This window comes from Ipomoea nil, unplaced genomic scaffold (assembly GCF_001879475.1).
Source record: "Ipomoea nil cultivar Tokyo-kokei standard unplaced genomic scaffold, Asagao_1.1 scaffold0176, whole genome shotgun sequence".
In the NCBI taxonomy this organism is placed as follows: Eukaryota; Viridiplantae; Streptophyta; class Magnoliopsida; order Solanales; family Convolvulaceae; genus Ipomoea; species Ipomoea nil.
Window position 1 is genome coordinate 1,606,593 of NW_017616604.1, and position 72,089 is coordinate 1,678,681.

A 72,089-nucleotide genomic window follows, 5' to 3' on the forward strand; every position below is an offset into this window, starting at 1 on the left:
CTTGCGATGCTTCAACTGCGGAGAGGAAGGACACAAGGCCTTCATTTGCACCCAACCCCAAAGACCACGCACTACCACCATGGGACAACATGGGGGCACCGCTCATCGAGGAAACTACGACGCTCCCGGAAAAATATTCGTCATGAGCCGCACTCAAGCCGACCTCGGGAACGAGAGCAATCTCGAGGAAGGAAACCTAACCCCAGAAGACGAGGACCACGCAAACCCCGTGGGAGAAAACCAAGAAGACGAATTCTGTCTAGGTTAGGTTGGCAATTTCTTGTAAATCACCTTCGTGGTAGAACTACTTATTTAGCTTAATTACTTCGGAGATATTATAAATAAAGGATCGGTTCAAAATTCGGTCCTATTTACGGGGGTAGAACTAGAACTATACAAACTAGCCAAGTATCACCACTAGAAGACAAAAGAAGGAAAAAGACAGGGGCCTCATCATCAAAAGGCCTAATATTACCAATGAGAATTGAACTCTTAACCTTCCACTTAAGTGACCAAGACTCTAACCACTAGCCCATAAGTGTTTCTTGAAACCTCAAGGGAACACTCCTTTGTTAAAGCCCCTACAAATCCCTAAACCCCACAAAATCCCCAAATCAAAAAACCCTTCTTCTTCCTCCCTTTCTCCTTCTTCTTCCCCACTCCCTCCCCTACTCTGTCTCACGCACCGCCCAACCCCACTCAAAACCCATCACCGCCCCTCGCCGAGCCACCACCTCTCCTCGCCAAGCCACCGTCGGAGCGTAGCTCACCGCCGCCCACCTTGCCCGTAAGGAAAGACGCGCCGCCGGAAAATACGCCGGAGCCCCGCCGGAAAAGCCGCCGGAGAAGTCACACCACCGGAGCACTCGCCGGAAATGCCACTTGAAAGAAAAAGAAAATGCCGAAAAAGCCCCTCGGAATCCGCACCCCGGAATGGAGCAACGCCGATTACACCGTAATCGGAGGTAAAGCCCTTGAAACCGACCAATTTTCTCCGGAATTGGTTGATATGCTTAAACACCAAGGTCTCCTGGATACATATCTCACCATCAAGGGGGATACGTACCCCGAATTGGTGAAAGAATTCTATCAACATCTTGTAGCCACCAAATGGGGTGACAAACTAGAAATCACCACCAAGGTCCGCGGCAAGGAAATTGTGCTTTCCGAAGGCCGTTTGGCCAAGCTTTTGAAATTGACCACCACGGGTGTGTCAAGCTATGACCGAAAGGGGTGGATTGATACCCAAAACACGGGGTACAAAGACTACCTCGGGTACCTCCTCGGGAAAGAGGAAGGATTCACCTCGGCCACACGACCGAATAGAAAGTGGCTATCGGCGGAACAAAAGATATTGGTTATGATTGTAACCGATAGCCTCTTGCCCACGAACAATAAAAGCAAGGACGTGGGGAGTTTAGAGTGCACCTTTGCCTACTTCTTGAAACACAAAATCAAGTTCAACCTGCCGGCCGTCATACTAAAACACATGGAGTTTTGCAAATCAAGCAACCGACTTAGCCTACCCTACGGGATGATCCTAAGCTGGATCATGGAGAAAAAGGGGGTGGACCTAAGCCACACCGAGGTCAAGACCGCAAATGGCATGGTCTTTAATGCCCAGAACCTACGCCGCAATGATATCTACTACACCGAGGGAGGACATTACCTCACCCTCGAAGAAATTTGCCAAAAACCCGAGGAGGAACGAAGAGAATTGGTCGACCAATTAGAAATCTCCAACAAGAAGCTCAAACGGGCAATGCAAGATTGCGGAATCCTAGAGGGAAATGAGGACCAGGAGGAAAATGACGAGCCTGACCCATCGTTGCACCCACGATCAAGAGGGAACCCAAGGGAGCAAAACGAGGGCTCGATCAATGAGCGCATACTCGCGCAGCTTAACCGACAAAACCAAATCATGGAGGAAGGGCTCTCGTCCTTGATCCGTACGACGCGCGCACTAGATCAGAGGGTGGCAGCGATCGAGGCCACCTTGGGCACTCGCGGGGCGTCCAGCTCAGGAGCAGGAGACCAAGGTAGACCCAAAACTTTCCTATCACGACACCACCAGAAGCCTAGCCTACCCCAGCTAAGGCAAAACGCGGGGCCACGTTCCTAACCGGGAGGCCAAGATGCAGGATGCCTAGGGGTGAAAGGATGGGTTAACACACCGGGCTTCGGGGACGAAGCCCCTTATAAGGGGGGGAGAGTGTAACACCCCGTGTTACGATCCCTAAAACCAATTAATCACTTAACCAATTACCCAAAAGAAAGAATTAAATCACAATAATTAATTAGGAAAGGCCCACCATAGTCCATGAGCCCTTATCCCTAAACCCAATCCTTAGTCCTAAAAGGAATAGAGTTAGCAAACCTATATAATTAGACCCTAAGTAAGACTCTTAGATATATAAATATGGAACATAAGGAGACACCTAGAACCCCCACCACAATAATTTCTCACCACCCAAAGAGTTCCAAGAATTCCCTTAGAAGAAATCAAGAAAGCAAGAAAGCTTAAAGAAAGACCCTTCATAGCCAAGGAATTAATTAAGGCTAAGAGGTAACCCATGTCTCAACAAAACCTATTTTCATATCTATGATTCCCCTCTTAGGATTTCCCCATATTATTGTGCATTGATGATTTGTGATATTATTATTGGTGGGATGATTCCATGGGTGATCTTGATGATGAGAGGTTCTCAATAATTATGGTGCTCTTGATGATTATATGACGTTCTTGATGATTATGTAGTGTTCTTGATGTTCTTAATGATTACGTGATGTTCTTGATATTATATGATATTCCTACCGAATCTTGATTTTAGAAGATGAATTGTGTTCTTGTTGATTTAAAAATAATTAGAACCCTAGGTTATATCGTGGAATTCGTATGGTATTATTCTTGGTGTATTGGGTGGGAATTCGCATGATCGGGTGTTGATTATATTTAGAAAAGCATGATAGGTTATGTGCCGTACGTTTCTTGATTTTGATCCGTTAATCGTCTACATGTGTTATCAATTGCGTTTGAAAGTGTCTAAGCATGGTTTCGGGTTCCACAAAGGTTCCCGGGGCGTTTTTGGTGAAAAAGAGTCAGTGGGGGGTAGGTGGGGGTAGGGGAACCGCCACCTACCCACGGCCAAAGGAGGCCTCGCCGGCAGCGGGCAGCCGGCGGGCAGGCAGCTGCCCGCCGGGCACCCGCTGGCCGCAACAGTGCCGCCGGCGGGTGACCCCTCACCCACCGGCTACCCGCTGGTTTGTACCCCACCTTGGGATTTTGGCTTCCCCGTTTTATGTCCCCCGACCCCCGTGGTGTCCCAACGGACTCCGTCTTTCATGCCTATGTCTAGTTTGGTATTTCAGGTACCGTTCGTAGGTTGTATGAGTCTTATATATTGCATGTTAGTTGAATTGGTATCCCGTTGACCTAGGTGAAGGAAGTATGAACCCCTTAGGATTATTCTTAGTATGTGAAGGATCACGCATAGGTTTTGATATACGTTTTCTCCCCCTTCCCAATGTGTTAATGTGGGTTGTGTGTGCTTGCTATGTGTTATGTGTGCATGTTACCCCGATGTGGTTGAGATCAATCGGGCTATACGGGCAGTCGGATGGGCTGAGAACCATACCGGCTGTTAACCAGGCCGGTAGAGACCGGTCAGGTATATAAATATTATATAGGACAAAGGTCCACTATACGGGCAGTTGAATGGGTTAAGAACCATCCCAACTGTTAACCAGGCTGGTAGAGACCGGTCAGGTATATAAATATTATATAGGACAAAGGTCCACTATACGGGCAGTTGAATGGGTTGAGAACCATCCCAACTGTTAACCAGGCTGGTAAAGACTGGCCAGGTATATAAATATTATATAGAGCTGCGGTTCATCGGTCGGTTGCGATCGACCCCTCCGTATTGTGAGACGGGGCAGGGTGCTGCGGGACCGTGTCAGAGCTATATGCGCTGACCCTCATGTATGGGCATGCGATTGGTCCTGTGGCGCCAACAAAGTGTGCTATATGATGAGATAAGAAGGTTTGATGTTCTGACTGTTATGAAAACGTGACCATAGGATTCTTGCTAGTAAACTGTACATGTTTAATTGTGATTATTGGTCGTGTTTATCTATAACTGTGCCCTATGTCGAGAATCGTATATACTTGGTTATGACTGTAGATTGTGTGTACCCCTATTTGTCGAGTCGGTTCCCTGATTTGAAAGCTAGAGTCTCTTAGGATATATCTTCATGCTTCGAAATGACTTTTCGTATATATATATATATATATATATATATATATATATATATATATATATATATATATGTATGTATTGTATTTCAACGCGTTGGAGTGGGTTACCAGCATCTCTCGGTGAACAGATATATTTGGCTTTCAGGTACAGAAGGATAAGTCACTGGAGCGCGCTAGATCTTGGAGCGTAGAAGTAGATAGTTTCCCTTTCGGCCTGCGTGCCGTGTTATGCATTTACTTTATTAAGGATATTAGTAGTTAGCCTGTGCACCTGAGTTCTCTAGCTCAGGTGTGGCATAGCACCCCATACTCTTTATGTTACGTTTTTGGGAATTAATGAGATTTCACCTTTATTTTATAAGTTTTAAATGTCCTGAAAATCTGGGGTGTTACAGTTTTAATCCATAGAGAGCCTTTTTGAGATGATAGACCTTCTCATGCTCATTATCAATTGCAAAGCCAGGTGGTTGCTCAACATATACTTCATCTTCTAGAAGTCCATTTAAGAAAGCACTCTTGACATTCATTTGATAAACTCTGAAGTTTTTATGAGCTGCAAAGGCCAGAAATATTCGTATGGCTTCCAGTCTAGCTACGGGGGCGAAGGTTTCATCAAAATCAATTCCTTCTTCTTGACAATACCCCTTAGCAACAAGACGAGCTTTGTTCCTAACAATGAGCCCATCTTCACTCATTTTGTTCCTGAAGACCCATTTTGTTCCTATGACATTCTGATGAGTTGGTCTTGACACAAGTTCCCATACTTCATTACGTTCAAACTGATGAAGCTCTTCTTGCATGGCTATTACCCAGTCAGGATCACTTAGGGCTTCTTCTATGGATTTTGGTTCCATTTGAGATAAGAAGCATGCCATCATGCTTTCGTGTAAGGAGGCTCTTGTTCGTACACCTTCTTGGACATTTCCTATTACTTGATCAGGTGGGTGATCTCTTAACCACCTAAGATCAGGTTCGAGTGTATTCTGTTGATTTTGAACATCCATTTCAGGAATATATGGTAGATCAATATAGATCATTGGTTCAGATGTTGTGGTGCTGACAAGATTGTTTTGTTGAGTTGTGACCTTTTCTTGAGTTGTAGGTTCGGGTTCAGATACTTTTAGCTGATATTTTGTGTAGGACGATAGTATATCTTCTTCGTCTGAAATTTCTTCATCAACATGTTGCCGAGGGTTTTGACCCGAATTACTTGGCGTTTTGATGTCGGATGGGTTTTTCTCGGATTGTTCATCAAATTTAACGTGAATGGATTCCTCAATTACCATTGTTCGTTTATTTAGAACTCTAAATGCTTTGCTTACAGAGGAATATCCCATGAACAGTCTTTCATCAGCTCTTTCGTCAAAGGCCCTCAAATGATTCTTTCCGTTGTTGTGTATGAAACACCTGCATCCAAAGACATGAAAATAACCAATACTAGGTGTTTTACCTTTCCATATCTCATATGGCGTTTTGTTGTAAGATTTGTAGATCAGGGATCTATTCTGTGTGTAGCATGCCGTATTTATAGCTTCGGCCCAAAATCTTTTTGGTAAGCCTGAATATGAAATCATTGTCTGTGCAGCTTCTTTCAAGGTTCTGTTTCTCCTTTCGGCTACCCCGTTTTGCTGAGGAGTTCGTGCTGCCGAAAGTTGATGAAAGATTCCATTTTGCGCACAGAACTCTTTTATGACTTTATTAACAAATTCAGTTCCCTGGTCTGATCTTATCCGAATGATTTTGACCTCCTTTTCTGTTTGGAGTTGTCTTAAGAGATTAGGAAGAATTGTTTCTGTTTCATTCTTCTTTTTCAAGAAAATCACCCAAGTATATCTCGTATAATCATCAACAATAACGAGAGTATACTTTCTTCCACTCAAACTTGCTGGGTCAACTGGTCCAAAGAGATCCATATGTAGAAGACTTAGAGATCGAGAGTTTGCCTCCACATCTTTCGATTTAAAGGATGACTTGAATTGTTTTCCCTTTTGACATGCCTCGCATATTTTATCTTTCGTGTATGATGCTTCGGGCAATCCTCTTACAAGATTTCTTTTGGCGAGTTTGCTGATTGTCTTTAGGTTGAGATGACTGAGTTTATTGTGCCATTCTTGATTAAGATCTGCATTACTTTTGGCCACAAAACAAACGTTAGCGTTAGAAGAAGTCAACGATATTACGTACATATTCTTCTTTCGTTGGCCAGTTAAAGCTGCCTCGCCATCCTTCGTGTTAACGATTTTACACTCATCCTTGGAAAATTCAACTTTATATCCTTTGTCACAAAATTGACTCGTGCTTAGAAGATTGAACTTCAATCCTTCAACATAAGATACATCTTGTATTGTTATTCCCTTTTTGATAATATCCCCTTTTCCACGAGTTCTGCCAGTGTTTTCTCCTCCAAAGATGACTTTAGGTCCATCTACTTCTATGAAGTTGCTCAGCATTGTTTTATCACCAGTCATATGTCTTGAGCACCCACTATCAACATACCATATGACTTGTTTTTCCTGCAACAAAGATTATATATTTTTAGGTACCCCTTGAATTTTGGGTCCTTGAGGGTTAGCTGTCAACTTTGGAACCCACATCAACATAGAGTGTCCACGACTCATCTTTGGTCCTCTATACCCATTAGATGTGCGATAATCATAATGTATGCTGGCAAAGACTTTAGCATTATATCTTTTCCAAAGGTATTCCTGAGGAGGATTTTCATAATACTTGAGATGATCGGTTTGTTTACGCAGATGAATCCTTTGTAATTCTACTTTAGACAGAGGTTCTGGGTAATCATACCAATCTTCTTCTGATGGCCCAGTCCATCCATTGCCATACCCAGATCTTATGAAGGATCTTTCGGGTTGTCTGATTCGTCCAATTTTTGGGTTTCCTTGATCAGGATTCTCTTGTATTGTTTTAGGACGATATTGCCTCTGGTCAACATTCAGCATTTTCCTTGATTGAATATTCTTAGCAGGCTGACCTTTCTTATGGTGTAGATTCTGTCTATTTCCATTTGGTCCATTCCTTTTGACATATCTTTGTCTAGGATTGCCTTTGTAAGAATTTTCATTTCGAGGATCCACAATTCGTTGTACAGCCTTTCCTTTCGGTAAGCTTGTTGATTGTGGTATGGCATCGTTGTTAACTTTCGTCACTGGCTCAGACACCTGGGTTGGTCCTTGAACAAATGCAGCTTGAAAGCCTTCGTGTGAATATGCATTCGTGGATTTGTTCAAGCAGGTTTGTGAGGCGGAGCTGGGGTTAAAACCAATTCCCGTTCTTTCCCCGGGCAGTCTGGAGTCATTTATCATTCGATCCATTAGATTGGATGAATTATTGAATTTGTCCAAGACTTCAAGCAGTTCTTGTTCTCTCCTTTCTCTTACTGTGCACTGCTCCTTCAGAGTGAGAACATTTTTCTCAAGTTGCTCCTTAGCAATGGCTAGCTTAATGTTCTCAATTCGAACTTGCCTTAGCGCATTGTAGCTAATCGTGAGCCGAGAGTTCTCCTCCTTAAGTTTGGAGTAGGTGCTATTTATCACTTTGAACCTCCTCATCATTTCGGTAACTGATTCATTGGAGGTTTGACTCCCTACAGAACTTGACTCAGCTAAATAACAGGAAGATGAATGAGAGTTTACCTCATCTTCGTCAGCCGTAAGGCATAGATCTTCTGATTCCTGACTGAAAAGGCATAGGAGTCCTTTTTCTTCTTCAGAACTTTCATCGTCTGAACTCGAGCTTGAGGAGCTACTTTGCTTCACAACTGTGTCAGAGGTTTCGTTCACCACCATTGCCTTTCTTCTTCTCTCGTTTCTGGAGCCTGAAGATTTTGGCTTGTCATTTCTTTTGTATCTTTCTCTAGTCTCCTTGGATGGGCTTTTGGAAGTGTTGCTATCTTGATGCTTGCTTACTATTGGATGAGGACAATTGGCCTTAAAATGTCCTGGTTTACGACAATTGTAGCACAACAGTTGCGAGTCTGTGGTTTCAGCCTTTGAGGTTTGAGGAGAATTTTCGTGTTGCTTTCGGTGACCCGAACGATGAGAGTCTTGAAAGTTGTTCTTCCTCATGAACCTTTTCATTTTCCCAAAGAGTGCATATTGTTCATCAGATAAAAAATCACAAGAGTTAGATTTCGACCTGTTGGATGTTGATGCTGATTGGTTGGCCATTAGAGCGATATTTCTCGTTTCTGATTCTTCGGCATCTTTCGGTTCATGTTCGAACTCATATGCTTTGAGATCACTAAAGATCTTGGCCGTGCTCGTTGTTTTCATGTCTCGATTGTCCCTCATTGCAATGACCTTCATTTCCCAAGATTTTGGCAGGCCACGAAGAATTTTTAGATTCCTTTCTTTCTCGGTCAATTCCTTCCCGAGATCAGTCAGATCTCCCATGAGTCTGGTGAATCTCAGCTCCATGTCCATGATTGTCTCATTTGGAAGCATCTTGAAATCTTCAAACTTCTTCATGGCTACAGTCAACTTGTTGTCTTTCTCCTGCTCATCCCCTTCTCCTAGTTCCATCAAGACATTCCATATTTCCATGGCATTCTTTCACTTTCGGACTCTTGGGAACAAGGAGTCATCAAGGGAGTTGTAGAGGATATTTCTTGCTACGTTATCTAGGTTTGCTCTTGTCCTTTCTTCCGAGGTATATGAATCTTTTGGCTTCGGTATCATTTGCTCAGCACCAGCTCCTTGAACTGCCGCTTGTGTATTTGCCATCATAACTGTAATTGGTCCAATTGTTATGACGTCCCACATTTCGTCATGTATGGAGCAGAGGAGTGCCTGCATTCTTATCTTCCAGTCATCAAATTTAGCAAGACTAAAAACAAGCTGCTTAGAGCGATTAGTATGATCCTTTTCCATTTTACAAAAATTCGTGCAGAGCTGAAAAATATGCAGTTTTTTAGAATTTTGATAGGGGATCTACCAGGCAGTAAAAGCAAAGCCTTTACCGTTCAAGGTATTTAGCTCTGATACCACTTGTTGGTCCCGATAGAGTGTAGTGAGAGTCTAGATGGGGGGGGGGGGGGGGGGGGGGTGAATAGACTCTTTCGTGTTTTTACCCTAAAAACACCTTTCGGTGTTTTGGCGCAGCGGATATGTCAGATTCGATTATTTGCTTTGCACGAGTTTACGTTTAAAAGAGAACTTTCGGTAATGATGATAAGGATAATATGATGCAGAAATGAAATGCGTAAGTAAAGAGATAACGAGACAAGAGTTTTTATAGTGGTTCGGCTAACGTTGCCTACTCCACTCTTCTTCCACAACTTATGGAAGGATTGCACTATCACTCGTTAGTACAATTACACAAAGACTTCCTTGATCACTAAGTCGGACAGCCTTCGTAGGTTTTTCAACTCGTCGAGTTTACTCTGCCTCTATCAACTTCTTCTTCAGAGTTGAGGTTGGTAGAAAATGATTTCTGATTTCTCCAACTTGATGAAGTCTTGATTGTATGAGATGATTTCTTCGTGCAAATGGCAAGACTTCCTTAAGGTGTTAGAAGATGATCAATGAACTTCTTCAAATATCTTATCACCTTAACACTGGTTCACAAAAGCTTGAGAGAACTGAGAGCGTTTAAGAGCTTTTGCAAGTAAATAGATCGAGTGAAAGTTGAACCAGCACCTTCTTAGTTGATGAAGGTGGGTTTATATAGGTGATGAAAATTCATCCGTTGGAGGGAGATGAAATTTTCGAACCTTTTATCCAGTGGATAAGGACTGGGGAGCTTCATGCATTAAATGCTCCATTAATGAGGTTGTACTATGTAGCCGTTGAAGGTATGGAGAGCATTAGGGTTTTGTCCTTTAGCTCCAGGAGATGGTACATCTTCATTTAATGCTCCTTGGTAATCGTGTCCCCTTAAGTTGAGATCCTTATGTTCCTAGGATGTTGTCAAATCAGACAGACAAAACATTATTCTCGTTGTTGAAGAGAAAGAATGCTTGGAGAAAATCGTCTTTAATAAATCTGTCCTTTCGAGGTAGTTGACAACTCCTGATTAATTCTCGTTGCTGTTTATCATGCCTTGTGTCTTCTTTCGTCTTGGAGACCCTATCATCTAGACATAACTCATTTTTGTGTGTTTGTCTAGCTTAACACGAATTACAAGAGAGTTATGGCAACTCTCGTCTAGGACGAAAGTAGCAATTGAAAAAGTAAATAGTTAGGGGTCTACTTTCTACATTACATTGGTATCATCAAAATCCTAATACAAGGTTCCTAACACCAACTTGAAGAGCTAGAACTTTGTTGGAGACCAAAAAGGGCAATGAAAATGTTTTGGGAGTGAAAAATAACCTAGAAGTTAAACTAGCTGCACAAGAATTCTGCTTGCAGGTAGGCACGACCATGCATATGGTCGTGCTAACCCGAGGCAGTGTGCTACATTTTTGGCACGGCCATGCCCCTGGCCGTGCCACCCATGCTCTGCTCACTATTTAAACGCAATTTTTGTCATTTTTACATGGTTCTAGCCCATGGCTGAGCCCTAACCATTTTCTACTCATTCCTTTCATATTTTAAAGTTAGATTAGGCTTAGATTTAGGTTTTATAACAATGTTGGAAGCTTGTAATCTCATATTTGAAGCTTGGATTTCAATATTTTAAAATTATTCTCCCATCTTTAATACATAAGTTCTCCTATCTTCCTCAAAAAAAAAAAAAAAAAAAAAAAGTTCTACATTTTATCTCTTTCTTTTGCAATATTTATGTTTATTACTTGTGCTTTTGTGTTCTTTATGCTATTTAATCATGAGTAGTTAGTTTTTAAACTTGAGTTAGGGTTGTATTATATATATTGATGCTTAATTTGTGATTATTGCTAAAAGGGGAAGAACTCTAACCTAGAGTTCATGTGTTTGTGAAAGTTTTGTGTTTATATCTTGTTAATGTTTGATATACACATTCATTGGCGTGTTTTTGGAGAATTCTTGGCTACCATGAGAATTGGGTCAAGGATTTGAGTCACTCATTGCATAAACCCGATTTCTTCATATGAAAATAGGGAAAATTGGGGAATTTACATGCTAATTATGTTTGAAGAACTTGGAGTTGATTCACCACAAGAGTGTCGCAACATAATGAAAATACGGAGTAACATTAAATAGGATTCAATAATATTTGGAGCATAGTATGCTATATATCAAAGTATTTTAATATGAAAATATAAAACAACATAATTTATTCAATCGAATATATCATGTAGAAGATTGTCCAAACAACATAATGACTAGAGGATGAATGTTGCTTTGGTGCTTGCTTCTTTCATCTGATACCTATATTAAAAAATTACGGAGTACTACTTAAAGTTCTCCCATAAACAAGGAGTGGATAAAAGATGTCAATGGGTGAAGCTCACAGCGTACCTCACATTTGATCAATCTTGCAATCAATTAAGTTTGTTGTGATTACCTTGACAACCCATGGCTCCACCTTATTGTAATCAATCTGCAGTCATAAATGCACCAACTTGATCAGTACTGAAATTGAATTAATCAAATAACTGTGTCTCTGTTTGCATGTCCCAGAAAAAAGCTAATTGAAACATTACATAAAAGATTTTACCTGCCTATATCTTTGCAATGCAATCTTCATGGACAAGTCCTATATTATAAGAAAATGCAAAGTCAGTAAAAATGAACTATATAGGAATTGATGTATCTAGAAGGCCAAGGCTCAAGTAATGGAACATATAGTTACCATAGCTTTTCAATAGTGGAATTTGCTGCTTGAAAATACAGGTATACATCCAACCTCTGAGTCAAAAAGATCTTAAGTAGTTGATACTTCAGAGCATATTTAGCAGCATTCTCCAATTGTGCAAAAGCAGGTATATCGAGTAAATCACACTGCCATGTAAAACAACTCACAATCATTTAGAATCCATGACAGAATGGAATAAATAATGCTTCTAAACTAAAAACCTAATAGGTTAATACATATGGGAATCTCAAATAGAAAATTACATAACCATATATAAGAGGGAATGTCAACACTTAAGCCAACCTCATCTCAAAAAGAAAATAAAAACTACTCTGTAATTATGAAGACCAAATGAACAGCCAGATTGGTCATGTCCACTGAGTCCAATGTAAAGAAATTTCTAATTTTTTTTAGTACTGTAAGAAACACTAATACTTGATACATGTCAGACATTTTAACGAATTCAATAATAGTATGTGCATCATCACCAGAAAATGTTGCCAGATACCTAAACTAGTAAGAAACTTGAAAGACAGTTTTGTGTTCCTGGAAATTTTAATGGAGTTAAAATAGTAACAATCAATATAATATTGATAATTTGATATAGTAACCATCCAAACAGAATGAAATTACTACTTCACCTTTTCGGCAATCAAGAAAGCAGAATAAAATCCAACACCAAATTCACCAATCACTCAATTATCTGATGCAAGGTCCTTAATTATTTTTCCTGCATATAGGGGGTGTTGTGCTTTAGTAATGCTACAAAAGATATCTTAAAAGATCACCATATATAAAAGTTAGTCTAATATTTCAACAACCATAAACTTATTTGATAAGCAGAACTGTACAAGTACCTTTAGAGCATTCAAAAACTTTTTGGTACCACTCTGTGCAATGGTTCCAAGACAGTCTATGAGATCTTCAATTCTCTTGTTATTCCTATACCAGTATCTCGAGAATGCGATCCTTCTTATTGATAATCCAATGATGCTCTCGATCAACCATCACCTCTCTTTGAGTTATCTACAAATCAAAACCATCAATATTTAGCAAAGTAAAATGAAATTAATTATACTTTGATTAAAATTTTATGCTTTTAAAGAAAAAAAAAAAAATTCATCAGCATGAAGACTAAATATGTTCAAGAAAATATGACCAATTTATGCAATAAGTATTATATTTTGTATTCGGCATTAACCTCTTGATGTTGGATCTCAATCTCTTTAACTATTAGGGTAAGAGGTCATTGGCATGTATAAATAGTTTTAATATAACAATTTATTTATTTCAAATTAGCATTAAATTTTATGCGATAAGTATTATATTTTCTATCATAAGTAACAATCAACTATCATAGAATCGACTCATCTCATGAATTAAGATCTATGAAATGGTCTCACACAAATGTGACTCTATAAATATATATTTTGTATATACAAATGAATTATATGTGTTAATGTAATTAGTATATCAACCAAAAAGGAAAAATAAAAAACATATATAATGTGCAAGTGTAAAATAATCTGATCTTAAGAAAAAGCAAAATTTATAGATCGAACCCAAATTGGAGATTAGATGAGAGCTTTAATTTGATGCAGCAGCAAAAGCCTTTGGCAGTGATGTTGTAGAAGAAGAGCTTATAGAAGTTAATGGATGGAGAGAATCAGAAAAAGAATTATATGAACAAGATGCACCAGTTGAAGGATTTATTGAACATACAAAATGAATGACAATTACGAAGCTTCAACCAGTAAAATAAATAGGACAGAATGTAAGATGTTGATACTAGATTGTACCTACCTCACGGCTGAGTTTGTATTGAAGTCTTCAGATTACAGTGGTGTGTAGATGTGTGGTGTTTTGGTTGCATCTATCTCATATGATCTTCATTGAAAATTACGAAAAAGTTCTCTGATCTCCCCCTCCAAATCTAGATCTGAACAAAATAAAAGACAGCTTAATACGCAAGATTGGGGCCGTTGCACGGGCAAGGACACGAGCATGTGGGCGCCCGTGTACATACGGACTTTCTCGCAACCGTGCGATGTATGTGCCCAAGAACTAATGGAGAGCAACACACCACCTGCTAATCTGGCTGATATCAGAAGCACGCATGGAGCTAACAATAGGAAGAAAGGGCAGCAATGTAATTACGTTTCCTTTGACGGTTATAACCGCTTTTCCCCCATCACCTTGTATATAAACATTAGCTGTCATTCTGTTGGTTATCTTCTTCAATTCTGTTGCTCACCTGATGAGATCAATGAAATACAATTCATCTTCTTCTATCGATTAAGCTCTCTGCTTCCAATTCCAATAAGAACGGCCCCTACACGGGTATGTCGACGCCCATGTGACATCATCAGATAGAGACATCACTTGTCTTGGCTCACTTGAACGCGACCCTTCTGCTCCTTCTTCTTGATTATCCAATGATGCTCTCCATCATCTCAAAAAGGGCTCCTTAATTAGTGCTGCAAATCATCCAAAAATCTCCATTTTCTTCACTTCCCTTGCCATAGAAGATAAAAACACCTGAAAGAAGATAAATAATACTAATAAGCCTTATGCAATGCAATAAATGGTGCAAATTAAGCACAAAAATGTGTACAATTGACACTCATCCAACACCGGAGGAGCCCCACGCGCGACCCTCACCCTATGGATGTGCCCGTCCCTCTTCGCTTCCTTAAACAGAAGTGAAAGACCCTCCACACTTATTATGAAAAAATACAGTGGCAATGGGTCCCCTCGTAGGAGTAACTTGCCCTGTCACAACACCATTTACTAGCATATTATATTTTATCGCTGAGATACATACTGTAATCAACCTCACCCAATCCTCCTCAAACCCTAGCTTTCAAAGCATGCACTCCAAGAAGCCCCACCCGCATGTCCCGTGCACACCCTACTCTCACCTTAAATAACCCGCGGGCCTGAAAAAAAAAAAAAAAAAAAAAAAAAAAAAAAAAAAAAAAAGAGAAAACTTACTCATTATGAAAGTATAAAGGGTATTGTATATCAGTATATGTGTAATGTGTATAGTCTATCTGTACTCTTGTATCATTATATTGTGAATACACTTACAGTTTGATACATTGGTAAAACCTCTGGGCAACATACCATTTGAATATGGTTTAGAAGTTAGTGCCTGCATGGGCAGCTCAATTGGTCATAGAGGTGAAAGTTGAAAAGAATGACAGAGATTGAGTCTCAGCAGCGACAGTGTGAGAGCAACTTCTCAAAGCAAGGGGGCCTCTATGGTACATGTTCAGTTGGGGTTCAACCTTTTGGAAAGAGTAAGCTTTGTCGGGCCGGGGTGTTGGGGGCCCTTAGGGTTGAGATTCAACCTTTTGAAAAGAAAAAATTAATGGTTTAGAAATTAATAGCTGAAATTGATATAAATTTGGATTAAAATGATGAAAATTAAGGAATCAAAAATAGAATCTTAATTTTATTTTTGTTTTTGTTTTCTGAAAAGCAAAGGTAGATATAGAAATCTGACCTTAAAATATCAACAACAAATGTGTCATTTCCATACTCTTGCTGCTCGTTTTGAATACGCTTAGCAGATGATATAAGTGACTCTATACAATAACCCTGTAATTTGATTGATTTGAGAGAAGTTATTTCTGCAAAACCACTAGGAATTTCTTTCAGAGCTATGAAACCAAGGACTAGATTTTCAAGGACTGGAAAATGATTACTAGTGGCTTCCCAATATCGTAGAGAACTCCGATATATCCTCAAGAACTTTAATCGACGAAATCCTCCATCTTTGGGTTTCCATTTTGGATTCTTAACAGCACATCTATCCAATCTGAGGTCCTCAAGCTTAGACAACTTACCAACAACATCCATATCCTTCCATTTAAAATTTGTACGAGAGAATATTAACTCCTTAAGATTTGGCCAAAAATTCTCTAGGCTTAGCATCTCCATAGAATAAATAGTTCTAAACTCAGGAAGTACGACATCATTAATCACTAGTGTTTCCACTTTATATAAATAGACAAGACTTTCAAACCAATTGGGAGCTTTGCATTCAATTTTATGATTAGTAGTAACTCTCAATGTCCTTAGATTTGGGATCCTCAGGAACAACTCCTTTGTACAACTCCTATAATCCAAATTTCTAATGCTCTCCAAATTAGGATGAACCGATCTTGGAGGAACTAATGTAATGATTCCACCAACAAGGAGATTCCTTAATTGAGGTAATCCCCAAATATCAAGGGGTTCACATGGTGAATAATTTAAAACTACTAGGTCCTGTAGATTCCGCAACATGAACAAAGGTAGATACTGAATATTTAATCCACAAATAATATGTAAGCATCTCAAATGCACTAGACCCACAATCTCCAAAAAAATATTATGGACATTTATCTCCACATTGAATACTTCCAATGCCCTTAAAAACTTAAAATGTGCAAATACCCCCACCTGTCTTGAAGTAGTCCTGCCAAAAGAAATTCTATCAATCAGTGAAGAAGTGTTGGTAGTTGATTGGATGCTCCATGGTTGAGATATATGGGAAGAGTTTATTGATTGATTTCTCTTCCACCTCAAACTTCTACCATAACCCCCCTTGAAATATAAAAGATTTTCTTTTTGGGCTTCTCTCAAAGCCAATTCATGCAAGACATCATGCATCTGATACGATCCCTCATTTGTTTCTCCACAAATTAGAACAAGATTTCTATCCACAAGATCTTGAAGGTTCCTCCTTGCCACACCTTCCAAGCTCTCATCGGACTTCAAAACCTTTAGAAATCCCGCCGAAACCCAAAAATCAACCATCTCTTGTTCATCAACCTCATAATCTTCTGGAAAAAACCCAAATGACAAAAAACAAAGTTTAAGGTGGTGAGGCAAGAAGGTGTAACTCAAATCAATGATGTTCTCACCCGGCTGATTAGAATGATCTAAACTCAAAGCAGGGACACATTTTGCAATATGCTCCCATTCATGAATAATTTGGTTGGAGTTTGAGAGGAGTCCAGCAACCACAATAATTGCAAGAGGTAATCCTTTGCACTTGTCTACTATCTCTCTACCAATTTTTTCAAATTCAGGGGACAGTAGAGGTACTGATCTCTGAAAAAGATTCCAACTTTCATTTGAATCCAAAAAACGCAAGGTATGGCAACAATTATTACCTGGATTAGCATACTCAGCCACATTTTTTTGCCGAGTGGTCAACAATATTCGACTTCCAATATTGTCATCCTGAAAACATCTCATTAAATCATCCCAGACATCTGTATTCCAAATATCATCTACTACGATCAAATACCTTCGATGTTTTAGAAGCCTGTATACTTGCTCAGCCAATTCGTAGTTGCTAGCACCATTGTTGTCACTGGCCCCGGGGGCAAGAGAATGAAGCAGGCATTGGAACACTTGTGTTGGATTATAGTCCTGTGAGATGGTAACCCAAGCTCGACAATCAAACCAAGAAATGATTGAGGCATCTTCATAAATCTTTCTAGCTAAGGTGGTTTTACCGATGCCACCCATTCCCACAATTGAGACAATTTCTCGTTTTGAGGATTGCTGGCTCAGGTAGTCCATTATGGTGTTGAACTCATCATCGCAGCCCACCATTTTGATTGCAGACTTTGAATCACCAACCGTAATGTTATCAAGTTCCAGCCCTCTAAGAGAAGCAGGATTGTTGTTTTGTGAGTTGTTGGATTGGTGGTATGCATTATTTTTAACCTTCAATATCTCTTTGTTGATGTAAGATGTGAGGCTAATTCCTTGGATGAAGAGTTGACGAATCCTTTGTGTAGCCTGTATCCGTTGTTTCATGTATTTGGTGAGATAAGAGGCTCTCAGTTCTTGTCTGATTACACTTTCTGCTTCATACAACATATTCCTCCTTCTCTCTGCCTCTTGCTCCTCCTCATCATCATCATCATCATCATCATCATCATCATCCTCAGTCTCTTTTTCATAATGGTAAGATTGTTTTCCATAGAGAAAGAGTTGATGTTGCGTGCAAAAGGATTTGACCCTTTTGTTTATATGAGGCGGCATGCCTGATACGGGCAGCGTGAAGTGCTTCCCTAGGATCTCCATCACAGAATTGAAATCCATAGTTTCTAAGCCGCCTTTAATTGCTCGATTCAATATGGGAAGAAGCTTTTGAGCAGAGTGAAGCCTAAGCTTCATGGATTTCCCCAGGTAAAACAATCTCAATTGGTGTTCTATTTGGAACCTTAGTTCAACCGAGACATCTCTCACTTGTGCTTCCAAAGCTTTGATTGTTTCATCACACTCCCCCACTTTGAAATCTTGTTCAAGAAAAGTTTGCAAAGAAGAAAGATTTTTGTAGAGTAATCTGACCTTTGTTTTGTTGCGAAGAGGGAAAAAGGGTGTGGGTTGGAGGAAGTGTTGATGGAGTGTGTCCATTAAAATGGTTACCGCACCAAAAGCCGCCATAGCTAGTGATGTTGCAGAAGAGGTAATTGAGATGGATTTTGCAGAGAGGGGAGAAAGTTGAAGAAATGAGAGAGGAGTATATGTAAAAATGAAGATGCAATTTTTGCAGAGCAGACAGACTCGTTTAGGATGCAGAGAACACTGTTACTTTTTTTTTTTTTAAATGCAACTTTTCAGAAAATAGGCCAAAAACTCTTGATTAGTGTTTAGTCTTGGTCGTCATTTTTTAATGAACGATGCAGACTTCCTAACAATTATTGATTCTGGCCATCCAAGTACCTTGTATAACTCAATTGCATTTTTGTAAGAGGTTACAGGTTCAAACTTCAGCAGGGTCAGTACATAGCATTTATATTATTTTAATTTAATTTTTATTTTTATATTTCCGGTGATAAGAGAAATTTACAGTCACTATATATCTGAGAGAGTATGATTAGGATAAATCCACTATTGTATAATAATTATGTTACGATCCTAAATAGGATCATGATGAATATAATAAGAAACCTTTCAAGCATACTTTTAGTTTCTAACCATATTCAAGTCGCAACAAATCCTAATTTCACACTTACCCGTCAATCCTCATATGCAATGAACTATTGATAGCCAAATACAGTATGTCTTGTGGGATATCTTGGAGGCATCTTATGCTATAATTGTTGTTCTTTGAGCATATTGTGTGGTTTAGATTGTCTAAAGTACTATAAATTGGGAGGTTGAAGTGCTAATGTTGGGACAATTTTGTTATCATAGAGACTGGAACTGAAGCTTAAAAAAGTTGTTGCTCAATCCGAATTGTGATCTTAAAATTAGTGACTTTAATTTGGTCTTGACAAACTTACATATTGAAGTGGACACAAATTAGGAGATATTTATATACCTTCACTGAATCATGATTTGCATGCCCTCTGCATACATCCTTCCATTTACATTTGATGGATTTAATTAACTCGGGTAGTTCAAATTACTAAACTAGATAAATAAAAGATAACTAATACGGTAATCAAATGAGAAAAGACAAAATATTCGTTGCAGGGACAATTCTTGTATTGATAATAGTTTGTAGGAGAATTACAAAAAAAAATATAATATTTAAATAAGATTTAGGTGTCCTAAACAAGACAATGATGAGTGTTTATATACCAAAGCCTCCGACGACGACCCATGAGAATAGGGTGACCTGGGCGGTTGGATCTCCTTCCATTTACATCCCAGGAAAGTAAAACACCATATAGATAGAAATAATTAATCATAACGATTGAAATAAATTTGGATTAAATTTTTTTAAAAAAAATTATGGATTAAAAGTTACAAGTATAATAATAATATATATATATATTTTTTTGAAAAACAAAAGTAGCTAGATCCCCTAAGCCATGTGACCCTAACACAACACATTCATTTGCATTCTTACCTGTAATCAATTATTAATATTTGAATCGCACTACATCTCCATGTTAGATCCCTTAACCCATGTGACCTTCCACATATTTTCTTTTTTAATTACATATCTCCATGTTAATTAGCTAGATTCCCCATGTGAGCTTCCACGTACTTAATCTCTTAATTACACAACCCTAGGCCTAATGCCCAAATCCCCCCCATATTTTTAATATTTTAATTACATGCCCAAACCGACATCTCCATACACATTCATTTGCATTCTTACCTGTAATCCATTATTTATATATATTACGGAGTATAAGATTTGACCTAAAAATTAACTTGGGTAGTACTATTAACTCTATTACAAGATGGTATTATACTATTGTAATTTGATCTTGTGATCTTTCCTCAATCACATTTCACTTTTTATATTTAGTATTTAGTATTCATTAGTAAAGTCAACTATTCTTTCTTTGTTTATTTTCTTTAATATTTTTTATAATATATATATATATATATATATATATATATATATATATATATATATATATATATTTATTTATTTATGTATTTATTTATTTATTTATATTGTTTAGTTTGATAGTTTTTTTTTTTACATAATAAGTTTTTTAAATTATTAAAATTATATAATAAAAAATAAAATTTATTTTTTCAATAAGAGTACTAAATTGAATAAGTGAATAACAGTGCAAGTGGATGAACAAGAAACATCAATAATTAGGGAAAATCACACTTTTGGTCTCTCAATTAGTAGCCCATTTGTAATGTTCTCCTTGGCTCTGTTTGGCAAACATAGCTGAAAAGCTATAAGCTAGGAGCTGATAGCTGAAAAGGAGCTGAAAGCTGAAAAGCTATAAGCTCGGAGCTGAAAATTGAAGAGCTGTTAAGCTAGCTGTTATGATTGAAAGTGTTTGGTAAAATTAGCTTTTTGATAAGCTGATAAATGTAAAAAGACTAAAAAAGACATCTTCATAAAATTTAAATTAATTTGTTTACATATTAAAATTTAACATTTCGTCTTCCAAAAAAGGTAAACACTTTTTAAAATAAAACTATTAGCATGATCATGATCTAGCATCCCATAATGAAGTAGCAATATTGTTGCGAATCTCCTTCACCTCCATAGAGGTGTGACTTAAATTTTCGTTGATGGAGATATTACTACTTGAATCTTGATGTTCATCGGGCGGTATGTAATCTGGATGCTGCTCAAGCATATTAAACATCATGTCATCTTGTGAATTCTTTCGAATATAATTATGTAGTGCAAATGTGGCCATAATAACATCAATTTGGGTCTCCTCACTAAACTGCGGCATTTTAGCAAGTATTTCCATCTCTTATTCAATACTCCAAACGACCTCTCAATACAATTTCGAAGAGAAGAATATGCACGATTGAATGCTTCTTGAGCATTAGTTGGCGGCTCTTGTTCAATTTGAGATTGAAGCCATATTGCTAATTTTAAAATAACATTAACAATAACAATAACAATAACAATAATAACAATAACAATAATAATAATAATAATAATAATAATAATAATAATAATAATAATAATAATAATAATAATAAGCTAAAGTTTCAACATAATTGTTTAGCAGAAGCTAAAGTTTTAACATAATTGTTTAGCAGGAAACAAGACTAAGGAAGGGATTGACGTGAAAGTTGGAATAGTGAAGGGAAATGGTTTTAATTCATAAGGTTAAAATATGTCATTACTTTAAAATAATAGGGGTAAAGATGGAAAAAAAGTTAGGAAGCTAGTAGCTTATTTTGAAACGCTACCTAAAGTAGCGTTCCAAAATAAGCTCTTATTTTAAGCTAAGAGCTTATTTTGGGAACATTACCAAACAGAGCTTATAACTTATTAGTAGCTTAAAATAAGCTATAAGCTCCTAGCTTAGCGTTGCCAAACAGAGCCCTTTCAATTTGGATAGAATTGGTCCCTCAATTATTGTCACGTTAGTCAATTTAGTCCTTATGTGAGTTAATTACCCTAAACTCTGTTTGACCATGCAGGGGTATAATTAGGATGGAGAATAATGAAATGAAACTCTTATATTTTATTAAGGAATGAATTTTCTAATCGACGGGGTAATTAAATCTCATAGTAATATTCTAGAAATCTGTTAACCAAACAATAACAATCACTTTAATTCTTATTCTTAATAGCTAAACTCATGAACCAAACACATCCTTAATTTGTCTTTTTTGTTTAATGGATGATTGCAATATGCAACTTCCCAACAACTATTCATACACAATTCATTAACATTCTTAGCTGTAAACCACTATATATTACTGGGCTGGAGCCATAAATTAATTCTTGTAGGGCTACATTATTTTTAAATCGAGAATTTGAGGCAGTTGATATCATTAAAGAAAATATTATTTGTACTCTCAAATTTTACTTTTAATTTTTATTTCCTCTTACAAATTTTGAATATAAACAATTTTTTATAGACCTACAAAATAAAAATATTCTATCTATACTTGTCACGTAGGGAGTATAATTGATGAAGTAAAATTTTGAAATCCTCATAGTAAAATTCAATTATTAAATGAAAATGTATAGTTATAACACAACTATTAAGGTAGCTCCAATATACCACACAGAAGTATCCTTTTCCTATGCTCAACTAAATACTTGTTAAGAAGGCACACTGTCATGAATTGGACTTAACCTGTGTTAAGAGTTGATAAAATAAGAGAAAACGTATGGGTTTATAAGGTCATGAAAATGTTGAAAAGAGATGAAGAAATGAAAAAGAAGAAGTTCAATAAAAGTTGGATAGTTTGCTTTGAAAATTGTTCTCAACCTCCACTACTTTAGAGTGTTGCTTTGTGTTTAGTTGTTAGTTGATCCTTAGTTCTTTGATGCTATATCTCTTCCAGTTTCAATTGTGAATAAGTGTGAAGTTCTCTCTTTTGTTTGATTTCCTTACCCCTTCTTTGTCAACCATTCACCCTTAGCCCCATTACAAGCCTAATAAAAGTCCTATTTGATCTTAGCATGCAATCTTAGAGTTGAACTAGTGGGAGTATGAAGGGCAAGCCTATGGAATCTCATTCAAAAAGCCAAGTTTTGCATAATCTCAACTTAGTATTTGTGCACACTTGATCCTCACGCTCTATAATAATTTTGGTGCTTGGTTATTGGCTTGAGAATGGAACTTGTGTGGAATGCTAAGATGATTCTTGAAACAAGTTGTGTTGTGTCGAGTTGGATTGCGGTTTGTTAAGTTGTGCAAAGTGGGAGTATGATCAACTTCGGTGCTATATTGGTGATTTAGTTATTGTTTTTGCTTGAGGACAAGCAAAGGTTTAAGTGTCGGGGAGTTGATAAGAGTCTAAAAGTTTATAATTTCACCTTGCATTTAAGCTCATTTTCCTTGTTATTTGTTATAATTTTGCCCAAAGTATCCTCATTTGAGTCATTTGTGTGCTTATGAGTAATTCTTGATGATTTAGATGAATTGAATGATTTTTGGAGCATTTCGGATGCATGTAGAGTCAATGGGAGTCAATGGGAGTCAATGAGAAGCTATGAAGATGGAGAAACACCTTTTAGAGAGCCAAATTATGGTGTGTTTATTGGTCTTGGTCATTTGGACAAACAAAGGCAAAAGTGGAGCAAAAGAGCAAGAAGTTGAAATTCCCGCACAAATCGTCCACTGCTCGATTTTTTGATCATATCTCTGCATAGGAATGTCCAAACCAAGTGAATTTTATATCATTGAAAAGCTAACTTGAAGGGCTACAACTTTGATTTAAGCACCAAAGGCTTATTCAAACGTTTAGAAGGTCAAAAAGTACCTAGAAGACAGTCGCAGTGCACAGAAAAATCACTGCCTTGTGGCCACGGGTATGGCCACGGCCGTGGCCACACCCGTGGCCACTGGGCAGTACACACGGACTTTCTGGCCACAGGTGTGGCCACACCCGTGGCCAGCCCTCTGCAACTTTTTTGCAGCGCGTTTTGACCCCTTTTAAGAGGATTTTTCCACCCCAAAACATATCTTTCATTACATCTTTCATTTCCCTTTCATTTCTCTAGTTAGGGTTAGTTTAGAATAGCTTAGATTAGTGTAGATTTGTGTTTCCTTTCCATTTCCAAGCTCAAGAACAATGCAATCTTGGATTTCAAAGCTTCAATATAGAAGTTTTCTTATTATCTCTTCTCTTTACTTTTCATCTATGCTTTCAATTACTCTTTCAATATTGTGTATCTATTGTTAGATTATGAGTAGCTAAGTGATTTAGGACTTGGATTTGGTTTTATTTCTTGCTATTGATGCCTATTTGAGTTGTATTGCATAAAGGGGATTATTTGGGTGATCTAGGGTTGTTGTGTGAAATGGGTTTGTTGAGAAATTTGTGTATGATTGTTGGATCCCAATTATATGCTTGATTTGGAGTGTGTTTGTTGCTACGAGAGTAGAGCTTGTACACTAGCCACACATTCACACACTTAATGCCCAATACGAGAGTATTTCGGGTATTAAGGAAAATTTATGCCTTGTGTTCTTGCTTGGGCAACCTTGGGTTGGATTGCCACGAGAGTGGCGTTTAAGGTTAGGTTGCAAGTCCAAATAGCTACGAGAGTGGTATTTGGACACTTTTGTGCATCTCACTTACCTATGCCTTGTTTAATTCCCTAATCTTGAGTACAATATTTGGCATCTTAGCTTGAATCAACCAAGTCCCGGTCCTTTGTTTTACTTGTCTTATTTGTTATTAGCTTAATCATATCAAACCAACTCCCTATCGATAAGTCTAGCTTCTAAAAGGGTAGTTTTAGCTTGTGCTTAACTCCACTTTACATCAATTCCTAACATTACAAGAGCCATCTCCAGTGGAACGATATCTAAACTCTATACTGTAATTTGATACTTGATGGATGCGTGAAAAATGTCCTCATGAAATTTGGCGCCGTTGCCGGGGATGGCTTGGTTTTGATTGTTTTGTGGTAGTTAACATTGGAGAATGACTATTCTAGGAGACTTGACCATTTTTTTTCCTTTGTTTTTATTTGCTTTATGTGCTAAAGTGCTATTTGCTAATCTTGTTTGGGATTTTTTGGATGAAGATACCTTGCTTGGTGCTTTTATTCTAGATCAAGGAGTAGTTTGGTACTCTATCCACCCAAAGAAGAACTTTCAATATGTATGGGTGTGAGTATCAAGGATCCTTACCACCATTCCAAATTCCTCCTTATGGATACGAAATGAATTGGAATATGACCCAAACATATGGAGGAATGGAACAACAAAAACCACATCTCAATCTTGCCTACATGAGTCAAGAAGCTTTTCAAGGAGGCACACCACCATTTACTATGCCACAACCTTTATGGTGCACCATTTGTGGAGGAGAACATGATGTCAAAAATTGTTATACATTGGCTCCTAACTACCAACATTTGTGCCAATTTCAAGAGCCCTCTTACCAAGAGCCTCAACAAGGATTTCAATCCCTTGATCAAGAGCCTGAGATGATGTCCAAGTTGATGAGTTTAATAATGCAAACGTCTTCATGAGTGGATGAGTTACAAACTCAATCGGAAAACATGATGGCTCAAGTACAAAGTTGGACAACTCAAGAGTCGATTCAAGATTCATTGTCCAACGAAGAGGTTCAACAAGAGTTTCCCTTATCTAATGAAGGGGATGAGGTTTATGGAGATGAGAATGTAAGGGAAAATCTTGAAAATGAAGTGCTTGAGGAGTGTCTTGAATCCAACCATTTGAATGAGAAAGAAGACAAGATTGAGACTCAAATTGAGATTCAAGATGATGGTGGCAAGGAATTTTTGCAAAGCACCCCATTTGAAGAAGAAGTTAATGAGAGTGAAGTTGATAACATGCACGGTGAATTTGATGAATGCTCTCCAATGAATGATACTGTCATTAGTGAAGACTTTAGAAGAGTGTGGGAACCGGGAGGAGTTGATGTTCTTGAAAGTGGAGGCCCGCATTGGCCTATATTTGAATCAAAGGATTGCCACTTCTTATTGGTGCATGAGAAAGATCCAAGACTCTCCTTATTTGCAAATGAAAAGGAAAGTCAAGAAGAGAAAAGAAGTGAAGACTAAGAAAATGATCAAGCTCTTGAGTATTATCAAGACTCAATCTTTAGGAAGAAGACCTCATTTGATTTATGGATAAAAAATGGATTTGAGGAAGGGATATTCTTGGAGTTTGATTTGGATGAGCTTAGTGTCTTAAACTTTCAAGTGGTGAAGATGAGCTTAATGGAATTTATTGATGGCCACCACTTGAAGAAATACCTAGAAGAAAAGGTTGATAGAAAGATGAGATTTTTTCTCCTTCAATCCATTGATGGTTGAACACTTGAGAGGTTGAGTCGAGCTAGCGACGTTAAACTTAGCGCTTCATGGGAGGCACCCCATGTTATCTTTCACTTTATTGCATTTTATCTTATTTTTTCTTTATATTTTGAATTTTAATTTATTATGCTTTCACTTGTGCTTTCATGTGTATATTCCCTTGACTCTGGAGTGACACTAAGGAGTATGCTCAATTCCAAGAAGGCTTCATGATGATTCTTTGGCACAAGAAGATTCATTAGGGGAGTCTCATCTACCTTCTCTACGTTCTTTAAATGTGTTTAGTGCTTTACTTAATGTAGATAGTAGAGATTGTGCTCCTTGTGCTTATTGTGCCACCATTTTCTCCCCTCGTGCTTTATTTTCTTTCACATCGAGGACGATGTAACCTTTAAGTGTGGGGGAGGGGATAATTTGGGTGTTTTCTAAAAAAAATTGAACTAAAAAAAAATTGAACTTTTTGAAACCTTGCTTGGATGACTCATTGTGCTTTGCGTTGAATAAATTGCCTTTATATACTTGAATTTGTGATTACTCCCCTTTGTTGGTTTGTGGTTTGCTTGGTGGAACTTGTTACAATGCAACTTGTGATTGATGAGTCAAGGTGTAACACATGATTGATCTATTTCCTTGCCAATGACTTTGTTAGCCACCTAATAATTGAATAAATTCTTGATCTTGTGTGTTGTGCATTGCTAGTGAAGGCTTATGTGAGATTCCGGTAATGGTTGTTTTGCTAAAACTTGCCTCATTACTCTCTAAGTGAAATCTAAGATTTGCATGTTTTGAAATGATTTAGGCCATTTTTGTTTAGCCCAAGCCTTTAAGCCTACCCTTGTACACATATGTTTACCCCTAGTTGTCCCTGTTGAGCCTTTTCTATTTGTTCAATAACTGCTAAGCACCTAATCCCCTTTGTGTTTGTTCTTCTTGTGTTAACCCTTGTCATTTAACCCTTAAACCTTAGCCAAAATATTTCCCTCCACCCTTGAGAGAATAGTGCATTTGTTCTTTTTGTTGGAAGTGATTCTTTTTCTTTTTTGGAGCTTGTTTTGTTAGCAACACTCTCTATAATGTTATCTAAGTGTGGTGGTCTTGATTTATTGATCAAGTTTCTTTGTTGTTTTGAAAAAAAAAAAAGAAAAAAAAAAAGAGAGAAACAAATAATGAGAAAATTGAAAAAAAAAAGTCATGAAAATGTTGAAAAGAGATGAAGAAATGAAAAAGAAGAAGTTCAATAAAAGTTGGATAGTTTGTTTTGAAAATTGTTCTCAACCTCCACTACTTTAGAGTGTTGCTTTGTGTTTAGTTGTTAGTTGCTCCTTAGTTCTTTGATGCCATATCTCTTCCAGTTTCAATTGTGAATAAGTGTGAAGTTCTCTCTTTTGTTTGATTTCCTTACCCCTTCTTTGTCAACCATTCACCCTTAGCCCCATTACAAGCCTAATAAAAGTCCTACTTGATCTTAGCATGCAATCTTAGAGTTGAACTAGTGGGAGTATGAAGGGCAAGCCTATGGAATCTCATTCAAAAAGCCAAGTTTTGCATAATCTCAACTTAGTATTTGTGCACACTTGATCCTCACGCTCTATAATAATTTTGGTGCTTGGTTATTGGCTTGAGAATGGAACTTGTGTGGAATGCTAAGATGATTCTTGAAACAAGTTGTGTTGTGTCGAGTTGGATTGTGGTTTGTTAAGTTGTGCAAAGTGGGAGTATGATCAACTTCGGTGCTATATTGGTGATTTAGTTCTTGTTTTTGCTTGAGGACAAGCAAAGGTTTAAGTGTGGGGGAGTTGATAAGAGTCTAAAAGTTTATAATTTCACCTTGCATTTAAGCTTATTTTCCTTGTTATTTGTTATAATTTTGCCCAAAGTATCCTCATTTGATTCATTTGTGTGCTTATGAGTAATTCTTGATGATTTAGTTGAATTGAATGATTTTTGGAGCATTTCGGATGCATGTAGAGTCAATGGGAGTCAATGAGAAGCTATGAAGATGGAGAAACACCTTTTAGAGAGCCAAATTATGGTGTGTTTATTGGTCTTGGTCATTTGGACAAACAAAGGCAAAATTGGAGCAAAAGAGCAAGAAGTTGAAATTCCCGCACAAATCGTCCACTGCTCGGTTTTTTGATCATATCTCTGCATAGGAATGTCCAAACCAAGTGAATTTTATATCATTAGAAAGATAACTTGAAGGGCTACAACTTTGATTTAAGCACCAAAGGCTAATTCAAACGCTTAGAGGATCAAAAAGTACCTAAAAGACAGTCGCAGTGCACAGAAAAATCACTGCCTGGTGGCCACGGGTATGGCCACACCCGTGGCCACTGGGCAGTACACACGGACTTTCTGGCCACAGGTGTGGCCACACCCGTGGCCAGCCCTCTGCAACTTTTTTGCAGCGCGTTTTGACCCCTTTTAAGAGGATTTTTCCACCCCAAAACATATCTTTCATTACATCTTTCATTTCCCTTTCATTTCTCTAGTTAGGGTTAGTTTAGAATAGCTTAGATTAGTGTAGATTTGTGTTTCCTTTCCATTTCCAAGCTCAAGAACATTGCAATCTTGGATTTCAAAGCTTCAATATAGAAGTTTTCTTATTATCTTTTCTCTTTACTTTTCATCTATGCTTTCAATTACTCTTTCAATATTGTGTATCTATTGTTAGATTATGAGTAGCTAAGTGATTTTGGACTTGGATTTGGTTTTATTTCTTGCTATTGATGCCTATTTGAGTTGTATTGCATAAAGGGGATTATTTGGGTGATCTAGGGTTGTTGTGTGAAATGGGTTTGTTGAGAAATTTGTGTATGATTGTTGGATCCCAATTATATGCTTGATTTGGAGTGTGTTTGTTGCTACGAGAGTATAGCTTGTACACTAGCCACACATTCACACACTTAATGCCCAATACGAGAGTATTTCGGGTATTAAGGAGAATTTATGTCTTGTGTTCTTGCTTGCGCAACCTTGGGTTGGATTGCCACGAGAGTGGCGTTTAAGGTTAGGTTGCAAGTCCAAATAGCTACGAGAGTGGTATTTGGACACTTTTGTGCATCTCACTTACCTATGCCTTGTTTAATTCCCTAATCTTGAGTACAATATTTGGCATCTTAGCTTGAATCAACCAAGTCCCGGTCCTTTGTTTTACTTGTCTTATTTGTTATTAGCTTAATCATATCAAACCAACTCCCTATCGATAAGTCTAGCTTCTAAAAGGGTAGTTTTAGCTTGTGCTTAACTCCACTTTACATCAATTCCTAACATTACAAGAGCCATCTCCAGTGGAACGATATCTAAACTCTATACTGTAATTTGATACTTGATGGATGCGTGAAAAATGTCCTCATCAAAGGTCATGTGTTAGATTAGCTAATTAGTTTGATTCAATCTTTTAGTGTGATTTGACCCATGTGATTCAATCTTTTAGTGTGATTCAAATACTTGTTAAGAAGGCACACTAAATTTGACCCTAACCCAATCTTTGTTTATAAAGACCTCAAACAGTAAAATTTACTTGCCCTCTACAAAGACCACCGAGAAATAGCATTTATCCCTACTGAAACAATAATTTTTTACAATCACTCATACACAAACACTACTACTAATAAGGTAAGCTTGCCTGTAAAAATTATTAGCAACATCAACAACACTACCAACTGTTATCCGACCAATTTAGTAAGCTAATAATACATTTAAAAACAAAGCTTACCTGTTATGAAAGTATGAAGGCACTAAGGCAGCATGACATCCACCACAAAACTCATTTTTATTCGATTCTTCTTAAATACCTCCGGTTGGCCTCCTCCCGGCTGAAAACCAAAACATCATGATCTATGGATTAGAAATAAATTTGGTTTCGATTAGTACAATTTAAAGATTAAAAAGTTTATTAGAATCTTATTTCAACTTTTGTTTTTATAGATAAAGATAGCTAGAAATTAAATCTTACCTTACAATATGCACAACTAATGTGTCATTTCCGTACTCTTGTTGTTCTTCTTGAATACACTTGGCAGATGACATAAACTGATTTGAACATTCAAATAAATTAATTGGCTTGAAAGTAGATATATCTGCAAAATCAGTAGGAATCTCTTTTACGCTGTTGTAACCCATGTACATGAAAGCTAGATACTCGAGAACAAGAACTTTAATCCATGAAACCCTCCGTCTCTAGGTTCCCATTTTCGGCCATGAACAGACCAAGCTCTCAATTTGAGTTCCTCGAGCTTAGATAATGTACCAATAAGATCCACATCCTTCCATCTTAAATTCGTATCGAAGAGTTGCAACTTCTTAAGATTTGGCAAAAAATTATCTAGACTCAGTAACCCCAGAGAATGAAGAGTACAGTTCTAAACTCCGGTTGAAGATCTATGCCACAAAACAACAGTTCTTCCAATTTATATAAATAGGCAAGGCTTTCAAACCAATTGTGAGCTTTATTGCATTCTGAAGGATGAGTGCTAGTAACTCCCAATGTCTTTAGATTGGGGATTCTCACAAACAGTTCCTCAATACAACTCCTATAATACAAAAATCTAAATCCTCTCCAAATTATGATGAACTGATCTTGGAGGAACTAATGCAACGCCTTCCCTGATAGAGAGATTCCTTAGTTGAAGTAATCCACATAGGAATTGATATATCTAAAAGGCCAAGGCCCAAGTAATGGAACATATAGTTACCATAGCTTTTCAATAGTGGAATTTGCTGCTTGGAAATCCAGGTATGCATCCAACCTCTGAGTCAAAAAGATCTTAAGAAGTTGATACACCAGAGCATATTTAGCATCCTTCTGCAATTGTGCAAAAGCAAGAATATCGAGTAAATCACACTGTCATGTAAAACAACCCACACTTAATGAGAGTCCATGACAAAACGGAATAAATAATACTTCTAAACTAAAAACCTAATAGGTTAATACACATGGGAATCTCAAATAGAAAATTACACAACCATATATAAGAGAGGAAATCAACACATAAGCCAACCTCTCATCTCAAAAAGAAAATAAAAACTATTATGTAATTATGAAGACTAAATGAATAGCCAGATTGGTCATGTACTAAATTGTACCTCACGGCCGAGCTTGTGTTGAAGTCTTCAGATTACCGTGCTGCTGTAGATGTGTGGTGTGTTGGTTGCATCTATCTGATCTGATCTTCATGGATTAAGGATAATAACAATCTGAGAAAATTGGGGAGAAACACAATGTACGTTAGAATTCAAAATCTTTAATTTCGATCTAGAATTAGAACAAAGAATTGCCCCACTAGTGTGTGGGCGCCCGAGTACATACGGGCTTTCTCGCACCCGTGTGATGTATGTGCCCAAGAACCGGCCCCTACATAGGCATGTCGACGCCCATTTGGCTCACTTGAACGCGATCCTTCTGATCCTTCTTCTTGATTATCCAATGATGCTCTCGATCATCTCAAAAAGGGCTCCTTAATTAGTGCTGCAAATCCTCCAAAAATCTCCATTTTCTTCACTTCCCTTGCCATTGAAGATATAAAAAAAAAACACCTAAAAGAAGATAAATAATACTAATAAGCCTTATGCAATGCAATAAATGGTGCAAATTAAGCACAAAAATGTGTACAATTGACACTTATCGAACACCGGAGGAGCCCCACGTGCAACCCTCACCCCATGGATGTGTCCGTCCCTCTTCGCTTCCTTAAACAGAAGTGAGAGACCCTCCGGCCTCCACACTTATTATGAACAAATACGGTGACAATGGGTCCTCTCGTAGGAGTAACTTGCCTTGTCACACATTATATTTTATTGTTGAGATACATACCGTAATCAACCTCACCTAATCCTCGATCAAACCCTAGCTTTCAAAGCATGCACTCCAAGAAGCACCCTAGCTTTCAAAGCATGCACTCCAAGAAGCCCCACCCGCATGTCCAGTGCGCACCCTACTCTCACCTTAAATAACCAGTGGGCCAGAAAATAAAATTAAAAACAAAAAAGAAAGAGAAAACTTACTCATTATGAAAGTATAAAGGATATTGTATAGTCTATCTGTACTCTTGTATCGTTCTACTGTGAATACACTTACAGTTTGATGCGTTGGAAAAACCTCTGGGCAACATACCATTTGAATATGGTTTAGAAATTAATCGCTGAAATTGATATAAATTTGGATTACAATGATGAAAAATAAGGATTCAAAAATAAATCTTAATTTAATATTTTATTTTTTTGAAAAGCAAAGGTAGACATAGAAATCTGACCTTAAAATATCAACAACAAATGTGTCATTTCCATACTCTTGCTTCTCTTTTTGAATATGCTTAGCAGATGATATAAGTGACTCTGAACAACCTTTTAATTTGATTAATTTGAGAGTAGTTATTTCTGCAAAATCACTAGGAATTTCTTTCGAGGCTATGTAATAAAGGACTAGATTTTCAAGGACGGGAAAATGATTACTAGTGGCTTCCCAATATTGTAGAGGGTTCTGATATATCTTCAAGAACTTCAATCGAAGAAATCCTCCATCTTTGGGTTTCCATTTTTGATCCTTAACAGCCCATGCATTCAATGTGAGGTCCTCAAGCTTAGACAACTTACAAACAACATCCATATCCTTCCATTTTAAATTTGTAAGAAAGAAAGTTAACTCCTTAAGATTTGGCAAAAAATTCTCTAGGCTTAGCATTCCCATAGAATAAATAGATCGAAACTCCGGAAGTACGACATCGTCAACGAACCACTAGTGTTTCCACTTTATATAAATAGACAAGACTTTCTAACCAATTGGGAGCTTCGCATCTAATTTTATAATTAGTAATAACTTCCAATGTCCTTAGATTTGGGATCCTCAGGACCAACTCCTTTGTACGTACAACTCCTATAATCCAAACTTCTAATGCTCTCCAAATTATGATGAACCGATCTTGGAGGAACTAGTGCAATGCCACTAATATAGAGATTCCTTAATTGAGGTAATCCCCAAATATCAAGGGGTTCACATGGTGAATAATGACGAACTTGTAGTTCTTGTAGATTCCGCAACATGAACAAAGGCAGAGACGGCATATTTAACCCATAAGTAATAGATAACTATCTCAGATGCACTAGACCCACAATCTCCAAAATATTATGGACATTTATCACCCCATTGAATACTTCCAATGCCCTTAAAAACTTAAAATGTGCATACTGTCTTGAAGTCCTGTCAAAATAAATTCTATGAATCAGTGAAGAAGTGTTGGTAGTAGGAGTTATACTCTTGTGACTGCAAATTCTTGATTGGATGCTCCATGGTTGAGATATATGGGAAGAGTTTATTGATTGATTTCTCTTCCACCTCAAACTAATTCTACCATAACCTTTCTTGAAACATAAAAGATTTTCTTTTTGGGCTTCTCTCAAAGCCAATTCACGCAAGACATCATGCATTTGATATAATTCTATATCATTTCTGTCTCGACGAATTAGAACAAGATTTCTATCCACAAGATCTTGAAAGTTCGTCCTTGCCACACCTTCCAAGCTCTCATCAGACCTCAAAACCATTAGAAATCCCTCCGGAACCCAAAAATCCACCATCTCCCATTCAGAAATCTCATAATCTTCTGGAAAACACCCAAATGACAAAAAACAAAGTTTAAGGTGGTGAGGCAAGGTGTAACTCAAATCAATGATGTTCTCACCCTGCTGATTAGAATGATCTAAACTCAAAGCAGGGACACATTTTTCAATATGCTCCCATTTATCAATAGAGGTTTGGTTGGAGTTTGAAAGGAGTCCTGCAACCACAATAATTGCAAGAGGTAATCCTTTGCACTTGTCTACTATCTCTCTACCAATTTTTTCAAATTGAGGGGACAGTAGAGTTATTGATCTCTTACACACCTTGCTCTGAAAAAGATTCCAACTTTCATTTGAATCCAAAAAACGCAAGGTATGGCAAAAATTATTACCTGGAGTCCTGGATCAGCAAACTCAGCCACATTTTTTTGCCGAGTGGTCAACAATATTCGACTTCCAATATTGTCATCCTGAAAACATCTCATTAAATCATCCAAGACATCTGTACTCCAAATATCATCTACTACAATCAAATACCTTTGATGTTTTAGAAGCTTGTATACTTGCTCAGTCAATTCGTAGTTGCTAGCTCCATTGTTGTGACTGGCCCCTAGGGCAAGAGAACGAAGCAGGCATTGGAACACTTGTGTTGGATTATAGTCCTGTGAGATGGTAACCCAAGCTCGACAATCAAACCAAGAAATGATTGAGGCATCTTCATAAATCTTTCTAGCTAAGGTGGTTTTACCGATGCCACCCATTCCCACAATTGAGACAATTTCTCGTTTTGAGGATTGCTGGCTCAGGTAGTCCATTATGGTGTTGAACTCATCATCGCAGCCCACCATTTTGATTGCAGACTTTGAATCACCAACCGTAATGTTACCGCCTTCTGGCCTTGTAGGAGAAACAGGATTATTGTTGTTTTGTGAGTTGTTGGATTGGTGGTATGCATTATTCTTAACCTTCATCAACATCTCTTTCTTGATGTAAGATGTGAGCCTAATTCCTTGGATGAAGAGTTGACGAATCCTTTGTGTAGCCTGTATCCGTTGTTTCATGTATTTGTTGAGATAAGAGGATCTCAGTTCTTGTTTGATTACACTTTCTGCTTCATACAACATATTCCTCCTCTCTGCGTCATCACCATCACCATCACTATCATCACCATCACCACCACTACCATCACCATCACCATCACCATCACCATCACCATTGCTTTTCCTTTCCCGTCTGAAACAAGATTTCACCTTTTTCTTTATTTGAGACGACACGCGCCTTGCGGGCCCTACGAAGTAGCTCAGTACGAGGCATTCCTTGTCATCATCATGTTAGACTAAAATATCACATGCATAATCTTATATGTGATAATAGGATCGTACTAACCTCCAGCCATAGTTCTTCTTACGGTTGAGCGATCCGGGCTGCTGCAGAGATGATAAGTGCTTTGTCTCTCACTTTACTCAGCTCTCTCTAGATGGTGTATGAGGTATGTAATGTGAGCAGTGAGAAGACTAGTGACCTTATATAACCACTGGCCATCATTGTGGTTGATTGTCTTTAGGTCTCCTAAACCCTAACTAGACTCCTAATCATAATGGTAGTCTAGTTGTTAGGTTATTAGTGTTGCACCACATATCAAATACTGAATATTATCATAACTTATCCTAATGTTATAATAATAGTAACGGATAAACGTTACATTCTCCCACTTGGTGCAAGCACTACCACTCAATAACAGAAAAACACCAACCATAGTGATATGTTCTCATTAGCACGAGTAGTATCCATTATGATCAAATGCAAACTGCCAATGAGCACTTAATTAGGAAACAAAACCCAACGAAATAAACCCTATGTTTATTCCAAGTCCCTGAAGTACATTTTCTCATCAATATGAAGCAAATGAATGTGTACACACTTAATTGAGAAAATGTCTGAATGCCAAAGAATTTTATTGAAACTGAATGTATATACAAATCACAAAGTAGATGAAAGTCTCATTTTCTAAACCAGATCCTTGAATTTAACTGAAGGCATGCATTTAGTCAAGGGATCTGCTAACACCAACCCAGTATTAATGTGTTCAAAGAATAGAACTTTATTTTTGACACACTTCCTAATTGCTAAGAACTTGATGTCGATGTACTTAATTCGACTCCCACTTTTGTGGTCTTAGCTAGGAAGACTGCAGCTGAGTTGTCACAGTAGACTTTCAATGGCTTAGATATAGAATCCATAATTCTAAGCCCCTAGTTAAAATTCTTTAGCCAAACACCCTATGAAGTTGCCTCGAAACTGGAAACGAAATCGGCTTCCATGGTAAAAGTAGCTATTAAGGACTGTTTAACACTTCTCCATGAGATAGCCCCACTGGCCACAATAAAGACGCACCCTGATGTTGATTTTTGAGAATCAACACAGCCAGCAAAGTCCGCGTCTGAATAACCGACAAGATCTAAATTGTCCGTCTGCCTAAACCCAAGCTTGTAACCTTTGGTTCATCTTAGATACCTTAGAACCCTCTTTACAGCTCTCCAATAGTCTTACCCCAAATTGTGTTGGTAACACCCAAGCATTCCAACCGCAAAAGCAATGTCCGGCCTTATACAGACTCAAATATATCCAAGACATCCAATAAGGGATGTTCTCCATGGATTCTTTCTCCAAGTCATTTTCCGGACATTGGTCTAAACTGAATTTATCCCCCTTAGTTATGGGAGCAGCGTTCGGTGAACAATTTTGCATATGAAATCTCTCTAAAACTTGTTTATATAGGTTTCTTGAGATAAACCCAGTATACCCCGGGACCTATCTCTACGAATTTTAATGCCGATAACGTAAGAGGCATCACCCATATTCTTCATATCAAAGTTCATAGAAAGAAATTGTTTCACGAAGCATCCCCTTATCATTGGTGGCAAGTAAGATGCCATCCACATATAAAACAAGGAAACGAATTTTACTCCCACTCACCTTCTGGTATATACAGTTATCTGAGGGATTTTCAACAAAACCAAATGAAGAAATTACCCCATTGAACTTGATGTACCATTGACGGGAGGCTTGTTTTAAACCGTATATGGATTTCTTAAGCTTACATACTAAATGCTCACCACCCCTAGAAGAGAAACCTTCAGGTTGTTTCATATAAACCTCCTCTTCTAGATCACCATTTAGGAAAGCGGTTTTCACATCCATTTGTTGCAACTCAAGATTAAAATGTGCAACTAATGCCAGAATGATCCGAAGTGAATCTTTCTTTGATACAGGAGAAAATGTCTCATTGTAATCGATTCCTTCTTTTTTAGTAAATCCCTTGGCAACAAGCCGGGCCTTGTATCTCTTAATGTTACCTAATGAGTTTCTTTTAGCCTTAAAGACCCATTTGCAACAAACGGCCTTGGCCCCATTAGGCAACTCCACAAGATCCCAAACTTCATTGTCCTTCATGGAATTCATTTCATCTTTCATGGCTTCTAACCATAAGTCAGACTGTGCACAATTTGTGGCTCGAGAGAATGTTTCAGAATCATTTTCTGCCCCTATGTCAGATTCTTGTAGATACGAAACATAATAACTAGGACCTGTTGATCGCCTTATCCGAGTAAACCGTCTTAATGTTGGACCTCCACCGCCTTGCACAGGCTGCAGGTCAACTACCTCTTCAGGAACTGGTAGCAATTCTTGAATTGGTTCAGTCTGCATCGGCTCAGAATCTTGCTGTATATCCTGAGTTGGTTCAACCATTGGTTCAAAATCTAGTTCAGGCGGTTGCTGTAAGTCCTGAAATGGTTCTTCCAAAGGTTGATCCTCAACAGTTTGTGGAACCTAAACGGTAGGTGGTATATCTGCAGGCATAACTAAAGGAGCACTGCGGATAAGTACAACCCCACCAGATGACGTAGAAGGTTGAGAGTCAATATGATCGAAGGAAGGAACTAAGTCCTTAAACCGATCACTCCCACTAATCAAGTCATCTTCAAGAAATTTAGCATTCCTTGATTCCACTATCCTAGTAGTATGAGATGGACAATAGAATCTATAACCCTTAGAAGATTGTGCATATCCAATAAAGAAAGCACTAATCGTCCTTGGATCAAGTTTCTTCTCGTGTGGGTTATATATCCTCACCTCAGACGGACATCCCTAAACACGCATATGTTGCAAACTCGATTTCCAACCTTTAAATAACTCAAACGGTGTCTTAGAGACAGCCTTGGTTGGAACACGGTTTAATATATACGTTTCCGTCTTAAGTGCTTCATCCCACAACGGCTTAGGAAGCTTAGAGTTGCTAAGCATACTCCACACCATATCCAGAAAGGTCCAGTTTCTTCTTTCAGCTATACCATTTTGGTCAGGAGAACCAGGCATGGTGTATTGGGCAACAATCCCATGCTCTTGAAGAAACTTAGCAAATGGACCAGGTGCTTGTCCATTCTCAGTATATCTACCATAGTATTCACCACCCGTATCAGACCTAACTATGTGTATTTTCCTGTTACATTGGTTTTCAACTTCAGCTTTAAATGATTTAAAGGCATCCAATGCTTCATGTTTATGATGAAGTAAATACACATAGGAAAAACTTGAGAAGTCATCAATAAAGGTGGTGAAATGTTTCTGACCAGGTATTGTCATATCAGGACAACATATGTCAGTATGAATAATTTCCAACAACGTTGTACTTCTATTGGCACCTTTCTTTGACTTGTTTGTCTGCTTACCCTTATGCAGTCAAGGCAAGTCTCAAAGTCAGTATAGTCTAGAGTAAAATGTACTCCATCCTTTACTAACCTTTTAATACGCTCAAGGGAGATATGACATAATCTCCGATGCCACAACATTGAGGAATTGTCGTTAATACTACACCGTTTGGTGCCGTTTTGAACATGTAAAGAATTGTAAACTGAATAATTCTTTAATTTAAGAAGGAAAAGACCATTAGACAATGTACCAGTACCAACACAAGTAGAATAACGAAATAACTTGATATTATTGGTATTAAATTCAAAAGAATAACTGAAGGGTACAAGTCTAGATACTGAAACTAAGTTCCTAGAAAAACTAGGAACATAAAATGTCTTTTCTAATGTCATTACAAAACCATTGTCCAAAACTAAATTGCAAACTTCAACAGCTTCGACTGGTGATGCAATCTTGTTTCCAGAGAAGACGCTACACTCAGTTCCCGTTAGCTGTCTCAATTTTGTCAAATCCTGCAAAGAGTTTGCAATGTGGATTGTTGAACCAGAGTCAATCCACCAAGAATTAGTATTAACTTTGACATATTAGATTTGAAACAAACAAAAGAAGATGGAACATACCCAAGCTTAGCCACAAGCCTTTGTTCCTCCATTGCACACATGGTTATCAACTCATTGATAGACCAGTCCTCTTTATGTGTGATGTAGGAAATCTTAAAAGGATTGTACTCCTGAGGAAGGGTATCAAGTGCAAAAAGCACCAAATAATCATCTGGTAGAATGATTTCCAACTCCTTTAATTGAGCCGCAATATCCCTGAGTTGCATAATGTGTTCACGCGTTCCCTTGACAGTGGAAAGACGCAAATTTCTCAACTTCATGATTAGAGTCATTGCCAAAACTTTTTTTGATTCAATGAAGTTATCATCGATAGCTTTGAGAAAATGTTTCGCTTTCTTAATGTCCTCAAAGCAAAAACGAATTTTTGTGGAAATTCGTGACATAATGAAGATCACACATAATCGATTGGATTTCTCCCATCGAGCGCGAAGCTGCTTGGCTTCGCCAGTGCTTTCTTCAGTAACCTCAGGGGGTTCCTCATTGAGAACAACGTAATCCAACTCTAATAATCTTAATTGTCTGAGAATTGCATCTTTCCACTCCTTGTGATTATCTTCATTAAGGATTGGAACATTAATTTGTGTTTGGGTGACAGGATGAGTTGCTGTAAAGAATAATAATTAATGCTTGGTTAGAATATTGTCGAGGCACAAAAATTAGAGAGAGATACTGAAGTACATAATATTACCAATGTAAAATTATGCGAAAGATAAATTCGGATGCCATAAAAATTGCCTGTGGGCTAAATTTTTACGCATAATGAATTTACCAAAACTGAATGGTGGAAACGGAATGGGTGCGATTTTAATTTTTTTCCACCCTTAATGACAAAACTACCAAAACTATATGCCGATACATAATCCCTGTGGGCAAATTATGATCATAGTATGGTATTTCATCCTAATTAACCCTACAAATATAACAAAATTGCCTGTGGGCTAAATTTTACCATATAACGCAGAGTGAATTACAATATTCTTGCATTTAACTTTATGTGAGTAAAACTTAATATGTGATTTTGGAAAAATTAAAGATGCTGTGGCTACTCTTTAATTAACCAAAGAACATAATCACATTAGCAAGAAAACCTAACAAACAAACAGATTAAACCAAAATATGATAGACAATCTTTAGGTATACTCCCAGGAAAGTTGGTCGAGACGAAGCTCGGTTAAATACCAACTCCTTAGACAGAGTAGCGTCGCAAGGGGACTAGTAGCAACAAGGCGTTTAAGCCAGGGCCATAGAACTAGTATTCCTCCCCAAGAAACTTCCCTAATTCATGTGTTCTCATTTTTGAAGTAAAATCGTTTGAAAGATCTAAATAGTAGTTTAACCTATGGATAAGGCTTTGAATAGGGTAAACTACGGATATTTATGTACTTTATGTGCTTTAGGTACTTTATAAGAGCACGAGTGGAGTAATAACTGAAGAGTGAGTAATAATATGCATAATCTAACCTGAAAGGCACTAATTCGCCTACAAGGCACTAAATCATGCATAACAAATAATTTAGACCTAAAAGGCTCTAAATTTTTCTTAATGAACATGCTTTTCTACAGGCATAATTATAACAGTCAAATAATTATTGCAATAAAGAGATAAATAGCATGCTCAGATTATGCATATTACTCACAAATACTCCACAATTAAATTGTAACACTTAATACAATTTAAAATGAAAAACATTATTAAATTAAAATTCAACTGAAAAATTAAAACTGAATAATTATTCAAAGTTGAATAATAATTTAATAATAGACTTAATAAAAAAAATTTCAATTGGATAATTTAATTAAAAGAAGTCCAAATATGATGAAGATGTAAATCTGAATGAATTGATGTAATCCAAATATCAATTCAGATTTGGCCCAAAACCATAACAGGCCCAGTAATTTTTTTTTAAATGAGCCCAGGTCTGGCCCAATTGGGCCAGACCTGGTCCATTAACTTAATTACCATCATCCATCATCATCTTCTTCATGCAAAGGCAGTAGCACAGCGACGAAGCAGCCAAGCCAAAATTTAATTATCCAATTTCAATTTTTTTTTTTTTTTTTTTTTTTGCTATTTCTTAATGCGGAAAAAGAAAACACCAAATTTCCAGCAACCCAGATAATTTAATTGCAAACTCAAGAATATTCACATATGTATCTCAATTATACAAAATCGTATACAACATATGTAAATATTTAAGCAATTAAAAAAAAACTAGGCAGAGATTATTTATGGCGACTGATACCAACTGTTAGACTAAAATATCACATGCATAATCTTATATGTGATAATAGGATCGTACTAACCTCCAGCCATAGTTCTTCTTACGGTTGAGCGATCCGGGCTGCTGCAGAGATGATAAGTGCTTTGTCTCTCACTTTACTCAGCTCTCTCTAGATGGTGTATGAGGTATGTAATGTGAGCAGTGAGAGGACTAGTGACCTTATATAACCACTGGCCATCATTGTGGTTGATTGTCTTTAGGTCTCCTAAACCCTAACTAGACTCCTAATCATAATGGTAGTCTAGTTGTTAGGTTATTAGTGTTGCACCACATATCAAATACTGAATATTATCATAACTTATCCTAATGTTATAATAATAGTAACGGATAAACGTTACACATCAATCTTTTATTCATTCTTGCTCTCTTGTTCTTCATCAATCTGTTGTTCATTCTTGCTCTCTTGTTCATCATCAATCTGTTGTTCATTCTTGCTCTCTTGCTCATCATCCTTACTCTCTTTTCCATAGAGAAAGAGTTGATGCTTCGTGCAAAAGGATTTGAGCCTTTTGTTTATATGAGGCGGCATGCCCGATATAGGGAGAAGCTTTTGAGCAGAGTAAAGCCTAAGCTTCATGGATTTCCCCAGGTAAAACAATCTCAATTGGTCTTCTATTTGGAACCTTAGTTCAACCGAGACATCTCTCACTTGTGCTTCCAAAGCTTTGATTGTTTCATCACACTCCCCCACTTTGAAATCTTGTTCAAGAAAAGTTTGCAAAGAAGAAAGATTTTTGTAAAGTAATCTGAGCTTTGTTTTGTTGCGAAGAGGGAAAATGGGTGTGGGTTGGAGGAAGTGTTGATGGAGTACTATGTCCATTAAAATGGTTACAGCACCAAAAGCCGCCATAGCCAGTGATGTTGCAGAAGAGGTAATTAATGAGTTGGAAGCAATTAATCAAACAATTGTTTGGCTGTCCCCCGGAAAGACTTTTTTTGTTTGTTTCCCCTTAAAATTACGCTGGCAATGATGAAACAAGCTTCAGCCTTGCACATTCATTCACATCAACACACAGCAGCTCAACTCACTGGAAAGAAGAATCAGAATCAGCCCTGAGGGCTTTATTGTCTTTTCTCCTTTTTGGCAGTTATAACTGCCATTCCCTCCATCTATCTAGCATATAAGTTTTCTGTTGTTTTGTTGTTAGAACTGATCAGTTCATTCATTCAGTTTCTCAACACACACTTACCTTCTCTCATGTAATCTCCTCAATCAATTCCATCTTCTCTTTTATCATGCACTAAGTTTTCCATCATGGTTTCAGAGCGTCACCGGAGCTACGTTGCGGCAGTCGTGACGGGGAACGGAAACGGAGACGATGATTTTGCCGATCCGGCTACTTCAAGTCAGATTCCGACAAGTCTAAGCAGTAATCAACGAGTGGAAGAGTTTGATGACCCCATGTACCTGCATATAACAGAGAATCCGAACCTTGTTCTTGTTTCTCCACTACTATCGGAGGTCAACTACGCCTCCTGGAGCAGATCCATGAAGATCGCCCTTGAGGTCAAGAATAAGTATGGATTCGTTGATGAAAGCATAGCTAGCCCTGGAGAATAAGATCCTAAGTATGCTATTTGGAAGCGGTGCAACAATATTGTGTGTTCATGGATATTCAAATCCATTAATCCCACAATTGCAGAAGGAGTTCTGTATTTTGAAATTGCAGCTGACATTTGGAGTGTTCTTAAAAAGAGATATTCGCAAGTGGATGCACACAGAATCACAGAGTTACAGAATGAGATTTATAGATGCTCACAAGGTAACCTCTCCATCAATGAATATTTTACCAAAAGCAATGCATTATGGGTTCAGATGAATGCTATGAGGCCTATTCCTAAGTGTGAGTGTTTGCCAAGGTGCTCATGTACCCTCATGAGTAAGATTCAGAAAGAAAAAGAGGAGGACCAAATAATTCGTTTTCTGGAAGGACTCAATGATGAGTATGAGAATGTTAAGTCTAGAATATTGGTTATGGATCCCATTCCCACTATGGAAAAGGTTCTCAATATGTCCTTGAAGATGGAAAGGAAGCTTAAAGGTTCTATGAGTTCCAGGAATCTTGAATTAGTTCAAGCTAATGCAGTTCAGAATGCTCAAGGTGATTTTGCAGAAGAGCAGGCTGTTGTAGCAGCATCAACCTCCTATAACAAGAAGAAATTTAACAATAATTCAGGGAAAAATGTGCCTAAGTGCACTTTCTGTGGGATGCTTGGACATACTGTTGAGAAGTGTTATAAGAAACATGGTTTCCCTCCTGGATGGATCCCAGGCTACAAATCCAAAAGGAAACAGACTCAACAGACTCAGGACTCACAGCAGAATTCAAGTGCATGTGCTAGTCAAATTGCAGATGTTGGCATTTCTGCTAATCAGTTTCAGAAACTTCTAGTCATGTTGCAAGATCAAAATCAAAGGTGCAATTCCCTCAGCAGTGCAGCAGCAGCCATCTCCAATACTGGAAACAAAATGCAGGAGCAAAATGGAGGCAAGTTTGTTTCTAATCTCCATCTTATTAATACCATCAATTCTGTTGATAATTGGATCTTAGACTCGGGGGCAACAGACCATATTACTTGCTCTTTGGATTATTTTGAGTCCTATCATGCAGTCCATGGGATCCTAGTTAAACTTCCTAATGGGGGAACTGTTAGTGTGACACACATAGGGGATGTCAGATTACATATGAATATATTGTTGAGAGATGTTTTATTCATTCCATCCTTCTCTTTTAATATCATCTCTGCTAGCAAGTTAACCAAATATTCAAACTATGAGATCATTATTGGAGCTGACTATTGCAAAATTCAGGACCATCATGGAATGGTGGATGGTTTGGCTAGGCAAAAGGATGGTCTGTACCTGATGATCAATCCCCCCACCAAGAAGAAAAGTCAGTCTGTTGAAAAGAACTCTGAGATTCTGTGTAGTAGTGTGTCCATTGAGACATGGCACAATAGGTTGGGTCATTATCCCATGAATAAAGTGAAAATGTTGAAAGGAATAAAAGTTGTTTCCCCTCATGTTGTTTCTGATTTTGTATGTGACACTTGCTATTTTGCCAAACATAAAAGATCTACATTTCCTGTTAGCATTACCAAATCAGAACAGTGTTTTGATCTTATACATATGGATGTCTGGGGACCTTTTGCTGTGGCATCTCTAAAAGGAGAACATTATTTTCTAACTATTGTGGATGATTGTAGCAGATTCACATGGTTACATCTTATGAGACATAAGTCTGAGGTTAAGTCAATATTTCAAAACTTCTACAACCTTGTTTCTACTCAGTTTAGTGCAAAGATCAAAGTGGTTAGAACAGACAATGGAACTGAGTTCTTCATGAACACCTTTTTCAATGACAAAGGGATTATTCACCAAAGATCTTGCACTTACACACCCCAACAGAATGGGGTAGCAGAAAGGAAGCATCAACACATTTTAAATGTGGCTAGATCTCTGAAATTCCAGTCTGGACTGTCTGATGCTTTCTGGGGCCACTGTGTGTTTTGCATGCCTCATATCTCATCAATAGACTCCCTACTGAGGTCCTTGATGGATAAACCCCCTTTGAAGTCATGTGTGGCAAGTGTGTTGATTACAATCATTTGAAGTCTTTTGGCTGTCTTTGTTTTGCTGCCACCATACCACAGGGAAGGAACAAAATGCAGTCCAGTGCCAAGAAATGCATTTTCTTGGGGTTTCCTGCTGATATAAAAGGATATATAGTATATGATGTGACTGACAAAGTTGTTCTTATTTCCAGGGATGTTGTCTTTCATGAAGAAGCATATCCTTTTAAAAGAAATAGTTCTAATTTGGAGCAAGAGATCTCTATGCCAAGACTGTTTGATCCATCTCTACCCTTGGTGCCAATTTCTGTGGAGGCATATATCCACCCTCTAAAGTCAGTTCAGAGAAATGAAGTTCCTTGTCAGACAAATGATGAGTCGCCCAGATCCACATTCAGAAGTGATCAGCACACAGATGAGCATCTTGATTATCAACAGAATAACCATCTCTCAGATGACCATACTCAACAACCTAACTTAGACAGCCATATAAATGATCATGACAATGTTGATGAGCAACAATATGAGCATGGCCACAGTGATCAGCCACAGTTTGAAATCCTCCTCAATAGCCCTAGTGATCATGATGCACAGCAACAACCAAGGAGGTCCATGAGAATGAGAAACATTCCTCCTAAGTTTCAAGACTACATCTGTCAGTCTGTTGCCTCTGGCCAGACCAGCTCACCTCACCCCATCAGTCAGGTTATCTCTTTCCAAGGATTATCCCCTGCTCACAAATTCTGTGCAGCCTCTATTTCTTCTTCTCATGAGCATCAGTCCTACAAAGAGGCAGTAATGCATGAAGAATGGAGAAAAGCTATGGAAGTGGAAATAGAAGCTCTCATTCAGAACAACACATGGATCCTCACTGAATTACCTAAAGGAAAATCCCCCATTGGCTGCAGATGGGTGTACAAAGTAAAGCATAAAGCAAATGGTTCTATAAAAAGGTACAAAGCTAGACTTGTTGCCAAGGGGTACACTCAGCAGTTAGGTGTGGATTATATTGAGACCTTTTCTCCTGTGGCAAGGATGACCACCATTAAAACCTTTTTGGCTGTGGCTGCTGCCAAAAATTGGGATGTCCAACAACTTGATATCAACAATGCCTTCTTGCATGGAGATTTGGAGGAGGAAGTGTATATGGTTCTACCACCAGGCTTTCCAAATGCCAAGCCTAATCAGGTCTGCAAACTAATGAGATCTTTGTATGGACTCAAGCAAGCAAGTAGACAATGGAATGCAAAACTAACTAAAGCCTTACTGCTTAATGGTTTTCTGCAGTCTCAAGCAGATCCTTCTCTCTACACCAAGCAGTCAGAAGGCTCCTTCTTGGCCTTATTGGTTTATGTTGATGACATCCTAGTGGCAGGGACTAATTCCATCCACATTGATGAATTGAAGCAAATGTTGGATAAAGCCTTTAAGATCAAGGACCTTGGCCATCTCAATTACTTCCTAGGAATTGAAGCCTTCAGAAATCATCTTGGCATCAATATCTGCCAAAGGAAGTATGCCATGGAGATCTTAGCAGAAAATGGTTTCCTTGAAGCCAAACCTGCCAAAACCCCTGCAATCACAGGACAGAAACTCACTTCTCTTGATGGGATATTGCTTGAAGAACCTGAAATCTATAGGAGGTTGATTGGGAAACTTCTCTATCTCACCAACACTAGGCCAGACATATCTTATGCTGTCCAGCAACTTAGTCAATTTGTGGACAAACCTAGGGATACACACCTAACAGCAGCTCATAGGGTGTTAAGATATATCAAAGGAGCACCTGGAAAAGGCCTACTGTACTCTGCAAGTTCAGAGGTTAAGTTGCAAGGCTTCTCAGATTCAGACTGGGGAAATTGTATTGAAAGCAGGAAATCCATTACTGGTTTTTGCATCTATCTTGGAGCCTCCTTAATCTCATGGAAAACCAAAAAGCAGGCCACTGTTTCAAGATCCTCCTCTGAGGCAGAATATAGAGCCTTAGCATCAACAACATGTGAAGTTCAGTGGCTCTTATACCTGCTAGCAGATTTGAGAATAGTCTTTCATACTCCTGTGGCTCTATATTGTGACAACAACTCAGCCATTGCTATTGGAGAGAATTATGTGTTCCATGAACGAACTAAACACATTGAACTTGATTGTCATGTGGTTAGACAAAAAGTGAGTGATGGAATAATCAAGCTCTTGGCAGTCTCTTCTCAAAATCAGACTGCAGATGGCTTTACTAAAGCCCTGGCCAAACCTAGCTTTGATGTTTTTCATGATAAGCTGGGCCTTCAAGATCTTCATGCTCCAGCTTACGGGGGGATGATGAAACAAGCTTCAGCCTTGCACATTCATTCACATCAACACACAGCAGCTCAACTCACTGGAAAGAAGAATCAGAATCAGCCCTGAGGGCTTTATTGTCTTTTCTCCTTTTTGGCAGTTATAACTGCCATTCCCTCCATCTATCTAGCATATAAGTTTTCTGTTGTTTTGTTGTTAGAACTGATCAGTTCATTCATTCAGTTTCTCAACACACACTTACCTTCTCTCATGTAATCTCCTCAATCAATTCCATCTTCTCTTTTATCATGCACTAAGTTTTCCATCAGGCAAAAGTAGCAGATTACAAAGAGTAGGGGATTAAACAATTGTTTGGCTGTCCCTTAATCAGCCAAAACTATGAAAGATATTCTTTGGTTGCCTTATTATTCTGCCGAAATCAAAAGATAACACACCATTTTGCAGTAGCTTTTATGGTTTCATCTCTTTTAATAATGTATGAAAACATACATTATTATATCCATAAGACTAATATACCTAGGTTAAGAAAAATGTTGTTTTCAGGGGAGCAACAAACAATGAATACAAAATGTTATTTAATTAATGTTGTTTTCAGGGGAGCAACAAACAATGTAACATTTTCCTTAACCTACATATATTAGTCTTATGGATATATTTTTTGTAGGTAGAGATTTAGTGAATACAAAATTGTCAATAGAGTAAATCTTCAAAACATATATCACTCTTCTGGAGTAAAGGAATTTTATATAAGGAGAAAAATATATACGTTTTGATTAGTTCCTAATATGATGACTTCATGTCTATTGAATTGATAAAAGAGGCATCAATGACAATATTTACAAATATTTTACCTTGATTTGCTACGTACTGTCCTTTTTTCTCATCTCATTAGAACAGGTATTATCATCAGTCTGAATAAAGCTTAAAGCCTAAATTGGTCCACAATATAAACTAAACATCATTCTAAGGCATGATTTTTTTATTATAAGGAAGGGGGATACCCTACATATTCACACTATTTGCTTCAACTGAGGTTCAAACCTTACACCTCCCACTTAAGGGAGCAACCCGATATCAGTGGATTACAAGCCACTTGGTAAGCATGATTTTATAATAATTCTAAGAGAGTCACCAAAAATATTACAAATGCAATTGGCATGGGGGCGGGATTTTTAGTCCCAATAAGTATTCAAAATGACGTTTCAATACAGTGGACTTCTGGTCCTAAAAATTAATCCTGTTTATGTTTAAATGGGTCATTTATCGTCCTCGATATATTGGACAGCAATTAATATACCAAAAGAACGAAGTATATATATAAGGTATTTAGGACATTTTACATACCATCTCTAGGCATGTACATATTTTGTCATGTTTCATGCATGTGATAATACATCTTTAAATTTTTTAGAAGGAAAATGCTTAAATCAGGGACGGAGCCAAAGGGGGGCCTCACCCCACCCCCACCCCCACCCCATATATAGTCTTTGTATGTATATATGTATATATGTATATTTAGTACAGGTTTTAGTATTAGTATAAAAAAAATATAAAATGTTAATAAGAGTGAGTTAGATCAGGTGGTAATGTACATATTTAGCAATAATAATGAGGTCAAGGGTTCAAATTTTAGCATCAACATAGTTTTACAATTCATTAATTATATTTCATATTTTGTTATGAATATTTTTATAAATTTTCGATGTGTTTTATTTTTCGTCCATATCCAACAATATCTACAACTATATTTCTTAAGTAATTTATTTATTTATTTTTAAATTATCTCTTTTGTTTTAATGTTTCACCTTTACTAAAAAAAATTTCTGAATCCGTCTATACTGTTTCGCCCCCCCCCCCCCCCAACAAAATTTCTGGCTTCGTCCCTGGCTTAAATAATTATTGTTAGGAATAAAGTGTAATGGTTTTGATATGCCAAATATGTATTTGTAGATCCCCTAATTTTATTTCATAGGTTTAGTAGAGTCTAAGACCATGATCGGGAAATTATTTAAGTTGCAAAAGAGAAAAACAGAGGAAGATGCATGAAAATAGAAGAAGAAGATATAAAGCCTAAAATCAAGAATTTGTCTGGAGAAAATGACAAATAGAAGAAGAAGTTGAATGATATGAAAATCACGTCAATGCTACAATAAGATATCCCAGAAGAATTTTCATGAAAGAAAATTAAGATTGGAAGATTGCATGAATTTGACTTGAAGATGAAGCATCTATGGAAAGAAAGGAGTACATCAAAGATGATTGGAGATTTAATCAATAAGCTGTATGGACGAAGTGGAAGATGCTTGATATGTTATGCGAAATGGCTCAAGTTTGAAACTCACCATCAATAATTTTACAAGGTAAAATTTGAGAAGCCAAATCTAATTAAGTCTGATGGAGTTGGGCGCCCAATTACAAGTGGAAATTGGGAAGCACAAGTGGAAATTGGGAAGCAATTGCACTTGGGAGCCAATTCAAAGGAATTGGGCTCCGATTTCGAGATTGAAATTGGGAGCAAGTTTCACATGGAATCAATTCAAGTTGGGAACCAATTGAGATTGTAGTATGGGATGCAATTTCAAAATGGGGACCAATTAAAAGAGCCAATTTCATAGGAGCTAGTTTCAGAGAGATTGAAATTGGGAGCAAGTTTCACATGGAATCAATTCAAGTTGGGAACCAATTGAGATTGTAGTATGGGATGCAATTTCAAAATGGGGAACCAATTGAGATTGTAGTATGGGATGCAATTTCAAAATGGGGAACCAATTGAGATTGTAGTATGGGATGCAATTTCAAAATGGGGAACCAATTGAGATTGTAGTATGGGATGCAATTTCAAAATGGGGACCAATAATTAAAAGAAGACATTGAGGAGCAATTGAATTAAGATGAAATTCAATACTAGGAGAAGTCTGGGAGCCAATTTCGAATTTGAATTGGGAGCCGATTTCATAGGAGCTAGTTTCAGAGAAATTGAAATTGGGAGCAAGTTTCACATGGAATCAATTCAAGTTGGGAACCAATTGAGATTGTAGTATGGGATGCAATTTCAAAATGGGGACCAATTAAAAGAGCCGATTTCATAGGAGCTAGTTTCAGAGAGATTGAAATTGGGAGCAAGTTTCACATGGAATCAATTCAAGTTGGGAACCAATTGAGATTGTAGTATGGGATGCAATTTCAAAATGGGGAACCAATTGAGATTGTTGTATGGGATGCAATTTCAAAATGGGGACCAATTAAAAGAAGACATTGAGGAGCAATTGAATTGAGATGAAATTCAATACCAGGAGAAGTCTGGGAGCCAATTTCGAAGTCAAAGTCAACACAAGAAGTCTGGGAGCCAATTTCGAAGTCAAAGTCAACACAATTCAAAATTGGAAGTAATTGAAGTCTGGGAGCCAATTTTGAAGTCAAAGTCAACACAATTCAAAATTGGATGTAATTGAAGCATCAAGAGAAGTTTGGGAGCCAATTGCAAGTCAAAGTCAATTGGGAGCCAATTACAATGGAGAAATTCAAATTGGGTGCCAATTAAGCCAATTACAATGGAGAAATTCAAATTGGGTGCCAATTACAAGTCAATTGAAATTGGGTGTCAATTACAAAGGAGAAATTCAAATTGGGAGGAAGTTCAAAGCCAGTTTGAAGTTTGAGAACACCCAGACGTGAGAATGAAGAAGATGAAGTTGAACTTACAGTAAAAATATTCTCACAAGGAAAAATACTAGTTTAACTAGTATGGGATTAAATTGAAGAATATTTTTAAATCTCAAAGATACAAGGACCACTTCAGAGCTGATCAGAGAAGCCATTCTACACCAAAACAGAGGCCCAGATATTCCCACTCAACGTAAAACCAGAGGAATATCAGATGAAATTTGGGAACTCATTTACATGGAGTTGAAGCTCTACCAACGGCTATCTTATCTCTTCTGACACTTTGCAGAAGATAAGATAAGATCTCTGACAAAAGATACAATATTTCAAAAATGATATCGTCTCTTTCCAACGGACAGATTCTCATTACCAGCTATAAAATGATGAATATATGAAGACTCGAAGATCAGGGGGAACGAACAGAGCAGTGAACACGAAAAAGAGCTAAATAGAGCAAAGAGCAAAAATCTCATTTGGTACAGAGCATACCAAAAATCTTCAAGTGAGAAGTGAGAAAAGAAAAAGAACTCAGAGAGCTACAAAAGAAAAATATTCTTAGAGTTCTTAAACAGAGCATAAATATCAAGTGCTTTACTTGATACACTCAAAGAGAGAAAACACTCAAAGCGTTCAAGAGAAATCATTCCAGAGTGTTTCATCTTCATCAAAGAGACCTGCACATCATTGAAGATCAACTACAGAGTCTCAGAAGTTGGAAGCAAGACAACACTTGTTTTGGAGCAAAACAAGAGAAGGGAGGAAAGTAGCACGGAGCTGTGAAATCCTGGATTGTCACACGGAGCTGTGAGATCCGAAGCAGCAGTGTCGGAGGCACTGGGCGTGATTAGTGCGGGCTTTGTGATCAAAGCACTAGATCACGGGATACGTTTCTACCGGAGTGTGGAAGACGGGGGGGGGGGGGGGGGGGAAGTAACGCGGAGTCGTGAAATCCTGGGATAGTAGCGCGGCGACGTGAAACTCGAAGCAGTAGTGTGGTGTCACTGGGCGTGATTAGTGCGGGCTTTGTGATCAAAGCACTAGATCACGGAAATTCATTGTATCTTAGAACCAAGAAGTGGTAGATATAGTGAATTGCTCTTGGAGAGAAGAGCAAGTGGAGTAGGAGGATTACACCACCTCGCGAACCACTATAATTGTCTTGTGTTCTTTACTGCTTTCTTTACTTACTGCTCTTTACTTAATTGCTCTACACGAGATATACTGCTCACACAATCTCACACACACTTTATCTTTATTTAATTCCGCTGTGCACCATACTCTAACAATCTAGTTAAGAGTTTTGGTTTATCTCTGGCTTAGCAATTGTTGTGCTGTGCGAAAAAGTTTGAAAGTCTATTCACCCCCCCCCCCCCCCCTCTAGACTTTCACCTTACCTCTTTTGGGACCAACAATTATTGACTATAAAAGAGACATATTATTTTTACACTCTTCACGTTGTGATTTTTGCTTACATTTCGAGAATTTAAATCCATCTGGGATTTTTTTAAAACAAGTATTTATAGGCAACCCATATAAATATGTGGTGACTGTGTTATTAGCTATGCTGCTAGTTTATTAAATAGCGGAACATAATATCATGGAAAGATATCTATTTTATTATGATCAACTAGTACTCCACCCGTGCGTTGCACGGTATGAAAATAAATAAAGAAATTCATAAATAGTTAAATAATATATATACACACACACACACACACACACACATAGACATGTATATAGTTACACATAATTGTACATATACGATTGCCAAAATAGTAAATAATTACTAAGATCACCAAAATAACATGCAATTTATAACAAAGATTTAATAATATGTAGTTGTTATAAATTATTAAACGCTTCTTTGTACACAACATTCATCGTTGAAGAAGCACACTTTTCATCTTCGTTGCAAATGAGTAGCTTAAGCCCTCTTGGTGAACTGACTCTAGACAATGCAACATATAGCTGGCCATGTACAAAAACAGGTTTTCTCAGAAGTAGGCCAACAGTAGAAAGCGTTTGTCCTTGACTTTTATTTATTGTCATTGCATAGGACAGCATAAGCGGGAACTGCCTCCTTTGAAATTTGAAGGGCAATGTACTGTCAGATGGTGTTAGGGACAGACGCGGGATCAGAACTTTGGAGCCTGCTGCATTGCCAACTAAGAGCTTTGCTTCAACAACATGGTCTGCTAATCTTGTAATAATTAACCGTGTACCATTACACAACCCAGCTGAAGGGTCAATATTTCGCAACAACATAGCAGGAGACCCAATCTTCAATGTTAAGCAATGATTTGGTAACCAAGAACATTTTAGCCCGTTCAATAACTCCGGAGTGTGTAACCCAGCCACAACATCAGAGGTACTCTCAGTGGTCCTACACTCGGCAACATTCAAGTTGGTCATGTACGCATTAACTTCGTCTACAACTTCAAGAGTTGGTGCCAAAATTGTGCGACTAATTAAATAATCAGCTGTCATGTTGTTGTTCTCGAAACATAGGAAATGTACTTTCCACAATTCCTCGGATTGGATCACCATCTGTATGTAACAAATTCTCATGGGGAATGGGAACCTCCATGTCACCATCATTTGGTCCACCAGCTTCACCATCACCGATTGAAGCAATCCAATTAGCAAAAGTAGATAACTCTTGCCTTTCATCATCAGTACCAACACTCTGCAATCTCAAATTCTGTGTCAATTTCAAAACCGTACAATGAGCCCACAAATACGAAGAATTAATAGCAGCACCAACAATATCCTGTCTACCACCCCTTGGTATCACTGGCAATATTTGGCGAAAATCACCTCCTAGTACAACAGTCTTCCCTCCAAATGGTAAATTAGGACACAATGGATTTGTAAATCGTAACAAATCTCGCATCGTTCTATCTAATGCTTCAAAACAGTGTTTATGAATCATAGGAGCTTCATCCCAAATAATTAAACTACATTTGATGATCAGTTCAGCTAAATCACTCCCTTGTGATATATTACACGTGGAATCCTCATTCACAATTATCGGTATTGCAAATCGTGAATGCGTAGTGCGCCCTCCAGTCATTAATAATGATGCAATACCACTGGATGCCACATTTAGAACTATCTTGCGTTGTGATCGAAGTGCAGCCGACAAAGTGCGCCACACAAATGTCTCCCCAGTACCTCCATAACCGTAAACAAAAAACAAACCACCTGTTGTACCAAAAACAGCTCCGATAACTGTGTCGTAAACATCTCTCTGCTCGGTAGTTAGCTTTGCTACCATGTCATCATGTTCATTGCTCAGCAATGCACAATCATATGCCAATTCTTCTAACAATAATCGATTATGAGAATTAGCCAAGCTAGACAATTCAGGAACGGGCATACACGGGTAATCACCCAAACTCTTACTCCATGTCGACAAAAGTTTCTCTAATTCAAGCAAACCATACTCCTTCTTCACATCGTCTGATAATAATAAATCTATATATAATTTTGAAACTAATATTAATGTTTAGTAGTATAAAATGTTATAATCAATAACTATATCATACAATAGATACTTTAATTAGGCATTTCGTGAATACAAATTTACCTGGATTTTGTAACTCTCGTCGCTGATTGAACTCTGCATCATCACACAAAAGTGGCCAAACAACATCCCAAATTTTTTCAGGTTGGCATAAACAATTAGACGTTAACAAAGTCACGAATAAACGGCGAAGAGCTGAGGCAATGGACCAATGGCTTGCTTCAAGTATTGCATCAACATATTCCTTCTCATCACAAATCAAACCACGAGCATAACACGCATCACGGAAACATGAATATTGAATCCCATCAACATTGCGAATCTCTTCAAAAGATATTGGACCACGAACTAAATTCAATAAACACCTAAGATAGAAGATCTCACCAGTACCAGGTGGCACATAAAACATACGGCCTATAGCAAAACCACGTCTTCTTGGTTGCCATTCACGTTCTTTTCTTTTCCACACAAAACAATGAGGCATTTCTCTATAGGTCAATTCCCTAGCTCGGGGATACCTCTTATTAGCTTCAAACCATGCTAAAAACATACTACTCTTAATTGTTTGTCTTTCAAGCACATTCTCAATAGATAAGTCAATCATAAAAAACAATGCTTTGTTCATTTGGCAGATGGAAGCTTAACCGTTCTACAGAGGGATTACGGAACTGGATGTCATAGCTGAACAAACGCCACACAGCTTCACACGGAGAAATATATCGGCAATCATAATACATACTAATCTCATCAATAACTTCGCTACTATCTTCAGAATTAGTGCTCTTATAAAACTGTGCAGTAACTCGGTCATTGCCTTTGTTGACATATTTAAACAAATATTTTATTGACTGAGATTGACTACACCACTCAAAATTAATGTGTGCTCTATACTTCAGCAGCAAATATCTATTGTGGGGCACAACAAATCTATTATCTAGCTCAACACCACTTTTCAGAATTGTCCTGCCATCATCCTTACGCCTATAAATAGGGTAACCACTGGAATCAATAACGGAAGATTCTATAAATTTCTTTAGGAAGTGTTTTGAACAACGGCCCTTAACCATGCACGGAGATTTTTTTTTGGCAACACCACATGGACCGTGTATCATAAACTCCTCAACAGCTTGGTAATATTCTAAATCATCATCCATACTTGGATCTCAGCTGAAATAATGGAATCGATATCATCACTGAGCGCGTTAGCATCAACACGATCAAGGAACAATAGTATGTGTGCATGTGGTAACCCGCGCTTCTGAAATTCAACAGTATAAATCACTGCAAACAAAAGCGGAAAGATAAGAAAGTGAATAAAAAAGTTAATACATCGCTAGCGGATTGTAGATTACAGACCTGCCAAAATTTTACCGAAAACAGTTCCCGAACGAAGCTCTCTTATTAAGCAATCCAATTTCATTTTAAAAACGCGGCACAAAATATCGGGCCGGTCTTCTGGTTTTAATAGCCTTTGCTCTAAAAAGCGTTGTATTTCTGGCCATTTTGGATTACATGTAAATGTAATGAATAAATTTGGATAACCAATCCAAGCATAAATTGCCATTGCATCTTGATAATTTTGAACCATATACCGTGCACCACCCGTAAAGCTAAAAGGTAAAACAATTCGTCGACCTTGAGTTCTAGGTTCAATTTCCCCACGAGTCAATGCGTCAAACAAACCTCTATAAAATCCACAACGCAGACTCTGTTGATGCGTACGGACATACAACAATCTCCCAGATTCCACCATCGTATACCCAACGACTAAAAATTGTTAGAACAATCTTTTCGCAAACAGAAATGTTGAAATCTCACTACATCGTTCATGAATACGAAATGATAGGTATTCACGAAGAGAAATACTATGTCTTCTTCCTGTATGAATATTTTGTTCAACATTAAAAGGAATATCTTCTCTATAACCATCTTCACCCTATGGAAACAGAATTGGATACTGAAGAGGGAGATATGCTGGATTAAGCTCACTAATTCTTTTTTAGCACACCCGATCTTGTTTCTATCAATATATCTCGCTGACCCAACGTGGGATCCAGATCACCAACAATTATAGCTGCAACCTCAGACACTGTTGGCAAATTATACGTTTTGGCATCTTGGCTACGCTTCCCTATCAATTTCATCCTAACTTCCATAGTCGGATCGGTAACTATTGCATCGTGAGCCATCCCGAATGATTTTACCAAATCATTATTTTCATCCAATGTTAATTGAAGGTCAGAAACAATATCTTCATCTAGTTTGTTGAGATCATTATTACCCCTAAAATTCAAAAGATATTGATATCACTTGATAATTATGTATGTATAATTAAAAGAAATAATATTCATTAATAAGACATAATATACCTGGCAGAGTTCAATCGATTACACATCTCATTTTCAGGGTCATGAATGTATAATTGTGCAAATTTAGGTCGATTTCCTTCAATAGGTAACAAACTACCCAATAAATGAAAATTTTGTCCATTCAACCTAAAAATTGGAGGCGCCCTCCCTGTATTCACTTCTTTGTCAATACGACCTCCTATAGATGTGAAGCTAAACATGTTATTATACGATCCTATATGCTGCAAAAAATGCTTACTTCGTGCACACGGTTTGAAAAATAAGTCAAGAATTGTTTTTGGTGGAACATTCAACATTGGCAACTTAATTTTTCCATTAGAGCAACAAACTGAATATCTCGGGCCACCATTCACTTTTACCTTCTTCAATCTCTCTTCTGACCAAAAAAATGCACTACAATGAGTACACTTAAAAACCGGATCTCCAAGGTCAATATACAACTCTACAATAGAATAAATCAATTAATGAATAGTTAAGATATACAAATCAACACAATAATGAACAACAACAACAAATCAAATAAGCACCTAATAATATAATATTGATTAGACCCATTAAAGGAATAAATATTTTATACTAATTTAGTTAAATTATTAAATTCATTTATTTTAGAATCTCTCTCTCCCTCTCTCTCTCTGACACACACACACACACACACACACACACACACACACACACACACACACACACACACACACACACACACACACATATATTGACAAACTTAAAGCTCAATAGAAACAAATTTAAACAATAAATTACTTTGCATAATTATTAATTTAAATTTGACTCTATTAAATTTATGACCCATAAATGTTAAAATTATATACGATATATCTTGTATATAATTTCAATTTAATCTTTAAAATTTTGACATTAGACTTCCTGAATATAAATTTCACAAAATTAGTAGATATTAACATATATATGGTCACAATACTCTAATCATAACATTTATGGATATAATAAACTAAGTGTTAAATTAAATTCGTTTAATTATCATTCTAATACTTAGATTTTTACTATTTATTACAGATACATATGATTACAATAATATAAAAAATTTATACGGAAAGCTTTAAAAAATTTTTATTTTAAAATTCAATAAAATACACAAAATCATATATATATATATATATATATATATATATATATATATATATATATATATATATATATATATATATATATATATATATATATATATATATATTCAATAAAAAGAACATGCAGAAATAAATATATTCAATTTACAACAACATTAAACATAATGTTGACATCAACACATTACAAATAAATCTAAATTTAATTGCACAATAACACCATTTAAATACACCAAGAAAAGGTCATGGCTAAATGTATTTAAATAAGCTTTTCCATTGGTATTATTGTATTTATATTGTATTTATTTATTATAAAGTCCAACAATTATAACAAAGTCATTAATAAATAATTTTTAAATAAAAAAAAAATTAAAGTGGAATGTAGATGGTAAGCAATCACGCATTCACCTACGTCTTCCCTTTCTCTCTATCGCACTACTCATTCTAGAAACTCCAGTTCAGACCTAACACCCCATCACTATTATCAACCAAGCTTTCCGTTTTCCCCCATTAAGTCCTTACCGTCGGCCAGAACCCACCGACTAAAGGGCCCAAACATTGAACATCGAAAACTCTAGTTTCACATGTAAAGTTATGGTTTATAACAGATAGAAAGCTTCGCGATCTGTCTTCTCCGACTCTCATCTTCTACAATACTACCCTCCATAAACACAAAAATCAATCATTTATACTACTCAGTTCAAAATGCATACCGGAATTACCAAAACCAAAAACCCTAGCCTACAAATCGTTGACTTCTACTACACCGAACACCAAAGGCGAAATTCATACTACAGAGAGCAAGAATCAGCTAGGATCTACCATAAATCGTCAGTATCAGTAAGGTAAAACACAATTTTAACAACTTCCGTTTTTTTTTCAGACTTTTAAGAACTGCGAAAACCTAGCTAAAAATTTTGAGACAGTCAGTATACTGGCAGCTGGTGTGTTTAGTTACTTAAGTTTCATTGTTTGGTACTAATATGAGGGTTGTATTATTTGTTTATACTGCTGTAGCCATTTGGTCAATAACCCATAGCAGAGGAATTCCAAATTGCGGAGACTCACTGAACATTCAAAAACACACATAGGCAACAATCTCCTGAAATGGTAAAACTTACCTTAATTGCTTTACACACACACACACACACACACACACACACACACACACACACACACATATATATATATATATATATATATATATATATATATATATATATATATATATATATATATATTGAAACGGAGTATGTTTCAGCACATACATATAAAGAACTGCAATTTATATTGCAGATAGAAACATAAAAGCAGAAAAGTTGAGGCAAAGTTTTGCAGGTCTTAAGTAAATATTTATTTGCTAAAATTACAAAGAAGGAAAACAGGTATGTTAAAATAATACCTTTACTTTCTTCCTGCAATTTCCTTTTTCCACATATGGTAGTTGAGCCTTTCAATTTTTTCATTATTGTTGCAATAGTTTGTTGGAGACCTGCAAAATTTGGGTAGGGAATGAATTGAATGCGTGTAGATGCTCTGTTTAAATGCTATGCATATATAGTTAGGAAATTGAATAGAGATGAAAAGAAGTCACTATCAGCAAATAGTTACATTAGTCAAACCTTACCATCAACAATTAATACTTGATAGAAGCTATAGGTGTATTTAAAAACAATTTGTACCTGTATGTATTGAGTATTGTGCACCTTCAATTTGATTGGAAAATTTATGTGTTTTTTTTTTTTGGAAGGACATGGTATTTTGTAAATGTGTTCTAAATTATTTGAAGCATTGCAAGAAAAATGAAATTATAAATTTCTTGGTTCTAGACAAATGGAATTATTGCTAGACAAATTTTAAAAGTTTTTTTTTTAATTTTTCTTTACAATCTACCACTACTAACAATTTGAAATTAAACATTAAACTTTATACGAAAAAAAGGTGTTTGATACTTTTTTTTTCCAATTTCTTGTGAACAACTGTATGTATATATAATTTTCCAATATATTTTTTTCTTTATAGAGCTCTTTTTTAGAAACATTACAATTCTTTTTCGCTTTCGAGATTCGATTACTTGTATACTTTGATGCAAAGCTCCATTATGTGTTTGGATTATTTATTTGAATACTTCTCACTGTATAGGTTAACTGCAATGATTAGCTTCTAATCATAAGTAGGTAATTTTACATTAGAAAATTAAGTAGATTACAAAGACCTTACTGGCTGCTACTAAGGATAAGTACATTAGGTACTCTTGTTAATACAGCTTCCAAAAGAGCAATCACAAATTAGGAAAATTGACTATATCTATTTTCTAAGAGTACATTGTAGCTTAAGCAATTTTCTAGCCTTAAACACCAAAAAGGAATAGCAAAAACTAGCAGCCAGTCAACACTTAGTACTTCTACATTACATTTAAAAAAAAAATAGAATAACCTATTACTTTTCTTCCATAACCACCAATTCCTTAGCCTTCTTTGAAGTCCCAACATCCAAAAAGTCTTTAAATAGAGACCTCTTAAGAGGCATTTAGGAAATTGAATAGAGATGAAAAGAAGTCACTATCAACAAATAGTTACATTAGTCAAACCTTACAATCAACAATTAATGCTTGATAGAAGCTATAGGTGTATTTAAAAACAATTTGTACCTGTATGTATTGAGTATTGTGCACCTTGAATTTGACTGGAAAATTTATATGTGTTTGTTTTTTTTTTTTTTTCTTTTGAGACAGTTCTCATTTATTTTACCCAATACTAATTACTAATGCTTTTAAAATAGAGGCAAATGATGACAAAAGGAATCTGATGCCATTGTTTTATGTTGACAACAATCAAATTCTTTTATACTACTACTTGATATATTTAAGCAATTTTATTAGGACTTTGCAGCCAAAAGTATTCAAAAGTTCATTTATTAAATATATATGATCATGATTATAAATATATTTCCAGAAATTTACTTTGGGAGGACATTAGTATTTTGTAAATGTGTTCTAAATAATTTGAAGCATTTATTTGAAGCATTGCAAGAAAAATGGAATTATAAATTTCTGGATTCTAGACAAATGGCATTATTGCTAGACAAATTTTAAAAGTTTTTTTTTTTTTTTTTTTTTTTTTTTTTTTTTTTTTTTAACAATCTACTCCTACTAACAATTTGAAATTAAACATTAAATTTTATACGAAAAAAAAAATTATTTGATAATTTTTTCCCAATTACTTGTGAACAACTGTATGTATATGTATTTCCAATATTTTTTTTTTCTTTATAGAGCTCTTTTTTAAAAACATTACAATTCTTTTTCCCTTTCCAGATTCGATTACTTGTATACTTTGATGCAAAGCTACATTATGTGTTTGGATTATTTATTTGAATACTTCTCACTATATAGGTTAACTGCAATGATTAGCTTCTAATCATAAGTAGGTAATTTCACATTAGAAAACTAAGTAGATTACAAAGACCTTACTGGCTGCTACTAAGGATAAGTACATTAGGTACTCCTAATACAGCTTCCAAAAGAGCAATCACAAAATATGAAAATAGATTATATCTATTTTCTAAGAGTACATTGTAGCTTAAGCAATTTTCTAGCCTTAAACACCAAAAAGGAATAGCAAAAAACAGCAGCCAGTCAACACTTAGTACTTCTACATTACATTTAAAAAGATAGAATAACCTATTACTTTTCTTCCTTAACCACCACTTCCTTAGCCTTCTTTGAAGTCCCAACATCAACAAAGTCTTTAAATAGAGACCTCTTAAGAGGCAAAACAGCACCACTAACACCTACACCAGGTTCAATGTCATCTAAGCCCTGAAACTTGTCCACCTTGACACCTTGAGAACCACCATCCACCTCAACACATTCTTCATTATCAGTACCAAAGCATTCCTGTAGGAAATAACATTAGGGCCAATGAATAAGACCATAGTGGCAAAGTTAACCAAACAATGATAGAAGAATATACCTCAGAACCGACATCACCATCCTCATCCTCATCCAGAAAACCACCTACATCACATGGACCAATGGTTGGTTGTAAAATGCCAGCTGATAGACTCGAGCAGTACTGTGTAAGAGATGCCTCATCCCTGCAAATCCTAAGTACCGTGAATGCAGAATAGTAACTCTCAACCTGCTCTTTCTTCATAGCAATTTGAAACAGCATTGACATGCCACGCAAACACCCTAACTCAGATGGAATACAGTCATTCCCCTACAAATTTTTAAAAACAGAAAACACATGCACAGCCTATTTAGTGAATTCACCATTTAAGCACATAAGTATGTGGCATAGAAATACCTACCACTGCATACTTAGCCTTTAATTCACCAGCAGACAAACCAACCAATTCCGCACATTCACGATCCCACATCAGCATAGGAGCATCCCCAGTATGATCAGCAACACGGACAATAAGCCTATACCTCACAACTCCCTCATGCCAAGAACTCTTACACCCAGCACAATACATCATACCACCATCAGAAGCAAGTTTTTTTCTTGCAAGAATTACTCTTGCAAGAAATGTAATACCAGTCACTTAAACTCTCTACACCAACAATTATACCTGCCACCCAATACTCCCCTAGCTGCAAGTAAGATTGAGTTAAATAAATAAAGTAGGAAAAAAACCAGTAGAGAATACAAAAAAAAAAAAAAAAAAAAAAAAAAAAAAAAGAAGAGAGATTACCTGTTTTTTGGCGTATATATCTTGAATAGAACTGACCAACACATTTTTAGGATGCACAGCAATGCCAAAACTACCATCAGACAATCTGGTTTCAGAATCTATACATCGTAAAGGTGTATGATTACTGGTAAAGCTAATAATAGAGAACATGTAAATAAAAATTAGTAGCACACAATTGAGTTATTAAGAAGAACACTAAAAATAGATTAGAAAAACTAACCTGCTCTTTTAACTCACGGAATTCTTTGCATGAGTGTGTGAAAAACAGTTGAGTAGCATCAAATGAACTGCAAATGCGCACTTCACCATCTGAAAAATAAAAGTAGTGAATAGGACATAATTTTGACTGCAAAATGACTGATTTTGCCTATTTACTCTAAACTATTTATTTTCGATTGTTTTGGGCATATTATAAATGACTGTTTACTTAGGTATCACTGTTTACTAATGACTGCAACAGTCTCATGTGTTTGTTTGTTTTTTTTTTTTTTAATATTCATAGCAGTTTTCATTTAGTTTACTCATTAGTAATTACTAATAACTATTACTAATAATGTAAAATAGAGGGAAATGGATAAACCAAAAACATAGAAGAAGTAAATAGAGATATAACTCACTGTCCATGAATTTAGCTCTGCAGAGCTGAATCAACAGTATAACTGGATCCTTAGCAACTGAGTTGAAGTATGGAGTTAGTTGATCCACGTGCTCATCCCACAATGTACACTTAATCTGCCTCTGACTACATACCATTTTAAAACCAGCAGAAAAAGCATAAGATAGAAGTTTCAAATCAAAATTAGAGAGACAAATCAGAATTAGGATTCATACCTAGAATCTTCAAGCACAAAGTCAATTATTCTAGCCTTCTTCCCTGCTATTAGCTTCTCCAGTGGAGAATATATCTCCACAATACGACCAAGGACATCTGAATTTAGAAAAAACAGCATAGTAGTTAAATAAAACATAACATCACAATAGAGGTAATAAATCATATTGACTTTAGAATTATTTTTTTTAAATATAACCTATCAAGACTTTCTCATCAATTCCCTCCTTTGAAAGTATTTCTTCAAAACTCTTGAAGCGAAACATTGTTTTGGGGAAATTCACACGCGTATATTCCTTCACAAGTGTATCATGTTTGATCTTCATCATGTAACGATGAGGGCTTGTTTTATACTTGAAGAAGTTAGTGATGCATAGGAAGTTTCTAATGCCATACACTTTACCCTCCTTGAATATGTTCTTATATTTTGCCACAACATCCTTAGGTATATGGACATGGATGAACAGACCCTGTATTTAGAACAAAAGTGATAAACAACAAAGTTAGATATTAAAAATATAAGAGGTGCTAAACGTAAGAATAAGAATTCAAACAATGGTAGATATAGATATAATTGACAAACCTCTTGATCATGAAATATACATTCTTGACTTCTTATTAACTTTTCACCTTTGTTTTCAGTAACAACATAAGAACGCACACAACGCAACCTTATAGCCTTTGAAGTTTGCTGAGGATGAAGCTGACCCCCCACAATAAACTGGCCAGACATGATGACACTGCAAGGTAGAAAACAGAGCATTAAACAGGATCTTTGACAGCTTAGATTTCAATTTGAATTGCATAACGGATCAGCAATCTCAACCTTGTAATTTACTACACTTAGCTTTGTTTTTGCATTGAAGCTCAACACTCACAATAAGCATGTATTTATAGCCGAGGAAGTGAGCGGGAGCAATTTATAAATAATAATAAAGTGCATGTACTTGTAAGCAATCCCATACCCATCCACACTACTCCTACACGCAACCCAATCTGATTACAACACTAAATATGGAGTAGATAATAGGCCACTACCCTAAATTGTAGGAGTAAGATCACAACTATCTTATCACAATCTAAATAGGCGGGAGACACAAAAATTTTGAAATCAGAATTTATAAGCTAAAGGAAAACGACGCCGTAGAATATTGTGGCTGAAAAATGATTTTGATATTTATTTTTGCTAAGAAGCGGCTTCCTTTATATATATATAGATATTGGGTCTCCATGTAAAACCCTATCAACTCGCTTTATGTTTCACCACATGTCTTTTCATGACATCTTCGGTGTATCTATTTCTTTTAGCAAGTTGAATTGTATGTCTTAATTGTTTTTTCTTTATCATCAAACAGTTAGCACGCTTTATATTACTGTTGTAGCTTTTGGATCTAGATTTAAACAATATGAACAATTATAGATGCAAAATATGTTGTCAACAACTGTAATAGATATATTTATAAATATCTTCCATGGCAGTATCAACCAAATATATGTCATTTCCCAAAAAAAAAAAAAAAGAAGTTATTTGAATTTGGTTGTTCCGCTGCCCGAGTATTATTTTGTGCACCTATGCTGTCTAAGTTTTGCATGTTTTGAAGTGATTTAGGCCATTTTTGTTTAGCCATAGCCTTTAAACCTATCCCTATATATATTTTTATCCTTTGTGTCCCCATTGTGCCTTTTGTTTGTTTAAATAAGTTCTAATCACTTATCCCCTCATTGTGTTTGTTTTTCTTTGATTTACCCCCGTTATTATAACCCTTAGTCCTTGGCCAAATATTTCCCTTCCACCCTTTGAGAGAATGAAACTTTTATCTTTATTATTTCTGTAAGAAGAGTTTTATAGAGTTGTGCCAAAAAGCAGCTGATATTACAAATGTTCAAGTGTGAGTGAATTGAAAGTTTGGATTAAAATTATCTTACTATATCCAAAATAAATCCAAAGAAAGGAATCAAGGAAAAGAAGAGAAAAGGAATATTAAAAATAAAAATAAAAATTAAAAAAAAATCCCCACTTTGCCAAAGAGTTGCTAAGTTCTTAAAATAAATTTGCTCCTTGAAATTTTGATTATCTCATCTCTTCTAAATTTTGAAAAGTTTAGATAAATTGTGACATTCTCTCTTTTTGATTAATTTTTCTATACCACTTCTTTGTTAGCCATCACCCGTAGCCTCATTACAAGCTAAATAAAGACCTATTTGATCTTAACTTGCATTCTTAGACTTGATCTAGGGGAGTATGAAATGCAAGCCTATGGGATCTTATTCATGAACCGTGTCTTGCGTAATCTCAATTGAGTACTTCTGCACACTTATCCTCACATACTTTAAATTCTTGGTGCTTGGTTATTGGCTTGGAAATGGGTCTCTTATGTGCCAAACTAATTTGATTGTGATTTGTATGTTTTGACTTGGGATTTTATTCTTTGGTTTTACTTGAGGACAAGCAAATGCTTAAGTGTGAGGGGTTGATGTTATCACATCTGTGCTTGTTTTTATAGTTATTTTGAATCATCTCAGTAATTAAGTTCTTTAATTTTGCTTATTTAATACATGTTTCCCTTGCTATTCTCATTAGGATATGGTTTTACACTTGTTTTGAATGTTTTACGGTGTTTGTTAGTGTTTTTGAACCATTTAGATCAAAGATATGAGCAAGGGGAGTTCAAGGATGAGTTTGGAGCAATTTTGGACAAGTTCAAGGCTTAGAGGACTCGACGCGTCAAAAACTTCCAGAAAGTAATGTGATCGAGACTACCAGGTCTCGATGCGTCGAGCGGATGACGCAGCACAAGATTAAGAAAGGGCGCTGGTGGCTGCAATGTTTCCATATTCAAGAGTAAATACCCAAAATGGTCCCTCGACTATAACTAAATTCACAAATTGGTCCTCGACTTTCAATTTCAACTAATTAAGTCCTTAAGTTTGTAATTTTAACACAATTTGGTCCTCTGTCTATTTGACCGTTTGTTGACTATGATTTTTGAGGATATATATGTAATTTCATGGTCCATCGTCGGTTTTTTAAGGTTCCGGTTGCATTTCCAGACCGCACTATTACATTCGAATCCACTGCCGAAAGCAATAGACCAAATCCGGTAGCCTTTCTTCATCCTCCCTTTGGATTCAATGTAGTTGAGTTCGTACCAGAGCGAAGAAGACGACGTGTTTCTGAACCGGTGCAATGTCATCCTGGAGGCCTCCACGTGCTCAGACGAGAGCTGAAGGTTCTTCTGGAGATTGTCGATCACGGTCAACAAACGGTCAAATAGATAGAGGACTAAATTGTGTCAAAATTGCAAAGTTAAGGACTTAATTGATTGAAATTGAAAGTCAAGGACCAATTTGTAAATTTAGCTATAGTCGAGGGACTATTATGGGTATTTACTCCATATTCAATTCAAACCTCAATTTCCCAATTCAATTTCAATTCCAAATCCCAATTCAATTTCAATTTCCAAATCACACATTACATTCCAAACTTCAAATTACATGAGGAGGCAATTTCTTAAATTAAATAAAGAAATTTCCAATTCCGCCCAACTTTATACCTACTATAAAATTCCACCTTCCTCAACCCTAATGGACAATTCTTTTTAGAGATTTTTAGAGTTCTTTGGAGATAAGAAAGAGAAATCAAGAGCCACAAGTTGTCTTGGGAAGCAAGAAGAAGACTAGGGAGATTTGAGAAAATCGTCTGGTAAATTCTTGTACTCTTTTGATGATTTGTAATTCTTTATTTATATTTGCTATGTATAATTTAGCCATGCTTGGCTAAATTGTTTAGAGATTCTTGGGTAAAAGTGTTTATGAACCTATGTGCCTGAGCTTTCAGTTTCTTTAATATATTATTATTTGGGTTAACTTGTGTTGCATTTGTATTTTATATTCTTGTTGCTAGTAGTTTAGGGCCAGAATTACTTGCTTCATAGTTTTATTTGTGTCACAACGACAGTTGGGCATAACTTTGGGCACACACAATTGCACCTAATTGTTGCACCTTGAGAAAGGGTAATTTATTAGGGGGATTTGATTCTTGATTATTGCGCATCAAGAGATGGTAGTAGTTAGGAATTTATGATGCTTGATCTTGTTTTATTGGGTGCTTAAGCCACGAGAGTGGAAATTCACTAGTGTTAGTGACTACGAGAGTAGCTCTATACCAACTTGCATCCTCACACTTGTTAAACCCAAATTTTAATATTGTCCTTAAGATTTGGCACTAGGTGATTAAATACTTGAATCCCAGGAATCTCATATTCTCTCTTATTGTTTTCAAAATCCTGAATCCCAGTAACTAGTGCTTGATACAACCACTTCCCTGTGGATCGATAACTCGTACTCCGAGAATTATTTATTTGCAAATATACTGCGCATCAAATTGGCGCCGTTGCCGGGGAAGTGGCGTTTTAGTATTATCATTAGTGAAATCTTGATTTTAGGAGTCTAGTCCATTTTTATTTTTTATTTTATTTTATTTTATTTTATTTGCTAACCCATAACAAGTTCATTGTTCTTGAGTCTAGTTTTGCTTTGAATCTAAGAACTTGGCTTTGTATGCGTACACGATCTTTTGGGAAAGAAGGACTATTACCTTTGAATCTTGAGATTGAGAAAAGAGCCAAGTTTCTTAGAAAACAAACTAGGATGGCACAGGTACAAGAAAACCAAGTTGAAGAGAGATCAATGTCTGACTACCTTGCTCCTGATGTTGAGGAGCATGGTAGCATCAATATTCTAAATATGGAGGCCAACAACTTTGCGATCAATCCGGCCATACTTAGCATGGCTTCGACGGATTGCTTTGGAGGTACACCCACAGAGGATCTCAATGCTCACATCACCAAGTTCCTACGACTTTGTGGCACCTTCAAGATGAATGGAGTCATTCAAGATGCTATCAGACGTAGGCTTTTCACCTTCACACTGAAGGACAGGGCTGAGGATTGGTTATCCTCACAGCCAGATAACCATTTTGACACTTGGGAAAAATTACATGGAGAATTTTTGAAGAAGTTTTATCTTACCTCCAAGACTCAAAGGATGAGAAGGGCAATTCAAAACTTTAAGCAACTGGCAACTGAGTCCCTCACTGAGTCTTGAGAGAGATTTAAGGAATTGAAGAGGCAATGTCCACACCATGAGTTTCAAAGTTGGGATTTGATGATGTCTTTCTATAAAGGATTGCTTGATAATTCCAGGATTTTGGTAGATGTTTCTTCGGGTGGTTCGTTCACAATTCTAGAGCCAACACAAGCCGAGGAACTATTGGAGAAAATTGCTACGAATGGATCTACTTGGTACACGGAGAAGTCTCCACAAAAGCTTGTAGGAGGAATTCATGAGGCGGGACAATTAACGGATTTGTCAACAAAGTTGGATAATGTGGTTTCCATAGTGCAAAAGCTTGCCCAAATGACCATCCAAAAATACAATGTGAGTCATGTTTCTAACCCTCCTACTCTTGGTCAAGTTTTGATGTGTGAACTTTGTGGTGGTGGACATAAGTCAGGGGATTGTCTCGACGAATTAAATTCTCAAACCTCTATGGAGCAAATTAATATGGTGGGATATAATAGGCCTCATCAACAGTCTTTCCAACCTCAAGGGACCTACCATCCTAATAATTCAAGGAAGCATCCCGGTTTTTCATGGAGTAACCCAATGGAGGCTGTCAATCCTCAACACGTTGTTAATAGAGGTCCTCTAGGTTTTCAAGGTACTCAAGTTCAATCTCAATTTCCCGTTTTGGAGGCCCCACCACAATCAAATTTGGAAGCTACAATGGATAAGCTACTTAAGTTACAATTGCAAAGTGACGAGAGGTATAGGCAATTAACGGAAAGGGTGGATCAATTAAGTGCCCATAGCAAGATGCTAGAAAAACAACTTATCAATCAAGCTTCTACATCTAGCACCATAGTCACAGGGAAGTTGCCAGCCAGTACTGAAAATCCAAGGGAGCATGTAAATGCAGTTTTTACAAGGAGTGGCAAAGTACTTGAAGAGCCACCTCTTCTAATCAAAGCATCAGATCAATTCCTAAAAAGACAGTTGAGGAGAAGAGTGAAGAGATACTTGATGGTATAGAAGATGAGCCAACTGTTGTGCAAAATAATCCACAAGTTCAAAAGGAAGTAGAGAAGCCCATGAGAAGGTATGTACCACCATTGCCTTTTCCTCAAAAATTTGAAACAACAAAAGAAAGTAGGTGGAAAAAGTTTTTGGAGATTGTTGAGAGTTTGAAAGTTTCAGTTTCCTTACTTGATTTGCTTTCACAAGTTCCCTCTTATGGAAAATTTTTTAGAGAGATTCTAGCTAAGAAAAAGAAATATGGGGAACGAGAGATGGTTGCTGTGGCACAAGAGTATCGAGCGTTGACCCTAGGTATTGGGAGGAGTATACCTAACCATAGAGATCCGGGGAAGTTCACAATTCCTTGTGTTATTGGAGGCCGACCTTTAAAGGGATCCCTTTGTGATTTAGGAGCCAGTGTGAGTGTTATGCCTCTTACTCTTTGTCAAAGGTTAGGGTTGGGAGAACCAAAACTAATCCAATTCACTTTGCAAATGGCGGATCAATCCATCACAAAGCCTATTGGAATTCTTGAAGATGTCCCAGTCGTGTGGATAAGTATTTTGTGCCTTGTGACTTTATTGTGATAGATGCCCCAATGAATACATACATCCCACTCACTATGGGGAGACCTTTCTTGGCCACTACTGGAGCAATAATTGATGCAAGGAAAGGCTCCATGATCTTTGACTTTGGGGAGGAAAAGGTGGAATTTAATGTTCTTGATGAGTCAAAGGTCATTGATTGGAAGTCAATTTTGCACCTTGACCCTACTTTCAAGGTGACACATGATGAGTATATGCATTTGAAGAGTTTATGGGGTGATGAGATCAAACTCGCGGATCAACCGGGATGAGCACTCCATAACCAAGTTAGGTTGAGCTAGCGACGTTAAACTTAGCGCTTCATGGGAGGCACCCCATGTTATCTTTTATTACTTTCCCTATTTATTTATTGCTTTCTGGTTCGTGATTATTTTATTGCTTTTTAGTTTTCTCTTTTCTCTTGTTCTCCTTTTCTTTTATTTTGCATCAGGGACGGTGCAAATTTTTAAGTGTGGGGGATGAGTCATTAATTTGGGGATGTTTTTAAAATTTATAATTTTTTGCTTTTGCTTGGATGACTCATATGCCATTTTTGGTGAATAAATTACTAGTCTCAGCATGCAATTGCAATTACTCTCTCTTGTCGGTTAGTGGTTTGTTTTAGTGGTGCTTGCTGCATCTCAATTTGTGATTTATGATTTGAGGTGTAACACATAATTGATCTATTCCCTTGCCAATAGCTTTGTTAACCACCTAATAATTGGATTAATTCTTGATCTTGTGTTTTGCATTGCTAGTGAAGGCTTATGTGAGATTCCGGTCATGAGTGTTTTGCTAGAACTTGCCTCATTTCAATTTGATGCGTAGTATATTTGCAAACAAATAATTCTCGGAATACGAGTTATCGATCCACAGGGAAGTGGTTGTATCAAACACTAGTTACTAATTTATTCATTAAAGCTAATCCTAACAATTATTTAGATGATTGATTTGCATAAAATAAATAAAATAAAACAGAGATTCAGGATTTTGAAAACAATAAGAGAGAAGATGAGATTCCTGGGATTCAAGTATTTAATCACCTAGTGCCAAATATAAGGACAATATTAAAATCTGGTTTAACAAGTGTGAGGATGCAAGATGGTATAGAGCTACTCTCGTAGTCACTAACACTAGTGAATTTCCACTCTCGTGGCTTAAACACCCAATAAAACAAGATCAGGCATCATAAATTCATAACTACTACCATCTCTCGATGCGCAATAATCAAGAATCAAATCCCCCTAATAAATTACCCTTTCTCAAGGTGCAACAATTAGGTGCAATTATGTGTGCCCAAAGTTATGCCCAACTCTCGTTGTGACACAAACAAAGCTATGAAGCGAGTAATTCGGGCCCTAAACTACTAGCAACAAGAATATAAAACACAAATGCAACACAAGTTAACCCAAATAATAATATATTAAAGAAACTGAAAGTTCAGGAACATAGGTTCATAAACACTTTTACCCAAGAATCTCTAAAGAATTTAGCCAAGCATGGCTAAATTATACATAGCAAATATAAATAAAGAATTACAAATCGTCAAAAGAGTACAAGAATTTACCAGACAATTTTCTCAAATCTCCCTAGTCTTCTTCTTGCCTTCCAAGACAACTTGTGGCTGTTGATTTCTCTCTTTCTTGTCTCCAAAGAAATCTAAAAATCTCTAAAAAAAATTCTTCATTCCGAGGAAGGTTGAATTTTATAGTAGGTACAAAGCTGGACGGAATTGAAAATTTCTTTATTTTATTTAAGAAATTGCCGCCTCATGTAATTTGAAGTTTGGAATGTAATGCATGCTTTGGAAATTGAAATTGAATTGGGATTTGGAATTGAAATTGAATTTGGGAAATTGAGGTTTGAATTGAATATGGAAACATTGCAGCCACCAGCGCCCTTTCTTAATCTTGTGCTGCGTCATCCACTCGATGCGTCGAGTGAAGTCTCGACGCGTCGAGACCTGCTAGTCTCGATCACGATACTTTCTGGAAA

General features: G+C 36.9%; 4 protein-coding genes and 1 pseudogene across 4 annotated transcripts; all 5 read right to left on the reverse strand.

The window, feature by feature from the left end:
• Nucleotides 1-6,826: 6,826 nt before the first annotated feature.
• On the reverse strand, nt 6,827-8,817 carry LOC109177950 (kinesin-related protein 4-like). Its single transcript, XM_019327464.1, has 3 exons — nt 8,411-8,817; nt 7,435-8,176; nt 6,827-6,886 (listed from the first exon to the last, which is right to left on the reverse strand). Exons 1-3 carry the CDS (start codon nt 8,815-8,817, stop codon nt 6,827-6,829), a joined length of 1,209 nt encoding a protein of 402 aa, XP_019183009.1.
• A 4,031-nt stretch (nt 8,818-12,848) lies between these two features.
• On the reverse strand, nt 12,849-35,066 carry LOC109177957 (putative late blight resistance protein homolog R1A-3). Its single transcript, XM_019327476.1, has 8 exons — nt 34,969-35,066; nt 16,906-17,882; nt 15,501-16,824; nt 15,083-15,345; nt 14,914-14,931; nt 14,247-14,530; nt 13,796-13,931; nt 12,849-13,018 (listed from the first exon to the last, which is right to left on the reverse strand). Exons 2-4 carry the CDS (start codon nt 17,873-17,875, stop codon nt 15,267-15,269), a joined length of 2,373 nt encoding a protein of 790 aa, XP_019183021.1. The 5' UTR covers nt 17,876-17,882; nt 34,969-35,066; the 3' UTR covers nt 12,849-13,018; nt 13,796-13,931; nt 14,247-14,530; nt 14,914-14,931; nt 15,083-15,266.
• LOC109177967 lies at nt 33,276-39,363 on the reverse strand (annotated as a pseudogene).
• A 13,383-nt stretch (nt 39,364-52,746) lies between these two features.
• LOC109178006 (ATP-dependent DNA helicase PIF1-like) lies at nt 52,747-53,316 on the reverse strand. Its single transcript, XM_019327500.1, has one exon. It carries the CDS (start codon nt 53,314-53,316, stop codon nt 52,747-52,749), a length of 570 nt encoding a protein of 189 aa, XP_019183045.1.
• A 64-nt stretch (nt 53,317-53,380) lies between these two features.
• On the reverse strand, nt 53,381-54,914 carry LOC109178014. Its single transcript, XM_019327510.1, has 2 exons — nt 54,494-54,914; nt 53,381-54,381 (listed from the first exon to the last, which is right to left on the reverse strand). Exons 1-2 carry the CDS (start codon nt 54,912-54,914, stop codon nt 53,381-53,383), a joined length of 1,422 nt encoding a protein of 473 aa, XP_019183055.1.
• Nucleotides 54,915-72,089: the final 17,175 nt, after the last annotated feature.

Coding starts and splice junctions, on each gene's coding strand:
- LOC109178006 (XM_019327500.1), bottom strand. CDS start 53,316: ATGACCAACTTGAATGTTGCCGAGTGTAGGACCACTGAGAGTACCTCT.
- LOC109177957 (XM_019327476.1), bottom strand. CDS start 17,875: ATGTTGTATGAAGCAGAAAGTGTAATCAGACAAGAACTGAGAGCCTCT. Junction 16,825..16,905: donor AGATCATTCTAATCAGCCGG/GTGAGAACATCA, acceptor GGTTTTTTCCAG/AAGATTATGAGGTTGATGAA. Junction 15,346..15,500: donor TTTGTTGTTGATATTTTAAG/GTCAGATTTCTA, acceptor TCTTTTCAAAAG/GTTGAATCTCAACCCTAAGG.
- LOC109178014 (XM_019327510.1), bottom strand. CDS start 54,914: ATGCCTCATTGTTTTGTGTGGAAAAGAAAAGAACGTGAATGGCAACCA. Junction 54,382..54,493: donor ACGAGAGTTACAAAATCCAG/GTAAATTTGTAT, acceptor AATTATATATAG/ATTTATTATTATCAGACGAT.
- LOC109177950 (XM_019327464.1), bottom strand. CDS start 8,817: ATGGAAATATGGAATGTCTTGATGGAACTAGGAGAAGGGGATGAGCAG. Junction 8,177..8,410: donor TCAGCATCAACATCCAACAG/GTCGAAATCTAA, acceptor TCCAATAGTAAG/CAAGCATCAAGATAGCAACA. Junction 6,887..7,434: donor TTGTTCAAGGACCAACCCAG/GTGTCTGAGCCA, acceptor TAATGGGTATAG/AGGACCAAAGATGAGTCGTG.